Source organism: Netta rufina, assembly GCF_964035555.1.
Source record: "Netta rufina genome assembly, chromosome: 17".
Taxonomy (NCBI): domain Eukaryota; kingdom Metazoa; phylum Chordata; class Aves; order Anseriformes; family Anatidae; genus Netta; species Netta rufina.
This window is the reverse complement of record NC_140141.1, coordinates 11,193,953-11,266,041: the sequence shown is the minus strand read 5'-3', so window position 1 is coordinate 11,266,041 and position 72,089 is coordinate 11,193,953.

The window sequence follows — 72,089 nt, the reverse complement described above, 5'->3', positions numbered from 1 at the left end:
GCTCACTGTTCTACCTCTATTTTCATACATCCAGTTCCTTTTGGGGCACTGGAACTGGTGACAGCATTGCATGGCTTCTAGGTTTGGGATGGGATGACAACAAATCTTCCCACTTCTCAGATGAGTTCCCAGTTTCTTGCTACTAGGAGATGTTTTTACTAGAGGTTCTTCCAAGGGATAGGTAACTCCTGAAGAGGATCTATCCATCCAAATCTCTCTTCTCTTTGAAAGCAGCACTAGTCCCAGACCTCCTTCCTTTCATCTGGATTCAGTGTCTCTACCATACCTGCTGAGAAAACTTCATCCCATTGGGCACATTTTCCTGAACAGTTCATTTGCCAAGTGCAGACCAAACTGGTGATTCTGTCCCATATGTATAAATAACAAAGTTTTTACCTGTACCTAAAAAACTCAAATAGTTATGATTCAGAGAAAAATCTCCTTAATGAATCTATGGAGCAGAGGGAGTTAGTTAGTTCTGTGGTAAATTATACCTAGAATATTTACTTTGAATGCAGAGGGGCTACAGGAATAAATTTATTTCCTCTGATAAAAATGAGCAGATGAGGGGTCTCAGAAGCTCTGTACTTTACCACACCTCACTCCAGGCCCTGCCCAGTGTCCAGTGAGCTCTGTGGGACAATCCCCCGTCCCTTTCCATGAGAAAGGACCACTGGGCTCTTCTGTCAGGCCTCATGTAGGGAAAATCTAGTGTCTTCTACCATTTCTTTTCCCATTGTATTAGGAAGCAGTTGCACCAAGAGCAGGCATGTTTCTCCTGCTTCTGCCTAGATTCACGCTTCTAGGGACACAATGCATCTCTCTCCCAGTTTCCCCACAGCTATTATCATTTATATCCGTATCCTCCTTCCTAGGTCTCATTTATCTTGCCCATGCAATGTGCATGGACAACATCTCCCTGCCTGTTTGCCATTGTGGATGGATGGATGGTGCACAGCTGACAACAATCATTATCTGTGCTTGTGGCGTTGGACTCCAGTTAAACCATCACCATCCCTGCTATCAGAGGAGACTGACTTGGTGCCCAGCAGCATCAACTCATGTAGCAGTTCCAAACAAATTATTTCCTAAGTATCATATGCAGAAGTATATGATTTGCTAAAATGGAAGTGAACCAGCAGCTTCCCCTGACCTGCCTTCAAACTGGCAGTTTAGGAAGCCCAGAGGCAGCCTGCTGCCCCTGCCTGGTGTCAGCACCCATCCTCCCCCCAGAGCGGGATCTCTCCTGGTGGACCTGGCAACCTGCAGACCAAACGCGTTAACACAAACTTAGTTTCCTGCATGTCAGCTGTTCACTTTTGGCCAATCCATCCTTCCCTTAATGGTGATTTATTTCACAACATCTCAGCAGAGGTAATTTCCATATGGCACAGACTGCCAGAGTGGGCATTTTTCATGATATTTGGAAGCCAAGTCACTTCAATTTGCATAATATTCAAATGATTTCTAAATGTTGAAAACAGTTCACAGGAGAAAAACAAAAAGGTTACTCATAAATTCCACATCTTTTCTCCTATCTCTGGGTGCGGGGAAGCTGGTCAGGACACATAGGATGCATCCTGGATTACTGCTGGGAGAGCAGTGCTTGAAATCTAGCTTTCTGGTTGGGGGTAGGGTAACCTGGTGGAGAGGGAGATGTGCAAGCTCACATACGTGTGCACAGCAAGGGGGTGTGCATCAGGATGTTGTCAGTCAGAAAGATGCTTTGATCTGGGAATTTGGCACTGTTCCCTCTAGCCTGAAGGTGATGACATGATGTCCCAAGGGTTTCATCTCCCTGTGCCTTGCTCTACGCCTACACAGCTTAATCCTTTTTTTGCTTATCTGTCCAACCCCTCCGCTGTGAACAGGGAGGCTTCTCATCTTACATCTTCTGCCCAGGCTAACATCACCCCCATGTGCACAGGGAGGGGACTCCAGTGGTCCTCACAGGAGCTACCAGAGAAACATAACGTATTCCATGTGGGATCCCCATCAGGGCTGACTGCTGTGTGCTGAGATCCCAGCCTTGCTCCCTGGCGTTGATCCTTTCAGCAGACTCTACTCCACGTTTCAGCTTATGTTTCCTCTTCCTTACGTTCATTCCAGGATGGCTCATTTCTGTGCATTATTTCATCTTAACTAACCCTTTTTTCCTTGTTTACTTTTGACAAACATTTGAAGATTTAGTAGCTCACATCCTTGGGAAGGATTATGCAGAAATCACTGTAGCCCTCTCTGCAGTGTTCGTATCTGAGATCTGCTAACAAGCTCAGGTCTTGCTCGTGCAAAGCTTTTAGCTTTGCTTTACCTTAAGTACCGCACACGCTCCTGGGTGCCTGTGATTACCCGTGAAGCCTCTATAACGCTGGGAGATACCGGGCAGAATTTATCCCTTGATTTAGCTGAAATGGTATAAATAGAAAGGCAAGGAAAAAGGCCTACTATATTTATACTGCAAATTCTTTTCATCCCATTGGCTTTGAAATAGATCCAGGGTTTGTTTGCTTTTTAATTTTTTTGCATTAAAAATATATAAGATCCAAGTGTGGGTTTTTTCTTTTTCTTTTTCCCTCCCTTTCCCTCTCCCTATCCTTCCCACGCCTGGTCTTTAGGCATTTTCACAGCTGGTGGAAGAGGGCAGGGGGGGCATGTTGGTTTCACAAGGCACCAGGAAAGGCTCTCAGCTGGGGGTTGAGAGCTGGGGCAAAACAGTGCTCTTCGCTCCCTCTCAGGACAATGCTGTGATTCATTATGGCTAGAATGGGAAGCACCTTTGAATATTATCTCAGCATCATCTCTGTTCTTCTGTAGCATAAATAACTGGCTTATCCCTAATGACTCCGTTCTTGTTAAGAGGAAGCTTGATTTGGGAGCTGTATGCAGCCACTTAACATGCAATCTGCATCTTGCTGACTGTGAGTCAGTGTCTCTTTGATCCCACAGTGCCATAGAGGATAGCGCCGAGCATGAGAACCTGCGTGCAGTTCCCTCCTGTAGGCTCTCATATCTGCTCTTGTCCTTAGCAGGACACTTTCTGGTGGGGGTCAAGGGGAGATGCTCTGGGCAGCACCCCCAGGCTCTGATCAGCAATCAGGTGCTAATGTCCCAGAAATTGCTGCAATACCTCCTTCATCATCTGCTTCCTTCACTGAGGAAAAAGGGGGTGCTGGGACTGGGGGAAGGCTCATCCATCCCAGCTGAGCCCACAGATCAGAACTTGTCCTCTAGAGGAAGATCACTTTGAAGACCCGCTTGGGGTTTGCATATCCCATGCACAAGGGCATGATGCAAAAGACACCTTTGACATCACACTGGCATGCAATCTGACAGTAGTTCACCAAAATGTATTCCACCTGCAGCCCCATCCTGGCCAGGACAATCTCCCTGCACCCTGTGGCTTGCTGGCTACAACCATCTCTTCTCTTATTTCTGTACTTGAAGATCTTTGGGGAAGGAGCTGTCTTCTGTTTCGTTTGTTCAGACCCCAGCATAGTGAGATCTTGGACCATGACTGGGATGCTTGCATGTTCTGTGAATACAAATGTAATAAATTAATGAAAATAACCAGTGGGAAGACAGAAGTCACTGCTAGAGGGACTGACTCAGTGCAACAATATTTCTTTTATTCATTCCAAGCTCTTCTGTGCAGAAAGCTGCTCTGTAGCTAGCATGGATGGCCAGAAGTGCTTCCGTCTATTCTCATCATTAACCTTTTCAGTGCTGGGTGAGCAAATCAAGTGAGATCACAACTGTCTGCCTGGTTGCTGTGTATTGATATGAGATCCTCAGCATTTCTGGAAAGAGACTGCAGGAGGTTTAAAGGCACTGATGGCCTCTCTGAGCTGGGCAGGAAAGGGCCACATGGCTCCTGATCCATCAGCCAACATGCAGGGAAAAATCTAGTGTCTTCTAGCAGGCTTTTTCTACTGTATTAGGAAGCAGCTGCCTTTTAATTAGAGGATAGCTAAGTGCTACCTTGTGATCCATGAGGTTATGCATATTTAATAATGCCAGCTCCCATCTGCTGTTTCCTAGTGCTGTGTTTTAGGAAGTGCAGACTGGAAAGTCCCCTTTGATGTTTCTTCATGCTGGCTGCTCTTTGAAATGGGGAAAGCACAGCAAATCTGCAGCCATGGATGCTTCAGCCATTCCAAAGATTGGGGGAAGCCATGTTGTGCAGGGAGAGCCCTCACCTGAGTCTGCGAGGCATTGATCTGGCTGCTTTGTTGGTGGGAAAGCAGACTCAGCTGGAGTGGTTGGCATTTCTGAGCTTTGCATGCTGTGGATGAGGAGCAGGACTAACCTTGATAGGGCACGGAAAGGCAGAACACTACTGCTGCCTCTCCTTAACCAAACATAGTCTAAGCTCTGCTAACACTCTCCTTTTTTTGGTGCAGGTGGGGAGACAGATAATAACTTGAGACCATTTTAGAGAAGTCTGGTCCAGTTCCTCAAAGCAGTGACCCTCCAAATATTGTCATCAGCTATACTGTCATACTTGGGTGACCCAGGAGCAGCAGAAGGTGGAAGAAAGAAGTGATTAAGCTCTTCCACTAGGTGTTGAATGCATCTGGAAGCACAGAGGACTTATGCCCATCACTGAGGGTTGTAAAGCCAAGCGTGTCTTCAGTCCTGCTCATGTTCCAGTCCTTGCTAACAGTGCTTGAGGTATTCTTCTCACAGTATTTACTACTTTCTCTTCTTTCTGTGTTCTCTGTGTTGCCAAATAGATATTTCCACATCTATCTTCTTCATTTCATGATCATCCCTGATACATCTTGCAATTTTAAATTACAGTGTTTTGGCACAGTCACCCTTTCCAACTCAGTTCATTTCAAATTGCTCTCAGTATCTTTATTTTTCCTCCTTGGATGTCAAGGAAGGTCTCTGCAATGTTCAGGTGAAATCACAGTGTGGGCAGCTGTCCACAGAGAAGTAAATCTTTCCACCCGAATATGAAACCATGTTTTGGAGATAGAGGGGACTGAAAGAAGCAGCAGCTCCCAGCAAGAGCAAACCTGACTGTATTGATTTTCATTGTCGGACATGAGGAAAATGCAAACAGAGATAATAAATATCTGGAAAGGAGGAAGCATTGGACTGACAGTGTTTCTGCAGTGTGGTGTCTGTTACACAGGCAAAGCCAGAAGCTCTGCATCCCCATGGTGCCCCACCAGAGTCATGTTCCAGCAGAGACAAGTGGCCTTGGAGCTGCTCTAACTGGGACACTGGGATCGTTCCAGGTGATACAAGGACAGCCGGGACAAAAATTCGCTCTGCAAACCTTCCTCTCAGTCACAGGGAGAACAGACACTGGTTTGAGATTAAATGACCTGGAATAGCCCTACAGAAGTGTTTGTGGCACTGGGGACTAGCCTGGCACCTCTGGCTACCCATCCCACTGTAGCAGTGCTGCGTGTGTCATCATCACCTCCTAACTCTGTTGCAAGAGCCCTTCAAACCATCAGAGCAGCTGCAAGCCAGTGAGTATTCACAGAGAGGTAAGCACGGACGTTCTCTTTGCTGCTCCCTGGGATATCCCCCAGGCAAGGGATTGCCCCTGAGTGGATCTTCTCCATCACCTCCAAGCTGTTGTTCCCTGTTGTTCAAATAGACTCTGCAGTTCAGGATTACACTCATATCATTCCTCTGCAGAGAGGTTTATCTGGGCATCCCTCACCCAGGATCCCAGGGGTAGCAGCAACTCTGAAGAACCAGATGCCTAATTGCTGTGGCTCTATCCATTTGGAAGCACAGGCACAAGCAGCTCTGTGGTTAGCCAAAGGAGGGTGCCTGCAGGCATTATTTGCAGGAACAGAAGCAGATTTTGGATGGGATGGAGAAAGCCAAGAGGCTGATCAGGGAATTCACTAAATAAAATATTTTTGCCAGCCTTGTTTGTTTATTTTTGTCAAAAGTGAAATGTCTTTCTGGAATGTCTCCATCAGACCTGAACTGGGAAGAATGCCAATGTCTAGGATGGGATCTCAGGTCAAAAACAATGTGCTGGTGAGCCAGTCAAAAAAGCAAGTATCTTGTACAGGGAATTTGCCATGTGGAGGGACTTGCCCTTTCTGGAGGATTAAAAATTAGGTCTCTCGAGACTTATGTCAATGCCCCAAGCACTGGACAACAAGATATTTTGGTCTGCCACTCACTCTTTGAAAGTTTGCTCCTGGAACAAGGAAACTGCTTTCACATGAATATTTCATTGAACCAATGTGCTCTTGTGAAGGATTTTGATGGAATGGTATTCTCTACAAAACAAACAAACACAAAACTGCATCAAAACTGATTCAGTAAAGAATTCCTGCCTGTCTCCACTTCTGCCATACCATCATTGCCCTCCTGAATCTTGCTAAGCTCTTGGAGCTAAGCCCAAGCTACAGGAGCCTGAACAGCCTGGCCACTGTCTAGATTCATGCCCTGACCTATTCTTCCATTCCAGTGTAGATGAAGGGCCATTTCAGTCCTAATTCTGCCAACATTTCACCTGCAAAAACAGACTGGATAGGAAGAAAAGCACAGTTCCTTTCCATCGCACACCCAGCTGGCCATGAATACTGGTGCTGGCATCAGGGGTGGGTGGGTGGGAGGAGATGTCCAGGGGGTGCCACCAGCCATCATGACCACACAATCCTTCAGCTGTCAGGCAGCTCCACTCCCCCTCAGCCCACTCTGGGCGGGAATACAGTTAATATTTCAATAACAAATCTCCTAAACTTGGGCTCCCTGTGGAGCTGGCATTGATCGCTGATCCTCAGAGCTTCTCTCTTTCTTCCTTCATATCTTCCCTAGGCTGGAGAGGCGTTTGCTTATTGATATTCAGAGGCAAACATTGCAGTCTTTCAAATGCTGCCAGGTTTTATGAAGAGCTGTTAATAAAATGGATTCACCCAGCAGCAAAAGAAAACTGAAGTGGGAAAAAAAAAGGCTGGGAGAAGGCAGAAGGGGCATTTCCTGGCAACCATAGGCTTTTCCCTACACTTTCCCCAGGAACGTGGCTTGGGATTTTTCAGCAGCCAGAATTTCAAGACCAGGTTGTTGGATTTTGCACATGAGCAAAGAGCTTATGCTGCAGATGTGCTGAGAGGGGTTTGACCTAAAGAATTTGGATTAAGCCTCCATCAAACATTCAAGATCTCTAGTCCCTAAGGCACCTTTTACTTGGCAGATGATCTCTGGGGAACAAATTTGCAACCATTCTTGAAACAGTTCTCCATCACATGGACTGATGTCTCCTAAAGAAAAACTGAAACACTGTTGAAGAATCAAAGCTGACAGATACTACAGCTGGGACAGAGGATCAGGCACCTTAACCATGCATTCAGCACAGAGCACTGCAGTCATTGACTCAATAGTACTACAGTATGCTTTGTTTTCTGCACATGCCTTTGCAAAATGCCTTTGCCACATCTACCAGTGCACTCTAACACCCTTGTACCACAAAGAAATTTCAGGGCAGCTTGTTCAACAGTTCAACACTCTTTTCTAGAACTGCTAAGTTTTGTCTTCAATACTGAGGAACCCAAAAATCTCAGTCCCCAGTAAATAAAGTAAATTTCTACTTTACCCCTTGAATTAAATACAAGTTTGGGCTTAAGTATGAAAAGATAAAATAAACAATGCATTGAGCAGCATCCTACCACCAGAAGTTTCTGGCATTTTTGCTCTCAGACAGTTTGACCTGTTCTGCAACGAGGCCTTCTTGCCCTCCATCTGGATCATTCCTTGGTCATGAATTGCCATTACTGAGCAGTTACAATTTGAATTTACACTTCAGAGTTATCAGCTTGGAAGAGCATGTCAAAGATAAAACAGACATTCCAGTAATGACTTAAATCAAGGCATTTCCTAGGTGTTGACAGCAAAGAGGAGGAAGGAGGCTCAGCAGCTGGAAAATTCAAATACAGTATCTTCCTGCACTGCAAGAAGTGCTGAAGCATCCCCCTCACTGTTTTCTGGTCACAGTGCTGCATGGGGGGTGCAAGTGGTATGCTGATCAGGGTGATGGGCTGAGATGCAGTTTCCAGAAAGGCCATGGAATGTTAATACCTCCCTGGGATATAACTTCTCCTTCTACAGACTGATTGAGAACTGCCCTCTCCCCTTGAGACCTCTCTTACTATTTTGATGTACACCTGTAGATCTGCCTTGGGTCCCATCTGTTCCTCTTAAATCCTAGGGCTAGATAGGTTATGTGGCTGGCACCTACTGTTGTCAGGAGAGAAAATGTAAGTATGATTGTCCTTCTGGTCCACACCACACACTGACCACTGAAGATGCCATCATCTAAGAGGATGCATTTTTACAGGAGGCTGAAAAACAATTTTGGACAAACAGGAGAGGTCAGGGATGTGTGGTGGGATTGTGTGTGTCAGTAAAGACCCATGCTGTGTATTACATTTGGATCCTTTCACCATCACACTCTCTGTAGCTCTTGCTCTCCTTGACATTGGCATCCTAGTGCAATTATTACAAGGGTCTTGCATGACAGTTGCTATGTTTGGGGAGTAAGTTACTTAATTTCTCGTTTTGGAAGATCTTTGGGGTGAACGGCTATTGTTTACTTCAGGTCTACAAAGGACATCAGCAGATATGCCTGCAGTGCTGGACTGGGAGATTTATAGACATATGGGACTACAACATAAAGAGTTTGGGATGCCACAAAGCACAGAGTGACTCATTCTCCTTCATAAATGACTTTCAGCATCCTCAAAGGTCTCCGTTACTTGCGTTCACTTCTGGAAGAGCTGAAGTTGTTTACATTAGTGTAAAACCCTCAAGAAGAGTCATGAAGATGAAGTATTTTAGTCCTTCCACAGGACAAACCCCTGTTGCCAGCCCCATTCTCTTGCCTCCTGTGTCTCAAAGCTACACAGAGGTGCCTTGACATCCCAGACGTTCTGTTTTGGAAGGGCCAAGAGGCATTAGCTACAACAGGAGAAGAAAAAAAACCTTTCTGAGTGGCAATCTGGTCTGGGATCACCAGCCCTTGCTCTGTGGCACTGTGTTAACACCTACCCACTCGGCACAGCTCCAGCTGCTGTTGGTGAAGGCTGAGGAAGGGAGCAGGCAGGAATAGAGATGGCTTGTTCTTCCAGCCCAGGACCAGCTCATTAGCAAAGGATGCTTTGCTTTTTAATGCCTGAAAGCTCAGGCCACAGGAAAGGTCACAGACGTCTGGCAGAAACTCCCTCTTGAGCCTACCCTTCAGCCAAAGCACATGAATAGCTCGAGGACATGAGAGGTCACATACATAATAATCAAATGAGCATTGCATATAGAAGCCCTCAGGGAGGAAGGCTGGGATGTGCTGGGGACTCTGCTGCTGTGAGAGGACAGGGTGTGCAGAGGACAGGGGAGGAGGGAGCAGGGAAGCAGATGGGGAGGAGGAGGGCAATGACTTGACAGGAATTATGTGATGCATCTTGTGCTGTGGAGCAATGCCTTTGGCCTGGCTCCTCTCAGAAACTTGGTTCATTTTGCACGTTCACTTTGAAAGGGCATTTTCATTAAAGCTGTGCTGTGGCTGAGATGCTAGGATCAGGCAGCTGAACATACTGTGGAGTCCCACTCTAGACTTCTGCAGCAGACAGCAACGTAGCACCACCCAACAAGATGTCAAGAAACAGCTAGATTGCTGCTTAATTATTTATATCTCTTGCTTTATTATTAAAACTTGGTCTTCCACCTTCTTTCTTAAGATCTCAGTGCATGTCTGTAATATGACAATTTTATTCAGCTTTATATATATATCTGCATGTCATACTAATTTCAAAGGCAGTGACTGGGCAAGCTGAAAGAAGGGGCTGGGTGCCATGGGCTGGCTGCTACATGCAAGGGGCACATGGGGCCCTTGGGGAGCAGAGAGTGCCTGTTCCCTGGTAGGTATGGGGCAGAGACACTTCCAGCTTGTGCCTGGTGGGAAGAAAATTGGAAGGGAAATCAGAATGTGAACACCCATCAGATTATGTGTTTCCAGCACAGCAGGGCACCCTGTGCACTGTGTTTAGGCACATGGCATCACACTGGGCTAGTGGAGCACCAAAAAGGAGATTGCTCTGCAGATTGTTTGTCCTTCTTTTCTTCCAGGATGTTATACAAAGCAAGTGCTGTTTCTCCACAACATCTGAACCTTCCTCATCCAGGCAGCTAAGGTGCCAGGCCACTGGAGGAGCCATCATTGGCATTAGGATTCAATTACTGGAGTTAGGAGGAGATTATGAAACATGCATCACACCTCTGATGAGGTTTTTATCTCCTGAGTACCACCTTTCCTAACACCAAACCTCTTATCCTTAGGAACTGGTCTGGGATCGCGTTATCTTAGAAGTCTGCACTGTAAGGGATGTCTGGAGCCCATAGGAGGACTGTCACCAGCAGGCTGCTGCTTCTGTGTCTAGCTGAGCCTAAAGACAATTCCCCAACCTGTCTGGAGTGCTTTAGTGCCTCTCTCTCTCAACATTGCTTCAGGCAGAGGCATGGGCAAGTGTTAGTGTTGTTGCAAGAGTTTTTTTTTTCCCTCTCTGGAATCTTTTTTTATTCAAACCACAGTGGCGTGCTTCCATCCTGGACCACACTGCAGCATGCATTATCCTCTCCTGCCTTTGTTTCCTCTGTCAGGATAGGTCTGACTGAGTTTTGCCTCTATCTAATCACATCCCTGCTGGCTTAGACGAGGTGAAAGCCTGTTTTGTCAGGCTTTCCCAGCAATCCACATCAACCACCTTTCCCTCTGAAGGTTCAAGGCAATTTTAGGCACCTACAGGGGATGCAGCTGCACTTAGCAGCGCTGGATAGCTAGACACCCTGTATGATCTGTCTTTCCTGTAATGCAGCTATAAATCCCCTACCCACATTAAGCATCCCTTGGATATGATTCTTTCCTGTATTTCCCAGATCCCGGCGGCTGCTGCATCCCTTGCACCTTCCTCCGTGCTGAAGTTGCATCCACTACCTAAATCCCCTTCTCCTCTCAGCAGCCTCCTCCTGATGCTCACACCTGCCCTCAGACCACCGCAGCAGTTCTAGCAGCAGCCACCAGGCTGCTGTATTTCCCTGGAAATACAAGAAAAGGTCTGCATACGTAAAAGCCTGCCTGGTTTCTAGGAGGCAGGGCGATGGCGAATGTTAGTGGAGGCAAATATTTCCCTCTGCCCAGTGTGCCGAGCAGTGCTTTGCTGCCTGAACCTGCACAGACTCAAGGCAGACTCCAGTCTGAAACTGCCCAGCAGACAGACCCTTGCTGCTGTTATCTTCCCCTTCCCAGCTACTCAAGAGCTTGTAGCTTGGTTTATCTGTTCTTTGGGCTTCCAGAAGAGAACGTACTGCCTGCTCATATTTAACCCCATGTCCTAGCCATTATCACTGAGAAGACAACATTTCCCAGTATTCTGCCTGTACACGCACCAAGTTCCCCTGCCTCATGCCATGTTGTTGTCCTATCAATAGCTTTTAACCTAATATTTGACCTTGGGAAGACCTGATGAGTGGCAGTGCTGTGTTTCAGTACAGTTGATCTAAATTCAATACATCTCAAGCAGCATGGTATTTATGAAAAATCTTTAGAGAATTTTGTTGAGCACTAACAATTCTTTTTGTAAGAAACAAACATTAGGCAACTTTGTGATTAAACTTTCATATGTTAAGCATTAAAAAAAATAAAATAACCAAAAAAGAAAACCAACAACAGCTCAAGTAAGCAGCATGTGTGAATGTTGCTCAGAGATAAGCCAAGAATCTGCTATGAATATGTATCAGAAAGTCTTCATGGTACAGCTCCATCGTGTGTGCATCATGTGGTACAGCTCCACATGGTGTAAGTGAGGTTCTCTGACAAACTGGCCAAGGGAAGGGAAAAAATGCCAGAAAAACTATTATGACCATGCACTCTAGCTTCCTGGCTGAGTATATCCATTTGAAAGGTATTTTGTGATATCCTTCTCTGAGAAGGGCATTGTCTGGGAAGCCTGATAGTAAACAGGCACAGTATGCGTAACATTTAGGGGCACAGAGATCGATGTAGCTGCTGTTTGTAACAATTTTATCTTTTCTTGTGAACACTGTGATTCAAGCAGTCTCACTATGGAAACGACAAGCTCTGGCCCAGATCCTGCAAAATGTTCTGCATGCGGATAACAGGACTGGGACTTCCTTACTGAGGGTATCTTCATGGAGACATGGGATCTCCAAGGGTTTATCAGAATACTAGTGTGCTATTATGATCTTTATGATAGTTGCATTGGAGCTGGAATGTACTGGGCATACTCTGCAGTTAGAGGATCCTTCTTGTGATAAACCTTTTAAGAGTAAACACACAGAAATTTGGTGGAGCGGATCGTATCCAAGAAAACAGCAGATTCTTTCCAAATCTGTGTCCTAGAATTCACCCACACTGACTGCCTCTGACCCTTGGGGTCCATGGCCCTGTGGAGGCAGAGGCTGTGACGTGCATGGATGCTTCTCCCAATGTACCACAGGCTCCGGTCCAAGGGCTGAAGCACTTCTTGCCTCCAATGCCTGCCAGAAAGAGGCCCTCATTTTCATCCCCAGCCCAGCTTCTGTCCTGCATTCCAGCATCTATGCATATGTAAAAGCTTGTGCGGTTTATAGCAGGTTTAATTTTTGCTCTGATGTTTACACCTAAACTAGGACAGTTGTTTTATCCCTGAATTGGCTGGTTCCTCTCTATGTAGGTTAATAAGGTTTTTATCATTATTTAAACAAGGTTTTGTTTGTTTGTTTGCATTTCTCCAAGAAAAATTAACAATGTAAAATGCTACCAGGAGTAAATAAAATAATAATTTTGTAAATTTTAGGTTTATTAGGAAAAGAAAACAACGCAGGAAAGTGGTATTCCCAAATAAGACATTGACTAAGGCAAAATTGAGACCTCAGAATGCCTCCAGTCACTCAGAACAGCGGAAGTAAGGTTTAACATTATTTCAAAATACTCTCTGATATTTGAAAGTCAGAAAATTTGTAGACTTCATCCATAGCCCCTTGTTTAAATGTACACTGTGAGTCACAGGACAATGCCCCATGCACTAGCCTGAACATTGCAAAAACCTTTAGCTAAGGCCAGGGGATAAGAAGCAATATGTAAAACTGATAAGTGATATTACTACTATTACTAATGCTTCATGATCAGATAGAAAGAAGGGAACAGATGTTAACAATGATGAATAAATACTCAGACTTTGGCAATTGCATAAGAAAGCTAAAGATAGTTATAATATAGCAGTAGCTACCAGGCTAACAGAAAAACAAGGAATATTAAAAAATGTATCAGGACCAAAAGTAGGTCTGGCAGTCAACCAGTTCCTTTAGTAGACAGCAGTGATGAAACCAGCAATGATGAAGTAATACAAGCAAAAGGATTAAATTGGTTCTGAGTTTGGAGAGGTGATAGAAGAGGCTGCCACACTGCATAGAGTCCAAGCTTCTGTGTCCCACAGCAGCTAAGGATGACGTTAAACAGCAGCAGTTGAAAGCGATGCATTTAAACCTGGATATCCAGGTCACTTACACCATGAGGCTGTAAGACCTGACTGAAAAGGCCTTTACACAACCAGTGCTGATTTTAATGAATTCTTGGCATAATAAAGTTGGCTTTGCTGACTTGAATCATAAGAGGTGACTCTCGGCCCAGGGTAAGGATCAGCACAAAACCAGAGGATTTAAATTACCCTGACCAAAGAGGCAGCTGAGTTTTGTGACAGCCACTGACACATGCATGAGCTTCTACATCTGTGGACCCAAGCATGGCATAGCCAACATGCCATTACAGTGTTCCTATCTCCAGCCTACCTTGAATATCCTCTGGTTTCATCTTCAGAAAAGCACAAACAGGCTTTCTCAGGTGGGTGAAGATTGCTATAAACCCTTGGGACATCCTTGCTGTCTGCCTAAGAGTTACTCACAAACAGGGAGAAGGTCAGAATTAAGCCAATGTGTTATTCTTGACAAATAATGTCACCCACTCCAATTACTAGCTATGAAAAAGCTGTAGAGAAAGCAGTATTTATTGACGGCAGTTTGAATATTCTTCTCCTTGTTCAGACTCAGTGTAACTACTTTCATATCTGAAATAAGAGATTATGAGAGTAATCATCATCTGCTTCTTAATGTTTCTACTAAAGTTTTATGAGTGTTTTGGTGAGAATTGTTAATGATGTTTGTAAGTAATGTTCCATGTCAAACCAGCTTCAGTGTGACCATGATGCTAACTAGTAGAGCCATATTAAAATTTGCAAAGATCACAAGGTGATTGTAACTTCTATAACTTTTTATTTATTAAAATAACATTTTCTTACATATTCTTTACTGGATCAGTACATTTTTACAGTAGTTGAATGTGCTGGTATTTCCCACAGAAGAAGTGTAGGACAGTAGCTTATATTTAGTGCATTTCTTCCTGTTGAAAATGAGATTATGTGCACAATTTTTGCCCTCAAAGAGTCTTTACCTACGGGTAAAGCTTTTCCTCTGGAGAAGGTGTTTTCATGAACATAAGGTGAAAAATCCATCAAGCCAGGATCTATGCTTACAGGGAGCATCACAAAAATGAAGACGGGAGCAAGCGATTGGTTCTTCCCTCTTATAAAATATAAGTATGTGGGAGGTGACAAGGTGATTGTCTGACTTTCCTCATGCTGTTGGCAGGCTAAGTTAAAAAGAGAGGATGAGCAATTTGTTCCTAAAGTACCAGCACCATGGAGGCAAGTGACAGAGAGAAAAGGTGTTTTTGCTGTGGTGTAAGCATGCGGATTTTTGCCAGTTGCTTGAATGAACACCCCAGTTTCAAAATAAACTCCCACTGAAGGTCAGGTCCTGCCTGGAATACCTCTCTTTTAGGAAATACAGCTTTTCCAGTCCATGTGCTTCCCTGTGATCTCTTTTGGAAGCTGCTCCCTGTGCCCTGCCAGGGTGCCAAAGGCAGCCCCTTGCCATGCCAGAGGATGGGTGGAGAATGTGCTGTTGCTCCCCTATGCTCTGTGCTTCTACCTGAGTGTGTTTCCCACACAGATCTTCCTAAGAAGCGTTTCTTTTAGACTAATATCATGCCTATGGTCCAGTCCTAACCAAGAGTCATCCATCAAGGACCTTGTCCCATACTCTTTTGGCACAGCGAAGCCACACAAAATACTACAGGGACAGGCTTGGATTCCCAGCACCACACAGGAGGACAGACCCTTGCTCTGAATGCATCCTGATGCATCTGTATCCAGATGTTAAACTTCATGACTTTGTGATCCAAGTTGGGTGCAGACCTCCTACTCTACTCCCATCTTCAGCACCCCAGTGAGATGTGCCTGGAGCTGCACAGGCTGGATGAGAGTGCCACAGGAGGAAAAGACACTGGCTGACAAGTTCCACTGGAAGTAATTTGAGCCCTACCTCCAGTCTCAGTAGAAGCACAGGAACTTCCAGTCAGGGGGTGTGCAGGTAGCTACAGTATCAGAGCTCCCAGTTATGGGTTTGCTGCATTTTACCCACAAAATTGTGATATTTGGCCCTTTTTCTTGAGGTATTTGGCTGTTTATCTGGTCTATAGAAGCATCACAGACCTGTAGATCTTGTCTGAGAATCTATGGAGAAAAGTGTTTTAGGGGGAATACACAGCACTACCCATGCACTGCTTCCCTGGAGCTAAGTGCTTCTCTGCCCCAGGTTGCTCTCATAGTGGCTTAGTTCTTCATGGAACCAACACCAGCTCTGTTCAAGTTTTCAATCAAGCTAGCATGGAAGAGGTCAGGTAGTGCCATAAGGGGCTGAGACAGCCTTGCTGATGAGCCAAAGGGAAATGCTGGTTCTCGTAGCTTGGCTGGGAGCAGAATGAAGTGCAACCACTTTTAAAAGGGACAGGTTGGCCCATTGTTTCAGTAAAATCAGGAAATGCAGAGACAAGCAAGTATGAACTGGAGAAAGTGACATCTGGAAGGTCAGGATAGAGCCAGAGGAGATGAAACTGCGAAAGGTAAGGACTTACATTAGAGGAGACAGGATAAGAACCAAAACACTGTTAGAGGCCTTCAGCAGTAATATATATATATATATTTTTTGCCATTACTACCTCCTCCCCCTAGCTGCCTGCAGCTACTCCTCCGTGCAACGCACATAGCCCACAGCAAAGGCATTGCAATTTGCCTCTTGTAAATGCAATTAGCTCATCAGTTCAAAAGGTGGAAAGTTTGATATCCTTGGCATCCCTCTTCTCCAAAACCACATACTATAAATGGCCCTAAAAAAACACTTTTCCTAAAGACCTGAGGGCATGAGTGTTATTCCCTCTGCCTCCTGATGCTCAGATGACATTGGTCAAGAGCTATTACAAAGGAGGGAAACTATTTCTAATCAAACAAAACAGAAGATTGCAGGGGTTACTGGCAAAGGAAAAATTGTGTTTGGCTCATCCAAACAGTTTCATTCAATCAAGAAAAAAAAAAATCTTGTCTTTTTTTTTTTTTTCCCCCAGGGTCTTTAAAATAAAAGGTTTGACTAACAGGAAAATGTTGGTCAATTTTAAACAACAAAGAACTTGTCATTTAGAAAGAAAGAAGTCTGAACACTGTCACATGGGGAATATAAAATTGAAGCATTTTCTCATTTCCAAACCAAAACATTTCCATCTAGAAAATGTGAAAATGAGGTGTTTTGACATGTTCAAAAAAATTCTCTTTTACTACCTTCTTGGCTGAAAGCATTTGGCACACTCAGTCAGCATCAATGCATAAAAGTTTCAGTCCATGAAACTTTTTGCTTATAGATAACTGAGTCCATCACAGAAGGTGGCTCAGCTTGGGCAGCTCTAAAACCTGCAACTTTCTGAAGCAGCACAAAAAACTTCTTGAAGCAGCAGAAGGGTGCTCATCTGTTGAAATACCTAGCTCTGCACCTCCTTGGTAGATCCCCTTCTGTCCTTTATGCTGAAGTGCAAGTGAGTCTTTAGATCATAACTTGAGAAGGAGAAGTCGGATGGAGGTGTGAGTGCCCCTGTTAGCATCAGAGATACCTTACAGAGTCCCAAAGCAGCAGCAGCCCTCTCTGCCCAGTTAAGAGGGCAGACAGTCCTGCCCTCTGCTTGGAACCAAGCCCATGTCTTGCAGCTGACATCAGTCCACTTATTAGTAGCACATTAAATCTCAATTGTTTCTTAATTCTTTTGAAATGGGATAACAAGGTAGTTAATTAGCACATAACAAAACATGCAATTCTGATGAGGAGGTACTGGTTAACATACCAAGAACCAAATGTCAAGATGCATTTTTAGCACTGAATGGAATTAATTTGCCAGTGTTCCCTTATTAAATGTCAGGTCCTTATGACTTGTATACGTTAAACAATTCAGGAATTGGAAAGCACTTGTGTAATCAAGTTAAGCGTGAGGCGGGTAGATTTCTTTCACCTAAACAAACCTGAAACTTTCCTTTTTCAATTAATATTTCATTTTATAACAGCCACCACATTAATTCTTAATTAAATGCTTATTTGAGACACTCTGCTGATTAGTGTGAACTAATGAGGAACAATATGAATTGTTTATCCAGCTTCTAGTTATTTTCCTTCATAAAATGGTGTTTGGATGACTTTCATGTCTTGCTGTACCCTAAAATGACTTCCTTGCAGAATAATGTTCATATAAACAGCACTAACTTCAACCACAAGAGCATTCACTGGGACTCCAGTACCTGGGTTGCAGACAGGAATACCTGCATAACAAATCTTTGGGGGTGAAGATAGAGGCAAGTCCCAACAGCTGATTCCACTTTCATGACAGCAAGCCTTGCTTCAAGAGAGCCTAAAAGGTTTAAAAACACAAATGCGACCTTGTGTAAACGGAAAACGAATCAATACTCCTCACATTTCCAATGACATTCATTTAGTGATGGTGAACAGACAATGACATTCATTTAGTGATGGTGAACAGAGCTTCACAAGTCATGAGTACAAATGATCATAAATATGTTGATAAGTGACTAGGAGAAACTGTTATGATCATCTTGGCTGATCTGCTCTGCTCCAAGCAAGCACAAAGTAATATTTCCTATAGTATATCCTCTGAGCTTTTTGTAAACCACTGACTAGGGAGTTCTTGACCTAAGAGTTACATATAGATCTTTCTAGTTAGCTCCTAGCAAAAAGTCTTCAGCAGAAACTTCTCTATATGACTTTTCATCCTATCATACAGCAATAATAGCAGAGATGATGATGCAAGCTAGCCCTTGCTGTGTGCTTGTGATCTCCCACATGGAGGCTGTGTCCTGCCTCTGAACAATCTTCTTATCCTGCTCTGAGCCTCTTCCACTTCTTCTCTGTCATCTTGGAGGCAAGGGGAACACAGCCACAAAATGTAAGAGGATGTAAAATGTAGGATGTGCTGTGGAGTTACAGAGTGGCATTGCACAGTTCACTGTTGTGTTTTCTGTCTCTTAATAACTCTGAAAGTCTCTCTGCTGGCTTTGGCATTGCTGAGGGTTTGAGCAGGCATTTTCATAGCATTTTTTCCACTACTGAGATGTATTTCATTCACACCTTGTGATTATGTGTGTTTAGTCAGGGCTGTTTTTATCTATGTTTATGACTCAGCGTTCATTGACCATGAACTTATTCTGCTGTTTTATCACCTAATCATTCAGAATTGTGAGAGCTTCCCTTAGTTTTTCACAGGCAGATTCAGATTTGACTGTCATAAAGGCTGGTTCTTGTTGATACACAGCAAATTTTGTGAGTTGGATAACCAGTCCTCATGAAAAAGGAAAAGATTCCCTTATAAAAAAGACAAAAGGCACAGGGCCAAAACCCCAAGATCCTTAGGAAACTCTAAAGGCACTTTCTCTTCATCATTAAAGTTCATAATTCATTTTTATATTCTGTCTCAACCATTCACTGATTGTCAAGAGGCCTTTCACTTTCTTCAGGACAGCTTAATTTCCTCAAGAGTTGTTAGTTAATGGACACTATTAAATGTTTTTTTGAAATACAAATGCAACGGCTGGATTTATCACTTCTGCACCTATTAACTCCTTCAAAGAACTCTCTAATTTTTGAGGCAAGACTTCACTTTATTTCTGTTTAAATACTCTTCTTGACAGGTTTTAACAGTCCACAGTCATGTCTGTATTTCTCCAGATGCTGCAGAGCTTCCTTTAAAAGCTGGTTCCTCATTTGTTCTCTTTCATTGCTGTAATATTGGGATTGATTTAAGCGATGCTTTGCACAACACAACGAGTAGATCAGCAATTTCATATTGAATTCCTTTAAAGCTCTTGGGTGAATGCCATCTGTTCCTGTTCATTTCCTACTGTTCATTTTATCATTTCTTTAAAGGCCTGTTCCTTAAGTTCTCATGGCTGGTCAGACCCACCCTCTGTAAAGAAAGACTTCCCTAAGCTCTCCATAATAGGCACCAAAGCAAAGAAATAACCTTTCCCCTCTTCTGGGATCCTTAACATCCTGGAGATGTAGTTTTAAACCTCCATCATCGAGCAATTTTCTCATAGGCCTCCTTATAATGCATTTGAAAATAAAGCTTTTATTTCAAACTTTATTTCTTCCACGGGTAGTTTCTCAGTAGCTAGTTTGAATTCCTATGTTATGGTTCCATATTTAAGTCACAAGAGTTATCTTCTATCTTCATATTTTTTAAAAAATGACTTACACTTTTTAAACAATTTCTGTTTGACTCAAACAGCTTCCTTTACCCTGTTGCTTAACTGGTCTTCCCTAGTAAAGGGTTGTTTATATCTTTTTCAGTGGCTGCCATGACCTTCCTACATACTTCTGATACTGTATCTCTAAATAGGTTTATGGCACCCAAAGATATTTTACCCTTTCTGCCGTTTCTTTGACTTTATTTTAGAAAGATTTCTCATTTTTATATTATCTCTTCTCCATGTCCTTTAAAAGTAAGTCTTTATTAAAGGGGATTTTCACCTATGGCTTTCTCCCTTCTACAAAGCTGTACAAATACAAGTATATAATTATCATCATTACAATGTCAGTTTTTGGGAAGTGAACATCTGGAACAATACCTTTTCAATACTGAGGATTAAATAAATAATTTCTTCTTTTCTGATGGGATCTCTGAGCATTTGCCTCAAGAAATTCCTGTTTAGACTGTCTAAAAATTAGTTTATATGCCTTATCTCATTGTAACATCTACTATCTTCACATGAACATAAAAAAGTCTCCCATTAAGTTCTGTTTTTTTCCTCCTGAATTGCCTTTACTCTCTCTACTTTTAAGTGAACTTCAGTCTATGCAAGGATTTAAGGACTTGCATTCAGTTGTATAAGGTTATGACTAGCCTATCTGGCAATTCATTGCAATGTGAAGAATTTGTGTCCTCTCTGCTACTTACTACTCCATGGAGTTTCTGTGTCTTATGCAAGCTTCACCTGCAGTGATTCAGTGTTTTCTTCTTGGACATTAAAAAAGACATTACACATTTTCAGATCAAAATTCACTACCAGTGGAATTGTTCTTGAGAAGTGTAACAAAACCCTAAGTAACAATACTAAATAAAAAGGAATTATAAAAATAAAATATGAGGTGATCAAGACCCAAAATTATCTCCCAAACTCAGTGTTTGTATTTTTTCTCACTTCTCATTCCCAGCTATGAAACTGGAGATTGTTTCCTCAAAAAGTTCCATCAGCAAAATCTATCACATTTTTCCTGATGGGACCTGACCTCTGCAGTGAAGGCATTACTAGTGAATATGCTGTATGTTAATTTAGCAGCACTGCATGGTCTACCACTGAGATTACTTTTAGACTCTAGTTAAACCCTTGACCACACAGAATTTCATGTTCAAGCCCCTTTGTACTCCAACAAGGCTACAATTTCTCAACCAGCTCTCTCTTGTTCTGTGTGGGCAAGGCTGGCTCTGGTCCTGCACAGGCAGTGTTCCTACAGGGGGATAGGCAGATTCCATGTTTGGAGCTTGTCAGGCTTGTTGAATTATTATTTTTCCATCTTTCCTCAGATTTCTCAGCTCTCCTGCCTGTGGATTGTATGTCTTGCCACCCACTCCATTTCTATAATCAGGGCAGAAGCAGTAGTCAGTGGAAAAAGAAATACATCAAGTTGGGTAAATCTTCTTTTCTGAGAGCTTAAGAAAATAGCTGTATTTGTCCTAATTACTGTTTTTTACATAATTAGCTCTGGTCTGGGTGTTGCAGGCAAGATTTCACAAAGGTATGAAAAATTTCTCCTTTCAGACTTGCTGGTAGAGGCAGAGGGTGCAGACAGCAGGTTCCAGAGACCAACAGGTAGAGTCAGATGGGAGTACGCTCAATGAACTGAACAGCAAGATCAAAAAGCGGTCCAAGCAGGCGCTTCTGAACTATGACATATCTTGGCTATAATAGGAGAGAAAGATTAAAAAAATAATAATAAAATAAATAAATAAATATATAATAATAATAATAATAATAATAATAATAATAATAATAATAAAAGACAGTATTAGAAAATTACAGTAAATTTGGATTTCATACCATGAGGGTTATCAGCCCACCCCACCAGCACAAGAACCTTCCTGCAAGGTCACTTGTCTTTATAGAGGACACAGACCTTGCCAGAAAGGTTCAAGGCCCAGCAGCAACAACCAGCTCCACCTTGAATGGAAATCTTTGTTGTCTCTGACCTGGAAGAAGCTCCGGTAGATCCACCCTGGGAAACAAACTCAGCAACTGAGACAGAATTTTCCTTCAAGACAGATATTCAACTAACATTTTCACAGAACAATAAATTTGTTCTCCCAGATCTCCAAATTCAGTGATTTTATTATCATTATTATTTGCAGTATTTCTTCAAATGCCAGGATGTTAAATTTGGAGGTTCTAGGAACTTTTTTTTTTTTTTTTTTTTTTTTTTTTTTTTGAAGAAAGACTCAGAAGCTTTAGAAAATTAGCTGGTAAATTTAAAATCTTCTATTATTTTAACTGGAGGTTTTCATGGAAAGAAACAGCGTTTCCCAAGCATTTCTTTCTAGATACCATAACAATACGGTACAGGTGCATGTTAAAAAAAAGAACACGTCCTTTGCAGCTGATCCTAATTGCCTCCAAAGGTCTATGAGTCCCTCTCTAACTCAGTAATGGATTTAGGTTTAGAACATTATTTATGATAATGCCAACAGTGAAAGCAGAAATAACTTTATTCTGCTTCCATGGATATCAGGCAGTGTGTTTTTGAAAATCTCCAAAACACCCCGCTCATTCCTTTCTTCTGGGTGTAAGGTGTAGCAGGCACAATTACGGGTTGACTGAACATGTGTCATGTAGAACTTTCTACCATCCAGAATTATAATTAATATATTTTTGAGACCAGTGCATCAGCAGTTCTACAGAAGCTCCTCATTTTTCATCACCATCCAGGGTCACACAGGGTAACGTCAAAAGTGAAGTGTGAGATGGCCCTGCTACATTGGAGCAGACCTTTTTTTGTAAGGTAGGAAAAAACAAACAAACAAACAAAATTGCCCTCCACTCATGTCAATCAATACCAATAAATAAATAAATAAGAAGAACAGTTTTGCTGAGAGGAAATATGGTAGTTCTCAGCTGATGTTTCACTCTCCTAAAGATATTTTTCCTGGGTATGAGTAAACAATTCCTATATCCCCTTTAAGTTCTGCTTATCTTAAAAAAATATTAAATTAGAAACAGGAATTGGGACAGGTGGATCAATTCTTGCTGTCCTTGAAGGAATGCAGGGATTTTGCATGTCTTGTAAGAAGCAGACCTCAAATCTATCCCTCCCTGCATGGACATGATTGTGCAGATGGGGGCACTCTGGCTAAATTCATTCTAGTACTCTTGTGAGATTTAAGGTGGATGATATTTCTCCAATAAGCATATTTTAACTGACTGTGATGCCTGCCTACAACAGAAAGAGAGATGCACAGCTTAGTCAGATTATTATATTAGTGGAACAGTGGAAAACTAACAACCCAGCCAGCCCAATGAATATTGATTTGTTTCTAATCAAGCCTAGGATGTGTCACATGGTAATTTCTGTTCAATTCATGTGATCCCATACACAGCAGCTGACAATAGCCCACTAGATCTTGTGATCTGTGCCCTGAGAGCATCAGGGCAGTTTGGAAGTGAGGCTGCTGACAGGAAAGGGGTTTGCATTGAATGAGTGACCCTCAGCAAGGGCTTGGCCATTACCAAGCTGAGGCAAAGTTTTGTATAAAAATTCTGGGGCACAGGACTTTACCCAGGCTAATTTGTACCTATCTGTTACCCTGACCCTGTGTATCCTCATCCTCACCTTCAAGAGTGCTGTCCAAGGGGTATCTGATATGGACATCTCCAAAATCTCATTTGGACTACTGAGTTCAGGAGGAAGAGCTGCTCCATGTTTGACATTGCACAGCTCATCCTGGTGCTTCCATTCATTTCTGACACAGTGAAACACAGGCTCAGGCTCCAAGCAACAGGAGCTGTCTGTTGCACAAGAAGAACAGCTTTGTCTTACCCACAGTAGTAGGTTTTCAATCAAATTTGGATCTGAAGGAACACATTTTATCCTTCTCCTCCTCCACTGCGTCATTCATCTACATCTTCACTCTTTTCCAGTTGATGTCCAAAGGCTGGTGGTGCACCATTCCCTTCTGAAATGCCACTGGGACGTTTCCTATCTCTGCTTGCAGGAGGCTGGAAGGGCAAATCAGGGTTCCTCTGCGCACACCACTGCTGTCCACACTGGGACTGTGGCAAGCTGGACCTTGACCCCTTCATCAGGAAATGGTTAATTCAGCTTTTCACATCTGCATCTGAGAGGAATTAGTGCCAGTGACAAATGCAGGGCAAGACCTCTCAGTTCATGAGCTAGACCTTGAAAAAATCAGGTTCATGACAGGTGCTAATTTTCTGTTATTAATTTCAATACTAAATTTATCATAACTATGGGTTCTAGTGTTATTACAGCTATAATCCTACTAACAAGATGAGCTGCCCAGCTGGTACTTAATGTGTCTGAAACTGTGAATTATATTGCTGGAAAAACAAGCCATGTGGAACAGGAGCAGGGGCTGGCTACCAAAGTTTAAAGCTCACACAGGGATCTCTGAGGAGAAACTTGGAGACTGCTGGGCCAGTAAAGAGATGCGGGATTTAGATTCATATGTCACAAGCGTAATGGAAGGAAGCATGTATCAGTGATATAAAGACAAAAGGGATTTTAAAGTTACCTAACTTCTTCTAGATTAATGGGGAGAAAAAGTCATTAAGAAGCTCTCAAAAAGAAGCTCAGCCCCGGGTAAATGGGAAAAATAATCACCCCTCTAATGTCATGTCTGCTTGGTCTACCACCCCATGTTTAGTCACAGAGCCATGTCCAGGTATTGTGTATGCTTGCATGTTCCATGGGACTTGCACGTGCATGGGACTAATTCACTTTCTTCCTTAGAATGTCGAGCTCCTGCTTGCATGCTCTATTTTGTGTGCCCTCCTGACCTCAGTTCTCCTTTTCTTCCTCCAGCATACAGTAATACTGATATCTCAGACTCCATAAGATTGAGATCTGAGCCCAAGATCGTATTCAGATCAAAACCCTGGAATTAATATTCCCAGAACCAGTGGGAAGTTGAGCATCTCCCTCCTTCTTTGTCCCTTGCTGCACATGATTATTTTTCCAACCAAAAGCCAAACACCAAAAATGTAGATGATTTCTCCAAGGTAAAAAAGAAAAACAACATCAGAATGAAGGGAAATGTAATGGTTCTGATCTCTTCATCAACTGCTGTAACATCTGTAGCCTTTGATGTGTATTTTTTTCCCCATGATGTGTGTCCATCTTTGGGGACTCCTCTGGGAACCCCGTTGTTGCCTACAAGATGCTGAGTTAGTCACAGGCTGGACTACTGAAATTTTGCATTTGCCAAGAGAAAATAGATTGATGCAGTGGGAAGGATGAGTTCTGCGTGATGTTAAATGATTCAGCTGAGAGGGAGAAAGACAAAGATGAGACAGGGCAGCTGGCTTAGCTAAGGGCTGCAGACAATGAGGGTCACATTTGTTTGGTCTGTTCTGATAGGTATTATTTCTGAATAATAGCAATGTATCTTTCCAGAACTTGAAGGCTCAGCCTTCACCTGAACCTTTAAAATGGCCTTTTAAAGTACAGGGAAGAAGTAAAGATGACTGGAATGAAAATTTCAGTTCAGTTGTAAAGCAATTGCAGGAGATTTGTTTCATACTGGCCCCACTTTGCACAGTCTGCACAGCTGCTCTTACCTCAGGAGAGCAGAGGAAGAAAGTACCCCATCACCTTGTTTCCCACCAGTTTTGCCATGGCTAAACCTATTGGTAATGGACTGGGAAGGATCCACTCCTGTGTGCTGCTCTGAGCTCTCCAGCACACAGAAACACATGCAAAAGCAGTCTGCAGTGCCTGAATGGTCAAGTCTCTATGCCCCCAGGGCAGAAACCAGCCCAGACACCTAGCAGAGCTCTACAGAGGATGCAGAACTTGCAACTGGCATTGCCAAATGTGCTGGTGCTTAGCACATGGTGACAGACTGGAGGCAGAGCTGCTTCTTTCCGTCACTGATAGGGCATCAGCTGGCCTGTCTGCAGTACGAGTGTTCCTCCTCCTTTATTGTCCAGCTGTTTGGGAGAGATCTATCAGACTGGGATTACTTATCTTCGTCGAACAACCACCACCACATTCTGGTATTTATTGAACAGTTCACAGGTGGCTATAATTCAAGTTCAGGCTAGCTTTAAGATCTCTTTGAGACAGACAGCTATCCCACCAGTCTGCAGAACACCAGTACTGGCTGTGTGACAGAGACATTACTGGAGCTCTGCCAACACTGTCAGTCACCAGATTGCCAAGGAAGAAAATGCAGGCAAAAGAGGTGATAGATATTTAATCCAGGCTAGGCTGTTCCCTGGTGACAAACTAGACCAGTCCAGTATAGACATATGCGGATTACCCCAACTGTATGATCCATCTTCCAAGCATTGCCTTGGGGTTGTTCAGGTTAAAACAGTTAATGAGTCGCCAGGGCCTAGGCTTAGACTGACACATCTGAGGAATGAACAAGAAGGAATTTCTGGCAGAGATATTTAAAGGCAGAGATGAATTCCCCCTGTCCAGGGAGTCCCAGGCTAGATAAGGAGAAATCCATGAATAGCCTGCAGAAGATGTCCTGGATGTGTAAGCCTCAAGGAATCATGGTGATCATGGAGGGTGAATTTGGCTCGGTCACCATATCCACTTCACAGTTCCAGAATTTCATCCAGTGTGTGATAAGGTAGAGTGCACAAATTTTACAAAGAATTGGAATCTTGTTTCAAAGGCTCCAGGCAATCAAGAAACTACTTCTCACTTCAAAACCTGATCTCCCTTACAGTTCCTTGCTAGCACCTTATTTCTGGTTTGATTCTGTCTGCTTCCAGCATTTAGTAACTGAAACTTAAGACTGTATTTGTTAGGTAAACCAAAAGCCCCCAGCTATCAGAAATCTTATTCATCTATAGGGACTTAGAGTCTATGATCAGTTTTCCTTTCAGGCTTTCTAAATAGATTCAAGTCTTTCTGCATGCTTTCCTGAGTGCACCTTTCTAAATAGTTCTTCCCTGCACTAGGGATGTTAGTAGGGGGATGCTCTATTTATCCTGTAGGTGATCAGCAAGAAGATTTCATTGTTTTCAGAAAGAGCTCATCTGTGGACTGTATAAAAACAGTAGCAAACACAATATTATACAGGCTATGTGCATCTGTGCAATCTGGGCAAAGCTATTTAAAATAAATCGGTAAATAAGACAAAAAAAAAAAAAAACAACAACAAAAAAAACACAACTATTTTCCTTCTGTACTACTCCATAACATGAGTTGAGGAACTGGTTCTAAATATTCATGGAGAAGTACAGATTAACTACTCTTTCTCAAGTTAGCCTCTTTCTTTTTCCTTGCTTTTACCAAACCTTTACTTGCTGCGCTTTGTCTTGGACTGATATTCTCATAACACAAATACGTGGGCAGTTAACTAACATGCTTTCATGTGGAAAGCTTGATTCAAGCACCTGTGGGGTGAAAGAAGGACCAAAGGTGGAGCTGTTTCCTGAAAGTAAACTACAGAGTTGGTTCACTGCAATGTGCCAGATTATGGTTTTGTTCACACCAAAGTACACATGATGTGCACAAGTGATGCAGACTTAGAGGCACGGTGTTCAGCACAGGGATTCACATGGGTATTTAACCTGTCTACTGTTGTTTCTTGGCCCTGGTTCTCTGAATCCAGGTAGGATGTAAACTCAAGCCCTTCCAGGACAGAGAAGGATGTTAATGCCCAATAGGATGTCGTCACCTACATCAGCTATGACAATCTTCCAGCTCATCCCTGAAGCCTGGAGAACAACTCCATTGATAATTCTGTTTTTTTTTTTCTTCCCTTGCAGCAATGAGGAACTTCCCATTGCCTTTTCTGCCCTTCAGGTGCCTTCATTACCTCAGGACAGGACTGTGTCAGGGTACATGACTGCATCAGCCACTGCACAGATTGAACAGAACAATCCTTGTCTAAACTCTGTCCAACCCTACCCAATTTCCAACTGCCTCCTGACCACCATCAGTCTTCCAGAAATTTTGCTGTGAGCCTGACAAGTGCACTGACCCATGAGATGACATTCAGAAGGTTCCTATCACTTCCTCCTGCTGCATGACAATTAATTTTGCCTTCAGTGTCCTGAGTTTATTCCCGACCTGCACCTCTCAGGCCCTGCTCTTTGAGTTTGCCCTGTCAACTGGGCTCCCTGAAACTGTAGCATTTGGTGGCTCTTAGACTTCAAAAAAAAAAGTGTTTTGTTTTGTTTTGTTTTGTTTTGTTTTTTGTTTGTTTTGTTTTGTTTTGTTTTGTTTTTCAAGTTCTGAGCCCTTCATCTGCAGTGGGGTGTTAAGACCGCTAGTTTCTCTTCTTGCATATGTAGAGGTAGCAGTTAGACATATTCCCTCCAGCTATTAGCATATTTATACAATGAATGCTTCTGGAGGTACCTGTTAAAGAAAGATGAAATATTTATAAGCTGAAAGGTGCTTAAAATCTCACTTGAAAGCCTGTTCTTCATGAGAATTGTCACTTGCACTGTAGTGAAGGGCTTCTTTGCTGATGAAGAAGGTGCTAATCTATCTGGGACCGTCCAGCAAGCAAACGTGTTTCTAAAGCGTCTTTGCAGAGAATGCTGCACTTCATTACCAGGGCTGCTAGATCATCTTGATTAACTACTGAGGTCCAAATTTTTGAGAAAATACAAGGGATATATACATATATATATATATATATATATATATATTTGCACATATATATATATGTATATATGCACATACTCTGGGATGCCTGAGACTACAGCTATAACATGCTGTTTTTTGCCCTAGGTAAAGTCATCTAATGGGGGAGACAATTCTCAGGGAAGATGGTTTGTCTCACATATAACTCTCTCAAGCTGTGAAAATGCTCCCAGATGAATCAGAAAACACTCGAATTAGAATAGAATAGCCTTGTCAAGTAGTAACTGAGGTGTATCATTGTGCTTATTTTTTAACACCTCTCTCCAAATCTAGAAGTTTGTTCTCTGGCTGTGCATTGTATTGAAATCAATTTTGTGTTTTCCTTAATAATCTCTGATATGAAAAGTGATATCAATTTTTGTGATATATAGCAATCATCACATCTTCCAGGCAATGGCAAGATTACTTCAGTAGTTCTGAACACTGTTCTGAAGGCTGTTTCATCAAAGGAAATGTATCCAAAGAATAGGTGGGAGAGGCAAAAAGAGTGAGAAGGGCGAATCTGGAGCAAAGAGCAGTATAGTGCAGATAAAGCTCTGTCCAAATGGAAAAACACCTCTTAAACTTCCAAGTTCAGAAGCTTTCTGCCCTGAGTAAAGGTTATGTACTATGGAGAAACTCATCCTGTGGACCCTGGAGCCCCAGACTTGGTGTCCTCTTTGTACACTGCATGTGCGTTTGCAGTTACAAGTTTGAATTAATATCATGGTGAGCACTGATTTTACATTGACCTGCTTTTTGGGGATTTAGTCTTTCTGGGAACTTTGCATGGGAACCAGATCCTGGTGCTCTGCAGCAGAGAGAAGTTCCAGGTGGACCCCCTGCACTGCTTTGAGAAACTGAGCACACAGCACATAGTGAGCAATGTTATTCAAACAGCTAGGTTGCAGGCACTAAGCTGAGAGATTCCTACTGCTTTGCTGAAACAATATACTAAGAAAATGTCCATGCAGTCAAGAAAGAGCAATTAAATATTGAATGGTTTGCTAGTATGCAGAACTGTGTGAAGGGCTCTCAAACTCTCTAGGAGACAGGATCCTGTCTATCACTGGCAAATTTTTCTGAGCAAGTATAAGAAATGGTGTTTGAGGACGCAGAACTCATGCCTTTTGGGTAGGCATCAGTTAGCTTTAAGCTGAATGGGTAGTCCTAGAAACATTGGAGGCAGGACTGAATATGCTTAAAGTCTGATGATTATATTTCTTACAGAGGCATTTTTTTAAGGAAGTGCCAAACTAGCCACTAGCACTTAGTGTGCAGTGGCTAAGTAATATTTTCAACTTGGTCTCTACCTCATTGAAGCAGTCTTTCCAGCCTAGGTTCTAAAAACTTTCCTGTATTGAGGAAAGTTTTCAGGACCGAAACCTAGGTCCTTCAGAATTCAGGTGTCCAGCTTTAAATGAAGTGTCAATTTGAGTGACGTGACTTAGAAAGAGATGGTGCTTAGGCGGTACTGCTGAGTACTGTTAGCTTGCTAAGTGGAAGTCCAACCAGGCTGTACAGACCTGTGGTTTAGCCTCTTTTCTTGGATTTATTTCTGTTTGTGTGTGTGTGTTCATACTGAGGACCACTGAATGCAAAATATGTGCATTAAGTGCATTATAAACCTGAAAGCCACGGTAGGTTCATATTGACACCCACAATAGTCAGTGGAAGGATTCACACTGTGTAAGACCTTATATGAGTACTTTTTTAATATGATGTAATCAATTAAACTATGTGCTAAACTATGAATCTCTACAACCCCCTGTGATGAAAGAAAATTCTTGCTGAATGTCTTTCAGGATCAGACCTCTAGGAACACTCACTCTTCCTGACATTAAGAGATGACTGGGGCTTTTTCAGAAAAACATCTACCACTAACAAAAATGGTATCTTAGTGCCCCAGTTTATCAGTACAAATGATAGTAATTACCCAACTGACTGTCAGTGTCTCTGCAAGGGGAACAATAATTTGTCCCCATTAGCGTGCAATCAGAACCTGTGAAAGAAGTCAATGCAATGAAATGAAGTCTGAGCTGCCAAAAAGCATGGGATCTGATGGGTCACATCAAGGGAAAAGATAACACGCGAAGGGCTGGTGAAGTGCTTGGTTACAGGGGCCCTGCCCTTCTAGACTGGGGAAGAAGAACATGATAAAAGATCACTTCTTTCTCGGGACTCCAGACTGTACTGATTGTTTCTGGGAAAGTCAGAAAGTACTGGTTTGCCATGTCCTTCCAGAGGTTCTTTGCCCAAATCAAGTGGGATTGGGAAGAAGCTATTAATTTTCAGTTCAAGTCCCAATGAGCAATTTATTAGACACTGCTCAAAACTGCAGCTCACAACTCCATAAAATCTCTCTCTAAATCATAATGCCAAAAAAAAGATGGTTTATAGAAGCAGCAGATATGGGTGGGTTCTCAGTGCCTCGAGGATCTCTGCCAGCACTAAGGAATGCACTGAAATAAGAGTTTAAAAATTAACATTCGAAGTAATTTTAAGCTGTCATTTTCTCAGATTAAAACATTTGCTCTAGATCAATAATTTCTTCCACATTTTTTTATCCCAATAAAACCACATTTCTTGTAATAATAAAATTAAGCTTTTTTTGTTCAAAGATTTTCAGCCAGCTCCATCTACTGCTGCTCAGAGTTTTGATCCTATATTCTGTAAAGCTTCATGAATCCCTGTTGTTTCCCTTCATCTCAGTGGAGAATATGAGGGTACTTAGCAACAGTAGACCAGCAGTGCATGCATCCTCACCCAAGCCAGGTCTGTGACAGTGTTCTATAAAAGATGAAGGACCAGATTTTTCTTCTTTTGCTTTGTGGACAGGAACAGAGGACTGGACAGACTGCTGGAGCTGTTCCTGCATGGAGGAGATCAATAGCAATAGTGAGGTTGTTGCTCACATCTTGTACCCCTCTTGCCATTTGCTCCAGAAGATGAGGACTACCTTACCTTGCTATCCTAGCTCACACAGATGCATGGAAAGGCAGTCCTTGCTCCACTGAATATGAATTCTTTCTCCACCAACACCTCCATTGTCTCAGTCTTTCTGTCCAACCTAAGTCCTTCCACCAACACAGAGTGAGGAACTACTTTGAGACAGTATCTACTCCAATGCCATGAGCAGGGCATACGCCACTGTTGTGCTGTTCTCCTTCTCTGTACTTCTGTTGTTTGCATCTTCCTGTTTAAGAATTGGCAGCCCAAGTGTAAGGCTCTGATGGCCTTAACTATGAACACTTGGCCATTTTCAGGCCTGAAATGAGTACATGGGCAGCCAGCTGCGCAGATGGTTCTTTTCCTTCCACTTTATTAAAGCAGAAGACTCAAAAGGTCAAAGTGCTGGATCCAGGTCTTGGAGACCCATAGTGTTTGATCTGCTCCTTAAGATCATGGAAAAGGGATTTGCTCATAGGGTAGCCTGCTCCTGTGCAAAATCGTCCTAGTAGCTGGGTAATTTTCTAATTTCCAGATTAAATCTCCTCTGCTGTAAAGCAAGACAATTACCACAAGAGGATATGGAGAGCAGTTACTCACTCCATGCTTCAGAACAACACAGTGCATATTTAACACATCCGTATTTGAGCAGCTTTATTCTTCTACAGACCAACAGAATATCTTCAGTCTTTCATATAACATATTTTTTTCTTTTTCCCTTTTTCTGTTTAAGCTCATTTTTGTCTCCATCTCTCTTAAAGTGCAGTGCTCCAGGTGGGCATCATCTCCCCGATGAAGCCTGAGGATCCACTTGGCTCCTACAGCTAAGAGAGGTCAGTGACAAAGCCTACCCATCCCCTTTGTGGGACACCTGCTAATGCTGAGACCAGTCTCTGTAACGGTATCACCACTCATTTAACCACACTTCAGTTTTCGCTTTTGTTTTATCCTTCTGCGAAGTGTTGATTTCTCACTTGCCTTTATGGCATTTCATCTGGCTGGTTTTGCAAGCCCTTTCCAATTGAATCACTCCTTGCCCTCAGGTTTATCCACAAAGCTGATAGTATATTTATTCAGTTGCCTCAAAGTGGTTGTGTGGTGCCACTTCAGATGTGCTGGATATTTAAGAGAACCTGGAGCATCTGATAAACACAATGTGGGGCTCACAGGAGAGCAGCACCCTGCCACACTGGCAGCTGGAGGCCAGATGGGATACTCTGGGTTGTCTAAAATTGAACAGATGTCCAGATTTAGGCATTTAGCTGTGTCTGATCCATTTCATCATCTAAGCTGTTAATAAAAGGATTGAAAAAATTTGCCGTGTTTTTAATACCTGTAAAAATGTGGCACTACAAAATGTTGTAAATTGTACAGTTGGAATAATCCTTTGTGAAGTCAGAGATCTGGAAGAGAAGTAAAAGTTTGAATAGTGTCGGGAAATGCTGCATTTGTCCTTCAATTATGAGAACAGATATTTACCAGACAATAAACTTGTGTCCTCATTTTTACAATAGCAATGATTAATTTTATTATTCATTAAAAAATAAAATGGTATCTTATATATGCAAATATAGGTATATATTTGAATGAGACAGAGAATGTGATTCTTTTTTGGTGTGGATTTTTGTATATTTGCTATCTGTAAAGCAGTCTTGGCATCAGTTCCACAAAATTCTTGTATATTCTCTGTGTGGGTTGTGGTCTGACTTTCTGTTTTAACTTGCCTGAATTGTCAGAATTTTTTGGAATGTACGGAGACCAGGACAGATGCCTGAGAGACTTAAATCACTTATTCTGTCTCAGAACAGATTCCTGATATTAAATTCAAAGTATATATATTTTTTAAATGGTCCCCTCTGTGATTTGCTTTCAGTCCTATTTCCCTGCTTGTAGGAGACTCATGTCAGACTGTGTCAAAAGCCTTATGAAAGTCAAGGTATATCATATCTATCACTTTTTTTGTGTCCATAGGCCAATGACCCCATTAAAGAAAGAGATTAGATTAGTTTGACATGATTTGTTCTTGACAAGTCTATGTTGACTGTTTCTTACTGTCTTGTATCCTCTAAGTGCTTATAAATTGATTGTTTAATAATTTCTTCCAGTATTTTTTAGGACATCAAAGTCAAGCTGACTGGTCTGTAGTTTTCCATCTCTTCCTCTTGCCAAATCTGACAGAAGAGACTTGTAGGTTATGGGAAATTCCCCTGTGTGTTCGGTAAAATAGTGTCCATTTCTGTTTCATGATGTATGAATAGTAGAAGTGTTGTAACCCATTCTTGTAGCAGAAGAAAAGGTGGTTTTGGCTTAGAGCAGACATAGGGCACTGCTAGTGACAAGGGCAAGTAACCAGGAGACTTATGTACTGCTCAGTGACAAAACCAGTAACATAACATAACATAACATAACATAACATAACATAACATAACATAACATAACATAACATAACATAACATAACATAACATAACAGCATTGTATTACATTACATTACATAAATAAAAATTCCTGGCTTGTCTAGATACTCAGTTGTCATAGTGTCACTATGATGCACAACTGGTGTATAGATGTGTGGGAAGAGTTGCATCTGGGATTCACAGCTGCTATGGGATAACCATGGCAGAAGGGAGCACTAAGTAAGGGCTCAGTTTTGAAAAATCTTTTTCTCACCTGGGTCTTGAGTAATGATGAGCTGGGCTGTCTGCAGCATTTGTCTCCAACCTGGAAACTAGCTTCTGTTCTCACATGTCTATAGGATACTTAAGTAGCTGGGTGACCTTGCTCTCTGCTACATTCCAAAAGAAGAAAGATGCAGAGCCCATTTTGTGCATGCTAGCTAGCTGCAAGAATCCTCATTTAGGAACAGGAACAATTGGGATCCAAGATTCTCCTCCTCTACCAGAGACATGGTCCAGGAGCATTGTGCTAGACTGTATGCCCCTGGGAAGCTGAGGAACTGCCTATAAAAAGTAACTGTAAAGCCTCCCAGCCTAGTGGCATTTTCTGTTCATGTTGCAGGTTGAAGCTGTGCATCGGCAATGCTGAACTCTCCAGCATTTTGCAAACAGGAGAGCGATGAGAAGCAAGCAGCATCTGCTATCAGCATTGATAGTTCAACTAACTTCATGCTAAAAGAACCGTTGCTTCCTAGCTTTAATTCACTGTCATTGTCCCCAGGTTATTTTGGAAAAGAAATGCCAGTGCTGCAGAACATCCCTGCATGTTGATTTCAAGCTACAGGAAGAAATGGGTGACACACTGCGACAGCATCCTTCACTTGGGGGAGCAGCGAGCAGCAGGCATTTCAGGATTTTGTTCTGTGTGGCTGTTTTCCTCCTCCACACATAGAGTAAGGGATGCTTTATGGCCATATTTTCTCTCAGCTCTTCTTAATAGAGAAAAATAGCAGGTAGAGAGCATCTGGAGTTGCTGGCAGAGGTGGCAACTGATGAACAGATAATGAAGGCTTTATTCTCCATTTGTTTAGCTTTTTAGGAAGGAAAAAATGAGCAAAAGCTCATAGAGAATCAGTGACGTGCTTTTGGATGTATGATAAAATAGATGCTATCAAATTCCTTCTCAGAAGTTAATTTGCTGCAGCAGCCAATTGAAACAACAAAGCTTGGAGCACCCTTTTTTGTGTTATTTAGTCTCCAGGAAACACCTTGTGAGCCATATACAAATCTAACCCTTTTAATTGGAGTGCACAATAAGCCTATGAGCTACAAAGACATTTGACTGGTTCATGCTGTTATCAAGTTTAGTCATCATTATGCAAAACTAATTAGCAAGTCAGAATCCTTTTTTTGTCATCACTAAGCCATTGCTGCTTTTAGAAATAAGATCCCAAGACCTTCCCTTTCCCTGCCCTTTCCAACTGCTATTCTGGAATTAAACCTTCTCTTTCTATCACGACAAAGGATGTGGGGAATATAAAAAAGTCTTCAGCTCCTTCCTAAAATGTCAAAAACTGAAGAATACTTGGATTTCTTTCTCAATTATTGTGTTCTTGGAATTCATTATTGCAGAAGAAGAAAACAATGTTTTGAATAGTTTACATGACTTCTGAAAAAAACATATTTACCCCTGCAATCTTTGGCAAGCAGGGTTTCCAGTTTGCCAAAATTGTTAGCTTAATATTTCTGTTTTGAAAGTGGACTTTGTGAAACAAAGCAATGAAAGAAGCAATGTTGTTTGTTTGTTTGTTTTTCAATTCCTATGAGTCAGAAGTATTGTGAAAATGTTTTAAAAAGAAAAAAAAATCCCTTTCAAAATAAGATACACCCTCAGTGCCAGCTCAGCAAGTGTATCTTTCTAGTATGCAGAGACAGCTGATAGCCTAAGGTTTTCAGATTACCTGCTCCATGGCAGAGCTGTGCTCCAGTATCTTGAGTTGTGTATTGTGAAACTCCATTAAAGTCTGTTTGAATGACTAAGTGCAAAGTGTTTCATGGGTCCCTAACTCTGGTATAAAATGCCTTGCATGTGCACTGAAAACCCAGAAATCTGGAAACCTCAGCTTCTTTATACCTGAGTTGTGAATCTTCCCAGCCTCTTCAAACCCTGTAGTATGATATCGCCACAGGACAATCCTACTGCTTTTCTGCATGGAGATGGGAACTTGCTATGTCTGGCTCTGGAGACTGTATTGGCTGGTGCGTCTTTCCACAGTGGGGTCTGTTGGTTCTATCTAATTTCCTCACCTCTTTTTTTCTGGACTGCTTCAGGATTTGCAAGGATTTCTCCAGTTTTCTTCCTCTTAGAGGATATGGTTGAACAGGGCTATGAGCAAACTGATTGTGATAGTTTAAAACTGATGGACAGCTCAGCACCACCATGCTACTCTCTCACTCTCCCTTCTCAACAAAACTGGGGGAGAAGTAAGATGGAAAGAAACTTCACAGTTTGAGAAAAGAATGGGGAGATCACTCAACAATTACCATCATAGGCAAAATGGACATAGACTAAGGGAGATTAATGTTATTCATTGCTTATTGATAACAGACTAGAGCAGTGAGAAATAAAAGCAAACTGAAAAAGCTCTTCCTGACCATCCATCTTCTTCTACCTCTTCCCCAGAAGCAGCACAGGGACATTGGGAATGGGGATAGGGTCAGTTCATGGCAATTTATCTCTTCTTCACCCTCACTCTTTTCCCCTGCTCCATGTGGCATCCTTCCCATGGGATGTCCTCTTTCCCAAACTGATCCCTCATGGGCTGCCCACAGGCAGCAGCTCTTCAAGAACTGCTCCCACACGGCTCCGTACCAGGGGGTCCATCCATCCCCCAGGAACAAACTGCTCCAGCACGGGTCCCCCATGGGTGGGCGGCAGCTCCCCCCAGACCCCCTGCTCCTGCGTGGGCTCCTCTTCATGGGCTGCAACTCTGGCCTGTGGCTCTCCACGGGCCGCAGCCTCCTCCAGGCCACATCCACCTGCTCCACATGGGGCTCCTCCATGGGCAGCAGAGGAACTGCTGCTGTGTGCCTGGAGCACCTCCTGCCCTCCTGTTGCACTCACCTCGGTGTCCCACTGTCTGTAGGATTCTTTCTTTCTCAGTTCTCACTCCTCTCCCAGCTGCTACTGTGCAGCATATTTTCCCCTTTTCCATTGTGCCCTCCCAGGGAACAACCAATGTCACTCTCTGGCTCAGTCTTGGCCAGTGACGGGTCCCTTTTGGAGCCGGCTGGAGCTGGCTCTGATCTGACATGGGGCAGCTGCTGGGCTCTGCTCACAGAGGCCACTCCTGCAGTCCCCACACTGCCAAAACCTTGTGATTTGTGCCCAATACAGTGATCTTTGGAATGATACCCTGGCACATTGCAGAAAGTTTGTGTCTTTAAGGATCAATTCCAACCCAAACCATTCTATGCTTCTATGATAACAGGATAATTGAAGTTCAAAGTGTTCTCTGGAAATCACCAAGTCTACTTGTCCACTCAAAGTGAGATCAATTCTGAGGTCAAACCGGGTTACTCAGGACTTTATCCATCCTGGTCTTTAAAACCTCTAAGACCACACAGCTGCTCGGGGCAATCTACTCTTATGCTTGATTGTTCTCATTATAAGGTTTCTCCCTGTCTGTCTTGAAATGAACTGGCTTGATACCAGAGACTTCCCACATACCTTAGGGTGTACAAGCTTAGATCACACCTCATGTAGGAAATGACCAACGGCTCTTTGAAGGACAGAGCTGAAATTCTGGAGGATCCTGAAAAATCAGAGGCATTATCTGGAAAACACTACACACAATTCAATAAAGACAAATAAAGAGCTTGCATTTAGATGCACAACTGCACCATGCCAGAATAGGGAATGTCTGGCTACACAGTACTGCGGAAAAGGACTTGAGTGTCACGAGCTGAACATGCTAATGTAAAAAGATGTGAATACTGTTCTGGCTGTGTTGACAGCAGAGCCTCCAGAGGCATATGGCATCTGTTCTAGAGTGTTGCAGTTCAAGAAGGATGAATGAGGAAGCTGAGCAGTGAAAATGAGAATTATTAGAGGTAACCTGCAAAGGAAGGCTGAAGTAATTGAAGTTATTTAGTCTAGAGAAGGCTTAGGAGAAACATAATAGTCTGCAGTTACATAAAAGTTTTCTGCAAAGAGGAAGAGAATAATTTGTTCTACATGTTCATTCTGGTTAGGAGATCAGGTAATTAAATCACAGTTAGGGAAATTCAGGTTAGTTATTAAGAAAAATCTTTTAACGTAAGGAGAGTTAAGCACTGCTATATATTTTTCCTGGGTTTCTTGTGAAGATTCTGATGCTGGAGGCTTCTAGGACAGGTTCATCTCTACAGACAGCTTTCCTGAATGCCACAGAGCTTTTCTTGGGCCAGGTAGCTGGAAGAGGTGATTTCTTCAGATGTGCTATAGCCCTATTTTCTCTGATTCTCTGATGCACGTGAGTCTTTTTCAAAAAGTGTTTACACACTCACTGAAACTCTGTAGATCCTAGTACCATTAAAAATTGGATATTAAGTCCCTCCTGGAAAGAAAAAAAAAAAAAAAAAAAAAAGTTGTATGGTCCTAAACTACACAGGTGTTATGGAGAGTGCTCTGCCTTGTTTTCATCAGCTTCCTCTCTGAGCAGCTAGACCTCTGATACCATTTTAGTAATTAAAATTTAAGGAAATGGGGTGCTTACCCCATTAAGGTTAAGAAGTCCTGCACTGTCCACTATCCTGCACCATAGGCTGCACTGTTCCTTCACACTCACTGTTCTAGACACTTCAGTCTCATCCTGCCATACCCTTGGGTGAAGCCTCCTGCACAATCACAGTTTGGATGACTCCAGCCTTGCCTGGTGCGTGTTCCTGACTACATCCCTAATGTGGGGGGTGAAATGTGTCAACTTTCATCAGAGTCACAACCAGCACAGCCCAACTGTCAAACAAGTCTGCATATTCTGCAGAAGAGAAAAAGGATAGGAAATGTTTGTTCCCCTGTAAAATATATTTAATCTTCTTTTTTTCTGATGAATCTCTTCATACTCATTGCCTAGTTTATCTTGGCACTGTTTGGGCAACTGACCACCATTTTCCTATCATGAAATAATTGTTATAGCATCACCATGAGAGCCAAAGACAGAGATGAATACATCTATAATTGTGGAAGAGAAGTAACCAAGGCAACTCATACAGCTCTGCAAAGTAATGAGGACTTTCAGTTCCCATTGCCTTTGCGTGGCAGTGGTAATAACCACGCTTTCTGGACTTGCTTTGGTGTCACACAAGATTTGATTCAACTAATTCCTTTTTCTCAGTGAGTGCCTCTCAAAAAACAGATGTAGGCCTGCACCAAACCCTCCGTGCTCAGGCTGGATCCAGACCCAGGCCTCTTACATCTTTAATCAGCTGAAAATAGACCTGACAAATGGAGCAGCAAATGTGTTTCATGTATCTTCCTTTGACTGTAAAATAAATGACCTGAGCCAGGGCTCATCACTCTTCTCTACAATTCTGCCCGAACAACAGAACTTTATTGCTGCTCTGGCTCATGACACAGCACGTGTGGCACGTGTGGCGGCCAGGTTTTCACTAGAAATGGTGGGGTTTGGGTGTGTTTGGAGGGAGATTGGTGTGCTTTTTTGTAGCTGGAGTCCCACATATGAAAAAAAGTCAAGGGCTGGCGTGGGGTCTCATCAAAGGTCCACTTCAGTAAGGCTTGGCTATGCTGCAATGATGCTTGAAGACAAGGTTCCACCCACAGCTCCATGACCAAGCCCGAGGGAGGTGCACAGTTATGTGTCTGCTTTCTGGGTTATAAAAAGGAATCTTATGATTCAGTGTGAAAAGGCTCTGAATACAGATTTATCTCTAAATCTGCCCTTATTGCTGCAGTATCCACCAACCCACAAATTCCATAAGAACTGTAGCTTGGCCACTTATTTTAAACACTGAGTTTCACAGGTTGCCTATTTCCCAGCATGCATTGATGTCAAACTTTTGATGTGAGATATCTAACGTGGAGAAGAATGGCATGTGTGAGATTTGCTTATGGTGCATTTTTCAGACTGCCATTAAACTGATCTATTGCTGGAACAAACAATAAAAAACTGATTAAAACTCAGCCCTTCATAAATTAAACATTGTTGTCTCTAGCTGGCAAGCCTGCCACTTGGCAGAAAGCAGGAACAATTGAACTTGGTGCAATGTGTATCTACAGAGTGACAGGCAGGGGCGATTTATTCCCCTTCCATACCACATTACCAAATAAAAGGTACATTGGCTAAATCAGAAAACTCCTGAACCCTGCTTGGCTAATGGCATTTGCAAAATACTTGTCCCAGGTGAGCTACTTTTCAAGATAAGCTATCAAACTGCCTATTTTATTTTATATTTTTTTATGATATGGATATTTTAGTTAGGGTGATTTTTATGAACTGCAAATGTTCTGTTGGGTGAATACTATGCTAAACCCTTGTGCCTGGTGCCCTCAGAGACATCCAGATCAGGAGTCTCTGCACTAAGCAGTGCAAGCACAGGACTAAAACAGAGCTCATTTTTAACATGGTTTTATTATAAGAAAAGGAAGAGCAGGGGTAGGGAAGGACTGAAAGGAGGTACGTAGATTTGTTTCTTTTCTGATGGGAATAGTGTACTGCATCCCCACCAGGAACATCACAGCTTCTGCTCTGCATTTGCATGTAGATTGAGCCTTGGGTAACATGCAAGGACTGATTTAAATACAGCCCTTTCTCTCATTTTGCTGTTCTCCCACTCCCACTCTTGCTCCTACTCCGGGAAGCACCAAGAAGAGAATGAGGTATTTTTCAAAGCTGCCTTCTGTGCTTTTTCAGGCACCCAATGGCAGCCCAGCTCAGTGGTGTTGCAATCCTGACACCACAGGAGTCAACTTTGATGTTTCTTCCAAGGGCAGTGCATAAGGTATTCCTCTGCAGTGAAGATCCCCTGGGCTTCAGCGTTACTTTCTAATTGCCAGGGGCTTGATTCCCAGCTCAGCCTCTGTACCTGAATTTTCTTACAATGCCTTTTCTTATTCACTCATCCTTCTTCCTGTAGGTTGTGCCATCAGGATTGTCTGTTATCCTGCATCTCCCTTAAACTGCTGCTTGTTTCATCCTCTGGATCCTTGTTCATTCAGTCGGAATCACTCTCCCTCCCTCTCTCCCTCTCCCTCCCTTTCTCTCTCTCCCTCCCTCTTTCAGGGGCTTTTTGGGCTTGTAATAGGCATAAAAATACAAAGGTATTGGAGTTAGCTGACAGGTGCTGCTGATGTGGTCAACTGTGAGGAAATGAATAACTACACTTGGGTCTAACCCTTGGACTCAAATATAGAAAGAGGGGAATATGATTTAAAATGTTCTTTTCCTGAACTAGACGGAGTATGAATTGTCCATAACTACCTTTCATGCAGTTGAGGGAGGACAGGATACACGCTTCTGAACGCTGGCTCAGTCTCTCTATTCATCCCTCTCTTTCTTTACCTTCCTTGTCTGATGGCTGATGGATTGTATTGCTGCCCTCTATCAGCACCTGGACATCTTCAACATTTCATAAATGAACGTGGGTTCAGCACTAGGCTTCTCTCCATTTTCAGGGTACAGAAAACTCTGCTTGCTCTGTGAGTGTGATGAGAAGAACAGAGATCTTGAGCAGTTCTGCAGACTGCAGATCTGATGGTGGCTTGCAAGAAGGAGCTTCTGAGTAGTTTCCAAAATTATCTGCTTCTGGATTGATGAGATCCTTTCTGACCAATATGACCAATAAAGACAGTTTTGTCTAAAGGCTTGTGAAGAATATCTTCTAGAAAAAGAAAAATAAATAAATAAATAAATAATCACCAACAACCAAAAGCGCACACACACAGAAAAAAAAAAAAAAAAGAAAGTGCCTTGAAAGTATTTGGAAACAAATCCATCATTGAGGTACAAGTGTAATTTTCAGTGGGAGTAGCCCTGGCATCAGTGGAAAAATGGATATGGGAGTGCTCTGTTTGTTGTCGTAAGAGTTCATAGGCTTTAAACTGATAGATGTTCATTATCAGTATCTCAACCTGTTTATTCAAGCTAAAGCTTGCTAAAGCAACAATTGCTACATTTATTTTATTTTATTTTATTTTATTTTATTTTATTTTATTTTATTTTATTTTATTTTATTTTATTTTATTTTTTTCCAGCCTGTAGTGTGACATCATTAGCCACACAGACTCTATTTAGTAGAGCCCACTGCTACCCTCTCCCCAGGGTGTTTTTCCAAGAGATTCAATGGCTGGAAACTGGAGCCACAGACATTCAGCTGGATGCACTTTTAGAGAAAACTATCATAGATATCAGAGCCATCCTATCAAACCAACTGCAACCTCTCAAGTAGGTGATAAATACTGCAGTCTCACTCCTAAAATTTGAAACCTGTTAGTGTAGAATTCTGTTTTGTGTTATTTTACAGTCACAGGATCTTGTGGATCTTTTTTCCTGCTAAAGACATGTTTCATATTTCAGTGCTACCTATCTACACCCAACTCATGGCTAAGTCACCTACTTCTTCTCATGTCCCAGTCATAAAGTACAAAGTCTTTGTTGTCTAGTCCATGTGACTTTCTATGTGCAGGCAAGTACATTAAGGTGGGACAGTGGAGGAATCTTCTGTGAAACTCAGCCTCCTCCTACACCACCCTAAACAGCACTCATCATAGAACTAGCACTGGCGCCTCTGCTGGACTTTTCCCCTCCTAAACTGTCTGCTGCTTCTCCAAATACAATGCATATCTGTAGAAGTGTGTTGGACCTAAAAGAAGTAGATTCTCTATTGCAACCAGACATAATATGGGAAAACACACAATTCCAGACCCAGCTGAGTGGAGCCACTCTAATGGGAATGATGGAAGAAGCCAGAAAGTAAGGTACTACAAGAAGCAGTATCTTCTCTCCAGTCCCTATCCAAGGTGAAAAATTATGCCTAGTTTAAAACATTTACTGCTGTCCTGCCTGATAGCAAAGTGAACCTTAAAGGCTAAAGAAAAACTTGGTACCTCTTTATCTGTTCCTGGACTCCTCTGTGGCACTGAAGCTGGATTGCAGATGTGTCCATCAGTTTACAATTAAAGCCAAGGATTCCCAGGGTGGGCTTGACAAAGGACTTAGTGAAATGATTCTGCGTGGTGGAACTAACAGCAGAGCTGAGGTGCCTAAACATAAAGAGTGAGCGAGGCAGGCTGTGGATTGCAATGGTTAGCCAAGACCTTGTTTTTATGATCTGTGAAAAGAACTGAATCTGACCATATGGGCATGTTGAATCTGTCTCCTCACATAATGGCACAGGCAGGCTGTCGTGGAAGTCTCCCAGACTGAGAGTACCTTGCAGCCTGTGCAGAGCTCCTCTGGACACATAGCCATACTCTGTCTACCCAGGAAAGGGAACCCTGCCTCTTCCTTCTCCCATGCTCATCTCAGCATGGGATCTATGCGCTTACGTGTGGCCTGGCTCCACATCTAGGGCTGCTTGTCATTCCCTTTCCTCCTCTTGTCTGCTGTTGCACCTTCTGAGCAGAAACACACCACTTGCCCTCCCCATGACATTGTTTATGCAGAGCACTGGCAGAGATTCAGTATGGGGGTCATACGAGCAGCCACTGTCTAGCCATGGTATAAACTTACATTTGTGCTAATAAAGAGACCTTAAAATTCATGCCCTTGTGTCTTTTCCCTGCTTCTGTGCAATTTCTTTTTCAACCTTGATGCTATCTGGCTCAGTTAAATAGCTCCAGTCTAAAGGACACCTCCTCAATATTGATTCTGACTGCTTAAACTTTGTTATTTCATTCAATCTCTTGCTCAATACTGTACCACACATGGACACCCTGGGCTGCATATCTAGTCTTCAGCTATTATTGGTTTGATATTAAATGGTCTGTTTCAACATAAAACACACACAATATTCATCTTCATTTTCAGAAGCGAAAAAAAGTATATAAGGAGATGACATTTTCGATCAATTAGCTGGCTCCTCTTTCTTCTCCAAATTAACTTTCCACAAAGGACCTCTGCAGCACACAGCAAAGCAATGATGTCTTTAGGGATAGAGGGGAGCTCAGAATAGAAACCATGTCACTGAACTGTAGGCAGCCCCAGACTTGGACATCAGCAAGTGGCTGGTATCCAGAGCAGGACAAAACATAACTCATTTACAGACACAAAAAGGCACATTCCTGCACGAGAGGGCTGTTTAGCCTCTCATCTTTGAGGCTCCAGGTAGGCACAATTTGGCCATAGCTTTCATGCTGAGAAACAGGAAGGCTTTGTAGAGCTTTTCCCCTGTCACAGGCTCTTTTTTCACTGAGTCATCAGTGTGGTTTTTTTGTAGCAGCGGGTGAAAAAGCAATACTGATGGGGACAGCAGCACTGCAGAGATGCATCTGCAGCCACTTCTGTCCTCCCTCTGGGCCAAACAGTGGTGAAGATCTGGTAAAAACAACAGCTCTTGCCCAGATCTCAAGGTACAGGGGAAGGCTGTGCTGTGGTGTCCCGCCCACTCTCCCTGTGGTTGTTACCCAAACTGTGTTGCAGTGGCACTACCTCACACGCCAAGGGCAGTGAAAGTCCTCCAAGGTGCACCACCAAGTGAAGGTCCTCATGCTCTCCTCTCCGAAGTCCTGACACTGAGCCCCAGTCCATGGGTATGCACCATCACGCAGAGCAGCCTCTGTCAGCCAAGCAGTGTAGAGCAGTCTTCGTGGAAAGATGGCTTCTGGAGCCAATTAGGTATTTGTATTGAAACATCTCATTTTGATTGGAAGCACCTGGGTTTTATTAAGTGGTTTTTTGTTTTGTTTTGTTTTGTTTTGTTTTTGTTTTGTTTTGTTTTGTTTTGTTTTGTTTTGTTTTGTTTTTTTCCCCTGTTGCCTGTGCTCCAGATCTCTAGGGCAGAACAGGGCTTGTGCAAAACTTGAAACAATTAACCCAGTGTTCGGGTGCCGCCACTCTCCTGTGATTGCTGTCTTGCAGCTCTGCTCTTCATTAATTGTCCTCCCCTGTTCTGAGACAAGTGGACATGTTTAACATCTAGTTCATTAGTCTGCGCATTCCCAGGTAGCTGGGGTAAAGTGCAAGCCCAATGTTCATGTTATCATAGGTTCACTGTGTGGATAGCTTTCTTCAAAGCTAGAAGACAGTCAGCTGATGCAAATTCTAAATGTCAATAAATCTGCTCTGAATCACAACCCGCATCCCCCACACACATACCCTTTGATCAGTCAGGAAGGAAAGGAACTGCTTGGCATAAACCCCTCATCCTGAAAAGTCTTTGTATGTTGCTTTGTGTCCCGGACACCTGTTTCTACCACTCTGCAACTGCAAGTTCCTGCAGGTGATGGCAAATGTTCCAACCCTGGCCATGCTCAAACCCAACAGATGCTGCATTTAGGTCCTCTGCCCACCCCATAGACCAAGGCTTTGGGGACCTTCTGCTTCTAGAGAGACCCACCTAAGTCACATACCTGGTAACTAGAAACAGACAACACCAAGAGGCTCTTTCATCCCATCCCCAGACTAATGTCACCAAAAAAAAAAAAGAGAGCAATGAACAGTACATAACAAGCTATTATAATGAACTTTTAAACTAAGAAAATACTGCTGCTAAACTATGACATTTTAGATGGCACAAATATTTTCAGCCAGACTCAAGAATTTTCTAGGAAATTTCTTGTTGATTCAAACGTATTGAAATAATATTTGAGAAATCCTGCAGAGACTGAGCTCTGAAGATATCTTGAATGCAGCTTCATAACAGTGTCAGAAATTGACTGTTAAAAGCAAGGAGAGCTGAACATTTATCTTAATGCTTGAAAGCCATGCTATCAGATGGAGGAATTCAAGAAACTGAGTTGGATGGGGGAATGCTTCAGTCTTGTCCCAAACACTGAACCTCATCAGGAACATTGAGGCACACCAGAAATTAAAGAAAGCAGCTAGATGTGAATCTTAGAAAAGCTGTCATGTATGTTGGCATTCGAGCACTGCTGTTACAAGGGGAGATACAGTCATGAAGCTTGAACCTGAAACAAAGACAAAAAGGAATTATGAATCTGGTATTTCAGGCTGTGTTCTTGTCAACAAAATCTTTACCATGGAGAGTGCCAAACAAAACATCATGTTAAATCTTAAATATACAGAGTGGCAATTTCAAAGCTAACATTTTAATCATGTCTTATTGCTGTAATCTGTGCATAGTCTTTTGTACCATAAGCTCAAAATGTCAGGCATCAGGACAGACCATGTGCAAATCTAAATTGTATGTATCTAGGCATTAATCAAAGCTAACTAAAGCAATATGAAATCTGCAAAAGTTCTGTGTCTCAGGATGAAGGCATTTTCCTCAATCAGTTCCTACAGAGAATGGCTACTCACTGCCTCTTTAAACATAAGAAACCGTGTCTATCAATGAAACTGAGGGAAGTATGTTAAAAATTCAGTGAAGGAGCTATTTTACCACATGCACACATACCATTTACCTGTGAACTTTGCTGCCACAGAGCATCCATGCTGAAGTCTACACTGGTTCAGAAGAGATTCAGCAAACTCTTGGAAGGAAATCCAGACTTTCAATACTACGGTGCCAGGACTTCCCTATGCCACCAAGCCCATGGCACTTGGAGAGATTTTTCCCTGGAGAACTATTACATGATTTTCTTGTTTTCCTGTAATCTTTGGCTGTTGGCTATGGTTCCTGATAGGAGACACAGGTAAACGAGCCTGTGGCTGACTGAGTACCACCCCTTTCATGAACTGAGCTTCCCAGACACTAGTACGTGACAGCCCAAAGAGAGAAAGAAGCTGCGCTGCTCAGTGCACTGTAAGTAAGGAGCAATTTCAATGTAATGCCTGGAACTCTGCCTGCTGCTGAAATGCATGGATATAAATTAGAGTTAACTCCCCCGGCTATCCTGGATTTACACTAAAATGAGGTGTTAAGGTGAGAGACTGCTCCTGCTTGCTTAACTCAGGTTCCCGTATTTCAACTAGATATGAACAAAAAGTGTAAAATGTTCTTAATAGCTACTAGACATACTGACTGCTTACCCTGCATATTTATTTTGCCTGCATGAATTCATTACACCAAAATTAAATATCTCTTCTAAATTATTAATATTCCTAAATGTTTATGAAAATACAGAACAAATAAACATGACAAACACTGTGATTCAGATGAAAGAGAAGATAACGATAATCCTCACATATTTGCATACGGAAAATGAAGAATTTTAAGTTAATAAGATTTATCCTTCTCTCTGACCATTTTAGTGGAATATTTTTTAAAAATCTATTAAACTTGAGATTTCCGCATAAAACAATACAAAATACTACAAGAAAAAGACATTAGAGTCAATCTATTCTTCATGCTGGTCACAAAATCAATCGCATTCATTGTTCAGAAAAATTAAAAACCTTTCTACATTTTATTAAAGTGCACATCTCAACAATATAGGGAGATAAATAATTGATACATTCCAAATACATGACCTACAAAATATTTATTGGAAAAAAATAACTCTTCTATCACCCATTTCCTTCAATAGCAGTGCTATGCTTTTATGATGTTTACAACTTTAATGTCATTTTTACAAGAAAACATACCAACTGCTTATTATTTCATTGTGCTTAACATTATTTTATAACAAACCATCAAATCTGCTGAAGATAAAACCCATTATCTGAGGAAAACAGTTTTACGCTAACAGGTAGAGCAATTTGGTTCTCTTAGTGAGATAGTATTTCAGTATCTTCACACCGAGTAATGTATTTTTGCTGTGTTGAAGAGCCTATTGGTCCTTAAATCACCACTGGATATCTGTATAGGTTCTGTAGGAGAACTGTGTGACTCTGTGAGTTCCTTACTGTGAAATGCAAAGGTTGGGCTGGAAGATCAGAGAAGTTCTGCAGGGACAGCCCCAGCAGACACCACAGCCTGTGGGCAAAAGAGGCAGAAGGATGCTCCTGCTCCCCAGATGTTCTCTGGTTTTCTGTGTGTGACTCCTCTCACATGCAGCTTCCCACCCTCCCCAAACACACACATCAGGCCTTGAGCAGGGTGGGACAGATGAACAGCCCTGCACTGTGGACATGAAAATCTTATTATGTACTGCTAGGAGCCCAAGCAACATATCTCACACATATCCGAGGCTCTGTCTCACAACTCTCTGCAGTCCTGAATCATTCATGCCCCACAACAGCTAGCCTAATGTTTATTTTCCTTTAGTTTCCTCCACTAACTAGCCTCTAATTCCTCTGTTGGGCAGACATGCCAGCTCTCCTGGAATCTGCAGCAACACTGCCCAGACTTTATCCCCATGCACAGTACCTATCAAGGTTATTACATGGTCTTCATGCAGGATTCTTCCTCCTCCTGCTGCTTTCTCTGTGGTTGAGGGGAAACTGATGTGACAGACTTAACAGCTTTTCAAGTTGATATGCTCTTCTTAGCACATCTATACCACCACGCTTCATTATGTTACACACATTTATCCTTCCACCATCCCTTGGCCTGAAGCATTGCTGTTGCTGACGGTTGATGGTGGGAAAGCAGACCACAGAGAAATCATGGTATCCAGAAGAACATGGGCCTGAATAATTTGGCCAGGTAATTACTTATCTGAGGTCCTCCAAGTTATAACATTTCCTTGGTAATGGTCTTCACATAATTTTGTCAATATTAGTTTCTTAAGAGATCAAAAGGATTGGAAGGAATTTCCAGTCCCTGAGCCAAGCCCCTGGCTTTCGGAAGGTTGCCATTTCTCTTCTGGTTAGGAACTTCTTGTTTGCTAAACTACTCATACTCATGACCAATTTGTTCACAATTGCATTTATGTTTGTTCTGTTTAAAATTTCCAGCATTAAGGAACATGTTTGAGAAAGCAAAGCTAAACTTATAATTTGCTATGTCTCTGAAGGCTTTAATAACAGCAAATTTTAGACTCCTACATGTGCTTATTAAAGAGCTAAATCATGGACTGTAAGAAGCCATGGCATGTTTATTGAATGTAACAGACAATTTTTAAGTGATTAATGGCTTAGCTAAGTTTACTATGTTGAAGTGAGTTTTGAGGAACAGGGAATAATGTTCTGGCATAAGAAAATGCAGGAGCGATGCAAATATCAGTCAGAGTTGGACCTCTTGAAAAAGGTACTGAGGGCAAAGAGGCAAAGTTTCTCCCGTGTTTCAAACAAAATGAGAACAGGGAAAGATCTGTAGCTGTGATAATGGAGAAGTAGAAATGAGATTAAGAGCAGGTTCAGGTAATATGCAAAATGCAAAATATGCAAAAAAAAAAAAACACAAGTATTTGGTGTTCAAATCATGTAGAAATTGCTCACCGTGGGCTGGCAGAGGCTAACAAAGTCATGGGTGTGAGAAGAAGTCACAATTAGACTGAGAGTAGATATAGAGAGTAACTGAGATAATCAAGTCCAGAGAAGGGTATTCAGTAATCCAGCATATTGGAAAGACTTAGCATGCTAAACAGCACTTCTTGTAGCAAATGTAATCAGTAGATTTAGTAGGTTTCAGGTTACTGGGTATGACTGCAGTATAACAAGTGTAGTACCTATATCTGAAACAGAAAGAAAGTGCCTCTGGCTTGTTATTGTGACCTGGGTGTTAATAAAAACTGTACAATAAAGGTTGAATGAAAAATATCAAAAACGGGGAAGTGAATGGCGAATGAAATTACATGTATCATGATATACCACAGGTAAATTGTACCAGAATAACTCGATGCAGTTTTCTGATAAGAAAACTGTTTCTTTAGGTGAAGGAATTAAGGATGCCTCTCCAGACATATTACTGGGTGTGGAAGCAAACTTTCTTCTGCGGTAGCAAGATGTGACACATTCACCTTTCTAAGTCAAAATGGACAGCTTTTACTTCACGTGTTCAAGGCTTCAAATAAAAGTAGACTGAGGCTGAGTTTAGAACTTTGTAGATCATACACCTTCAGGTTCAGAAGGGTCACATTAATTCATTGCCTTCATTAAAGTAAGATTATTTTTTTTCAATCCCAGATAAATAAGCAAATAATTAAAATGGTTTTTCTATTCAGAGAATTGTTTGATACACAAAAGGCTCTTAACTTCCTAAATGGCACAAATCCCTACCAATGAGAATCTCCCTTTTTTTTCTGCAGTGACTTTGAAAATATTTGCCAAGAACCTGGTAAAACAGCCTATATACACAGGCTTTAGCCAAATTAATTTATTATTTGTAGCCCTTATTATTTGGCTAGTATAAAACAAGCTACTGTATGCAGCAACAGGGAATCGGGATGCCTTGGGTAACAAAATGCAAGGATGACACCAGCACACTGAGCACTTAGTGCAGAGGTACTCAGACATACAGGCCCCGGACTGCAGGGTCACATCAGCATATCTTCAGCATGTTCCCCACAACCTGTGGCTCCTGGAGCCCTTATATCCTTTACCACTGTATCTGTATGTTCACAGTGCACCAGAAATGCGCAAACAGAGACAGGGGACATGCTTTAGAAAAACCAGTCACTGCTTCTCTGCACTGTGCAGAGAAACACATACAGTTCTCAGTGAAGCTGGATGCAGGAAAACACAACTATTTGGAAGAGAGTTGTGCGTGGAAGCACAGTGGCCAGCCTAACACTTATAGCTGTGTAACAGAAAATCTGCTTATGGATAATAGATTTGATGTTTATAAAGTCGGTTTTAGAAACGCAGCCAAAACAATAGATAGGGTTAAAATGAAATATTTAAGATATTTTTTTTTTAACTGCTTTGTAACTTAATTTAGGCAAAATAAAATTTTGGAATCTTGAAATTTCATGAACAATAGTAATTTAACTTTTATACCAGTTTTTAGTATAGTTTTCCCTGTGCGTTGTACCTCAACTTGGGGTTGATTTAAAGCAGACCTTTAGAAAGGAGACACACATTTTAGTTTTAAAGGCTCCCATTGATCCACCACATGCTTCAGTGAGTTACTGTTGAAAATGTATACCTTATCTCTAACCATTGTATCTCTTTCTGTATTAAAGGGTAATCCATGTTCAGATAGACAGAAAATTTCTGTGTATGTCAAAGGAAATGATATTGCTATGAAATAATATGATTTGGGAAAACAACTTTCGCTTCAAATGATTTTTGTTACATTTTAAGTTCAAAAACGTCTTTTGGTTAAATCATCGACAGTGTCATTAATCTTGATTATTGTTAGTTATTGAGTGCTATTTCTTATGAAAGTTCTCCCTGCCTTAGAAGCTGTAGTTAGCTCCTTCCTAGAACCAAAATAATTACATGTGGGCTTAGAGTTCAGAGCAATGGTCTGTCATTGTCTGATCACTACATAGCTCTTAAATATCATTAACAAGTTATTTGATAATTATTTCTTAATACACTTTGAAACATTTGTTAAAATCATTTATTTAATGTTCATAAAACTGTCATACAATCCATATCCTTTAATGACTTTAAGTTTCATTTTCATGAATAAAATATACACACATTTAAGAGTTCTCAAGACTATATTTTAAAACAATTAGAAATTCAACAAGTTCATTAAAAATATGATCTAAGTAACTGCTCAGTTAAAATGAGTTTGCTGCTACCAGCACTCCTGGATTTCTTCTTGATGTTTTCATGCATTGCATGGTAGTTTTCAGTGGATGACAAATATAAGCACCCCATGAAGAGTGATGAGTAGTGTGTGTGTGCTAGTAACCTGCATTTCAACTGCAAATCAAAACAGGCTCTACAACAGGAGAACTGGGCTGTGCCCACATATGTAAATGTAGCATACATCTGTAGCATATCTGAAAGAGCATGAGAAGATGGGTTTCTATTTGTACTGGCACATTCAACAAAACAACAACAGCAACAGGTTGATTAAAAATAGTCCTATAAAAGGTAGATGTCTGTGCATAACACAACATAATCAAGAGAGAACGTCAGGATAAAGTAGCCTACATTTAGCCTGAGTAGCAATGGGAGGAGTAGGTTTTCACAACCTGCCTATCATTCTTCATATCAAATTACTGAAGCTCTTCTCCTGCAAGGCATAAATGTTTCTGTAGAACAGAACACGTAACAGGCCTAATGAAAATAATGATGACTTTCATTAATGAGCTATTGAAAACACATTCATTTATGTATGTGAGTCATTAGTTCAAATACTGCTCATTGCCATGATCTACAGAGAAAAAGTGACGGGAATGTACAGGTTTCTAAGGAATGATATGGCTTTCACAGCAGTTTCCCTATCGTTCTCCCACCTGATGACCATCAAAGTAAATGGGCTGAGAATCAAAGCCCCTTATGAGGTAACCGGTGACTGAAAACTTAAGCTAAATGTATTCTAACAAACAGTGCACAGTTTTCTAGGCATAGCTAGCCAAAAGAACTTCACCACTGAGAAATTCTTCCAAAACATGCAGTGAAAGGACCCCAGGGTTCATGCATAGAGTGCCACAGGGACGAGACATAGCTGCTCTGCGCGGCCTCACCTTGAGCACTGTGTGCAGTTCTGGGCACCACAGTACAAAATGGGTGTGAAACTGTTGGAGAGTGTCCAGAGGAGGGCTACAAAGATGGTGAAAGGTCTAGAGGGGAAGATGTATGAGGAGTGGTTGAGGGCACTGGGTCTGTTCAGCCTGGAAAAGAGGAGGCTGAGGGGGGACCTCATCAAGGCCTACAGCTTCCTCACGAGGGGGAGTGGAGGGGCAGGCACTGATCTGTTCTCTTTAGTGATCAGCGACAGGATCCAAGGAAAAGGAGTCAAGCTGCGACAGGGGAGGTTCAGGCTGGATATCAGGAAAAGCTTCTTCACCAAGAAGGTGGTTGTGTACTGGAACAGGATCCCCAGGGACATAGTCATGGCACCAAGTCTGTTGAAGTTTAAGAAGTGTTTGGACTGCACTCTTAGTCATATGGTCTGAATTCTGATTTTTGGATAGACCTGCATGGAGCCAGGGGTTGGAAGCAATGATACTTGTGGGTCACTTCCAACTCAGGATATTCTATGATTCTGTGATTCTACGATATCCCTGAACTCAGCATCATTTCTTCTTTTACTTTTCCTGGTTAGTAGATCTCTCCTTGTTTATGTGACCACATTGTGGATTAGTTTCCTTTTGACCATGACTCACAGAGAACAAACAAAGCTGTTCAGTATCTGCCTTGTGCAGATGCCACAGATGTCAGCCCCACCATTTGCAGAGCCCTACGTTAAAAAACTCCATACACAATTGCTGCATGTTGCCATAAGCAACTGTATGGGAGGCTGAGGGAATTGGAGAGCCTGAAGCCACATCAGATAAAAATCTTTGTTCCTGGAAGGTGTGTTTGTCTGTGGACTCCTCTGGATGAAGCCTGGTGATGTTTCACTTTACTGCCAGCTTGAACAGCTCTCCATGTTCAATGCATCCCACGCTCTGTTTTATTACACTTCAAACCCACTTTGTTTGCAAAGGAGGAAAAGCTGTCAGAGGCCATTAATCCAAACAGAATTTAATCTCTCAAACAGCATTTACTCAGGCAGAGCTGCTAAATCTATATATTAAAAAACTGTTGACAATTAATTAAAATGCTTCTCTGTTAAAGTGTGAATGGGGCTGCTCTGCAGGGCGTTGTTGTGTGTATCAACATCCTCTCCCTGGGACACACACCTGTGCTTGGATTAGAAGCAATGCAACTGCCTTCACTCCAGGCATTTCTGTGCTGGCAGCTCTGCTGTGTCCTGGCAGCAGGATGACGGAAAGCTCAGTCATGGGAAGGCAAAACCAGGAATGATACAGATGATGAAGAGCATCACAATCCTTTGCAATGTTGCAAGGTGGCTGCTTGGAAAAGATGAGACAGGAGCCCAGAGGCTTAAGACAGCAAGGCTAAAAGGTGTTGGAGGTACTGAGCAGTGGGAAGTGAGAGCACATAATCCTAGGGTAGCAGAAGGCTCTGTGTGGTTCTTAACAAGGCAAAGAAATGAGTTGTAAGATGGATTTGGGGAGGTCGCTGAAAAAGGAAGAAGTAGTCTGCATGACACATGCAGAACTGCCTTAAGAGTACATATGAACATGAAACAGAAAGATGACATTTCCAGCTGGCCAAAGTTCATCTCCATGGTTGTTCAGTTATCATCATAAGGATCAATTTTCACACAGTGGCCTGAGGCATGTAACATTTCTTATAAGTCCAGGTCAGAACAATTGTAGCTTTATTATGAGATGGAAGCAGCCATGGAATGATTATTGCCTGCATTGCTGCTGCTAACAAGATGTTTCTGTCTAAAAAGAGCAAAGCTGCAGAAAACAGAAACACTCCAGGGGCTGCGAACTGGAGTTAACAATGGTCAAAGCAGTGTCTGGAGAACAAGAGGGCCCACTGCCTGACTCCCCAGCTACCTCCTTTCCCCATTCAGCTGCCTCCATGGGCACATAATGCTGGAATCATCTACATCCCACTGTGCATCATACTGCTAACGCAGTCTCACACAGGACAACCCATTAATGTTCCAATTACTCCGCCATGGACTTGTTTTCTCAGCTGACACCAACAGCTTCACCACCTTGCCTGAAGTCATTGCTTTATAACACTGAAGTTCTGCTCCTCAAAGTAACCAGTAAAGGTCACAGGTAAGGAACTCACCTGATCTCATTGAGGAAGGGCTCTCCCACTCCTACTAAGAGCAGGCTGGTGATTAGGTTATATTCATACATTTAGTTACCATTAAAAACTGCAATAGAAAATGCTTTAGATAGATGGAAGACATCATTGTATGTGGACCTCTCCAATTTCTCCTTACAAAACAACTTCCTTTGCACGTGTTATGGTAAACTATTCAGGTTTCCAGGGCCTCCCCAGTACTTGCTGCCTTGAGAAATCTATGACAAGCAATGGGGTTACATTTCTTCCCTTCTTTGTTGATTGCTGTGCCCTCATAGGAGCTGAAAATGAATGCTTCTTCCTTTTTGGAAGTTTGTCCTTCAGCTGGCAAGTAGAGATTCATTTTGTTCCTGGGGGTTGTCAGAAACTGAAGTGAAAACAGCTAATTCTAATATTAGCAAAAATTTCAATTCATTAACACCTTTCCCTGCCAAAACATCTGTGCTGACCAGCACCACGGTTTGCAAGAACAGACAGAGGAAATGTAAACTGGAGTTTTATTGCAACAAAGCAATGAGCAATGTGGATGAGAAAGTTTCTTGTTGGGTCTACACAAATACCAGTGGCACTGAAGTTTTATCTTGGGAACAGAATAATTAGTCCTAAAATCTCCTCAAACTTTATCTTCATAGTCTAAAATATTTTCCTCATCACGTTAAGCTTCTTCCAACTGTGTTTATAAACCTCACACAGCATAAGACATATGATTTAAATTTCATACTAATATTAAAAAGCTTTTTCAGCTTGGAAATCTTTTCCATTTCTGTTCATGCACACAGGGCCGTATCCAACATGTCAGGCAAGATAGTTTCATTTGGAGGGATTTGTTTTTAAATTGTTGACCACTTTGATTATTATTGAATAACACACACCAAAAGCTATCTGTGGCTGGCTACTTTTCTATCCTGCTGTCATTCAATCTAAACCCTACACAGAAAAAAAAAAAAAAAAAAAAAAAAAAAAAGAGAGAGAGAGAAATAAGTGATGTTTCTGCAATGTTTCTGCAAGACCTCATTAAAAATCCATCTTAAGCTCTCCTGAGGCTGGGCATCTCTCACGAGTCTTCCTTCAGAAGTGCTGAATCCACACCTATGTTACTTTCCCTTCATCTTCTTTCACTGGGATAATCACTCTGTTGTTTCAGGGAGACAATTAAGCTCATTAACAATTTTTTCTTCTTAAAAAGATCAAGAAGTACTCTCTGCTATGAGCAATTCAAGCAGATACTGGCAGCCCATTGCCCAAATAGACTTTATCCAGCCATATCGCTCGATGTGCTTTGCAAGCAGCGAGGTAGCAGGAGCATGTGGTGACAATGATGCTCACCTGCTTATTCTCCTGCCATGTGAGGCATTTTTGCAGGCATGGGGCTGGCTGCAGGTGAGCCCAGAGCCTCTGGCTGGGGCACTCAGAGGCCATATCCTTGCTTGCTGGGGCTGTGCGCTGGGTGAGGAGCTCCATAACCAAGTTAGAGAGATGTGGGAGGAGGTGAGCAGACCACAGTCTCAGGAAAGATGATTTATGGGCACTTCATAGAGGCACTGCAGAGATGAGAGCCTGTGGTTTTCAGGAAGTACACACAGCCAAGTCACTGAAGCTTGCCAGCACTGTGCAACATGAGCCTTGCACAATGGAAGTCATTTCCAGTTTTTTCTTTGGGCCAACTTTCCGGTTTGCTCCTTCTGGTCTCTCCCACCAGATATACCATTACCTAATAGCTGACATTATACAATTCAATACTGACAAACAGAAATTTCCCATCAGAGCTGCAGACCTCTGGCAGCACCACACGGGCTTGTGAGATCCTCTTTCCCATCCATTTGTGACTTCTGATGCTAAGCCATATAACTCTTCTTGGTCTGTTCCTGTCCGAGATCTTCTCAAGCAACACAGATGACCAGCTAATGTCATCAGCTGTTGGCAGGGAAACTCTCACCTGGGACAGTATGGCTTCAATCTGCAGAACGCTCATATAACCCATTAAAATGGTTCTCCTAGGAAGCAAAATCCTATATTCCCCTCCCTGCTTACACATGACATATTGAAAGATCACAGGTAAGATACACAAAGAGACTCAGGAATACAGATCAGAAGCATCCCACTTCCTAGGGGCTTCTCATCATCTAGAACTTTCTTCATTCTTTCTGTGGTACTATGACTCTCATTATGCTATTTCACACTGAGACCCAGCTTTGTCCTGGAGGGACTGAACTATAGCCCCATCTCTGTCTTGTTTGGGTCCTGGGAACTATGTAGGAATCCCATCAGATCTAAACCTGCATGCCTCCTTGCATAACCTTAGATTCTTTTGCAGAATATATCTGACCCCTTCCCTTCCTTCACTCATCAGAAAATAAATACAGTACTCAAAGTGTTTTCACAACTTAACTGCCAACGAGAACCACCTCAGTTTTGCCACATTGCCTAATTTGCACATCTTAAATAGCTTGGAATTTGGATACAGATACTAAGCAGTCAGTTGAGCCACAAGGAATGGTTGCTGTTATATATACCAACAGACTTCAGTTCCCTATGTAATGTATCCATTCCAGCAGCACTGATAAAGCCTGCTGAATAATTTTCCCTGGATAGCTGGATATACAATTCTGCTGTCTTCTGTTAAGGCTGTTGCTGCAAAATCCTTCCAAAAGACTTCCCAAGGTTTCAGCATCAGCCAAAGTGTCTGTTCAAGGCCCACTACCTCCTAGAAGTACTGGCACAAGGCAACCTCATTCCCCAGCCATGCAACGGCTATGTGAAAGCAATGAACCTCCAAAGCTTTAACTGCTGATCCAGGATGTCTGGAAAACTATCATTAATTAGGAACAGTGCTGATTATACCTTGCTCTTTCAAGGCACAAGAGGATCTGAGTAAAAAAAAAAATAAACTAGTCATTCAAATAATTAATTATTTTCAGCACAGTTTATGCTATCCAAATGCAGTGGAAAGGTCAGACCAATGCCATGTCCAAAATTATGCAGTTATGGTTTTAAGTTCTACAGTAACTTTATTATTCAAAGCAGGATTCAAGCCCTTATGCTTCTCTGTGACCAGTTACATAGCTGTGACCTTAGTGAAAATGGTTTTGAGGTTACTGATAGTTTTTAGTCTTAGATCACCAGTAAGAAAGACTGAGACTATTCAATTATTTTTTTCTGCACATTCATGCTGCACATCTCATAGAAAAGTGATTTTCCGGGAAACATCCTTGTAGTGAACTCCATCATACAGAAGTCTATGGTGTGAAAAGTCTAACAGGTATGAACAGGACAGGACAGTTTTTTCCAGAAATCTTCCAAACCTGCTAACATAAATACCTCTCTCTAGGCCAGTACATACATGTTGAATGATAAGAGAGGGTCTTACATTTTACATCCACTGAAAAATCTGTTTCTCAGAAATGGAGCTTTATGTAAATCTGTGTTTTGGCTTTTTCACTTCCGGGGTTTTTATTTTTGTATTTTCAGTCTCCAAATGAATGCATTTATTTATTTATGTTGTTTGTTTGTTTTTCTTCAAGATCCAAACTGAAATAAAAATACACTTAGAAAATGAGTTTGTTGGTTTTTTTGTTTGTTTGTTTGTTTTGTTTTTATTTCCAAAATTCCAGTCTAGAACAATTTATTTCCTACAGATTTGTGACCCACATCCCATGGTCTCTTCTTTCTAGCATTCTCCTGATTTTCTGTTATTCTGCTGTATTCTCAGCTCTCTATCTTCCTCTTCTGTCAGTTTGTTATGGTTTGGTGTTTTAAGTAGCCTACTCCTTCTGGAAATTGGTAAAGGATGAATTTTAACTGTGTTTATGGATAACTGTTCTGGGTCCCTCTCAGCTTCTGATGTCTTTGAAAGCTCTGTTTCTGTCAAAAGTGTTCAGTTGCTGCATGTATCCTGCAATAACCAGGAAAAGGAGGTAAGAAACTGAGAAGTGAACAGACATCCCTCATACATAAAACTCATTTCCTCTGGAAACAAGGCTAAATGGTGAGGGTTTTGTCACTAAAAGAAGTCCATATCTACCAAAGCAAATGTTTGCTGACTTCCCTCCTGAATGAGTTTGCTGATCGTGTGATAAAGCGGTGGGAGCACACTGCTCACCAGCGTCAAATAACTAAGTGCAGTCTTCACATGGGGGAAGGTTTCTGCAGCTTCTGAATGCCCTTCCTATTCTACCTACAACCCTTGACAAACAAAGTGTGGAAACAGCTACTGTCAGCCTCCAGCATGGCATGGAAATCTGCTCTGCCCACAGTCATGCCTCAGCAGTCTCAGTTTTTTGTACTTTGCTAGGGAAGTGGCACTCACTCTTTTTAAATAGTGTTGGAGATCTGGATTGGCATTCTCAGGTTTATTATTTTTTCTTTTAAGTGGGCTCTTACACTATGAAGACAGTGGTGTTTGGGCATGCTCTAGGAATGCACTAAGCAGCATGATTAATAGTCAAGTGTTATTTATTTTCTCACCTATGTGGAGGGAGATGTGTGTACTTTGGAGTATATTATTTTTCATAGAGTCTTGCTTTAGTCAATAATATGCATGCTTGGTGGGACTTTTAGTCTTCCAGAGCCTTGAAATGGAAATTCCCTGTATTCTCCTTAAAGTCAGAAGACCAAAAATACCAAAAAGTCTTCAAGTCTCTAATGCCATTTTTTATTCAAACACAAACTCTAAAGTAACTTTTGAAATAGAGAGCATTCAGCTCTGCTGTGTGAGACAGAATTTTAATAAAGAGGCTTGAAAACAAATCTGTTCTTGTGTCATGCTGATAACCTGGGAAATCTGATCCCACCCCTGACTGGGAGGTAGAGACCCCATCAAGCTCTTTATTGACAGGCTTGTGACAGAGAAGAAACTACACAAATTTTGGAGCTACCTGTGGGAACTGGTGTCCTCCTTCAGCTTTTTGCATGAGTGTAGATGCTGGGAAAGGAGGAAGGAAATATCAGAGGGAAATACAAGTAAAAAAGAAAGCATAAAATTGAAGAAGAGTTTAAAATAGGCTGGAGCGGTGGGACATGCAAGCACTTGGCAAGGGCCTGTGGACAGGAAAGCTAATGTCACTGTGTGACTGCAATGGTGCCCAGAGGATAAGAAACATATTTCTGTGATCAGCTTTCCAAATAATATTAAATTCCTTAATATATTTCCCCACAAGGGGTGAAACAGAGGCATGGGAGCCACAGAGCTCTCTGAGGAGAGTCCAGAGCTATTATATCCTTAGGCAATTAGCACACAGGGTTCTGCTGGGACTGGCACCACTGCATTTAGGAAATGCAGGAGGAATATAAGCTGATTTAAGGCAATCCTCAGAGCCCAACTGGCATCAAAATTTTATTTTATTTTATTTTATTTTATTTTTTGGCTGAATCTTTTCAGGCATGACGGCTTGCAAGCAGGGGAAGGTGTTTCATTCTTGCTGAGGATGTCTTCTGACAGGTCCCAGAATTAACTCCTTCTTCCCAGGACAGGAGCCCTGCCTGTGGGTCATAGCAAGCTCAGCATATGTTGCTCTGGGAGCTCATGTCATGCAAAGGGTTTGCCAGCAGGTCTCCTAGTCCTTCATCTCTGATAATAGCATTTTGAAGGTGTGGGGCAGTTTAGAAGGGCCTGCACCAAAATACTCATGCTACTGAAGTAAAGGGTCTTCATGGGCCAAGATTTCTGATGCGCTCAAGCTGATTGCCCCTTCATGCATGCAACCCAGTCTTGCCAAAATAACATTTTTTTCTTGGTCCTATGTCTCTGGACCCTGTTTTTGCACAACACAGTGGAACCCACATTTCTGTCATGTTTCCCTGCTGTGTCCTGGGAAGCTGGAGCAGGGAAGGTTTTCATCTGCTCTGCTAGGAGAGTGCAATATCAGCCAGACTGGATTGGCCAGTCCCAGCGAGGTGGCATAGGGTGTTTCTGAGAAAAGTGAAAGCAAAGAAAACATAGCATTGTTGCACTTACTGTGACTTTGATTTTGAGCTCGGGGAAATCAGGACTGTCTGGCTTGGTCCTACACTGCTGCCTCTGCCCCTTGCTGAAACTTTCGGTTACAAGATTTGAGAAGAGTAACAGGTAGCCAATATCAAACAGTGCAATTCTTCCCACAGATTCCTTCTGATATAAGCGAATATGGGCACTGAGCCAAAGCAAGCTCAATCCTGAGAGCTCATGCAGGAAAAGCTCCAGGCTCCTTGTGATTATAAAGAAAGAAAAATCAAAGAGATTACAAATGGGGTAAAACCAAATAATCTTTTAAAATTTAGATGAAAAGCCAAGATCTCTGGGCAAGATTTCATCAGCCCTTAGTTCTGTCTCATCACACATTTTGAGAAGAGGGTCCAGACCAGCTGTTCCAGGACAGCTTCTCCCATCACATGAGGGGCATGTGAAGGAATGAGGAGTACAGAAGATTTGTAACAATTACAGTCCCTAGTTCTCAACTTGCTGTTCTCAAAAAGCCAGGAGGAAACTTCTGCTGTGGAGCCAACTTAAGCATTTTGTCATACAAGTATGAGCACTGTTTTCCAGGACAACCACTACCTCTCACTCTTACAGTAGTTACACAGGGTCAAAATATATCCTTCCCTTCCCTTCCCTTCCCTTCCCTTCCCTTCCCTTCCCTTCCCTTCCCTTCCCTTCCCTTCCCTTCCCTTCCCTTCCCTTCCCTTCCCTTCCCTTCCCTTCCCTTCCCTTCCCTTCCCTTCCCTTCCTTTCCCTTCCCTTCCCTTCCCTTCCCTTCCCTTCCCTTCCCTTCCCTTCCCTTCCCTTCCCTTCCCTTCCCTTCCCTTCCCTTCCCTTCCCTTCCCTTCCCTTCCCTTCCCTTCCCTTCCCTTCCCTTCCCTTCCCTTCCCTTCCCTTCCCTTCCCTTCCCTTCCCTTTCCCTTTCCCTTTCCCTTTCCCTCTCCCTCTCCCTCTCCCTCTCCCTCTCCCTCTCCCTTTCCCTCTCCCTTTCCCTTTCCCTTTCCCTTTCCCTTTCCCTTTCCCTTTCCCTTTCCCTTTCCCTTTCCCTTTCCCTTTCCCTTTCCCTTTCCCTTTCCCTTTCCCTTTCCCTTTCCCTTTCCCTTTCCCTTTCCCTTTCCCTTTCCATTTTCCACAGGACACATGATGAAATCATTCAAAATCACTATATCAAAAAATGATGATATATAAAACAGCAGCCCATTCCAGAAACAATAAAAATAGGTAAAATTCAATATACAACACTTCCAAGTAATTTCAGAAGCAATTCCAAATTTATTGTCTTGTTTACTTATTCTATTGATGTCAATAAACATCACCATTTTCATTTGCTGACAAATTCCTCCCTGGAGTAATGTTGTGTTACTCCTCTCCAGAGACTTTCAGGATCTCTAGATGCCTGGTGGCACTCTACCAAATCCAGTATGCAGCAGTGTAGGAGCTGCCACACATTTATCTCTTCACCAGATCAAGAGATGTGCTAGATCTAGATCAATATGCAGTGTACAGCACAGCATATTGTCAAGATTTAGCATGCTGACTCTCTGACAGATGGGCAGAGGCCTATGCTAAAGCATTTGGTAGGATTCAGTCCAGTTATCTGTAGTCGTACAATAAACTTCTCAGCTCCCTTCTTTCTAATTGGAAGAGACCTCAGAGAAGGGCTGGATTAGAAAGGTGAGTTACCATGGCTGTTGGGATGCTGAGATGTCTGTGTGAACATTACCATGGCAGGCAGATCTCTGGGCTTGTCCAGAGCATTGTTAAGAGTTAGAGCAGACTTCAATAAGCAGGCTAAGGGATGTTCACTGAGGAACAGTCTGGGCAACATTAAGGCTTACAAGGAGGCACGAGCATGTCCATTCTCATCTAGAAAGGAGAAATTTTCACTAAATTCCTTTGCAGGACACTATCCAGTATTATCTGGGGCAACTTCCAACAAAAGTCAGAGAATCACAGTATCACGGAATTATGGGATGTCTTGGGTTGGAAGGAAGCTTAAAGACCATCCAGTTCCAGCCCCCCTGCTAAGGGCAGGGACGCCAACCACTACATCAGGTTGCCCAGGGACACATCCAGCCTGGCCTTGAAGACTTCCAGGGGTGGGGTATCCACAACTTGTTGGGGCAAACTGTTCCAGTGCCCCACCTCTGGGTGGTTGAGTCCCTCTGAAAAGTTTTCACCAAGACTTGACATAGGGAATGCTGGAAAAACCTCAGCAGAACCTTGAGGTTGCTCTGGTAGTAACTGGTCCTGAAATAAGTGTAATCCCATGTGCCTTGGCTTTTGGAAGTTTCCATGGAAGTCAAAGGGGCAGGACCTCTTGCTGCAAGAGCTCATTTAGTTTCACTTTGGTTCTGCAAGAGCTCATTCATAGCAGAGTTTTGTTTGTTTGGTTGGTTTGTTTTGTTTTGTTTTTGTGCACATGAGAGAGAGAAGTCCAGAAAGATAAATGTTGTACATTACAAAGAGTGCTGGAATAAGAGGCAGCAGGACTGCTCCTGCATTGTCTGTAAACATCCATATTGGTAGGATGAATGCAATATACTGCCTATTTCTCTCCCACAGCACTAAGCCTTCAGACAGTAATTGTGGGTACCCCAGAGCCTGCACATATTGCAGTTACAGCCCAGAAACACTTAAATTTGCATCCTCCTAGATAAAAAGATGGCAACTCAGCAGCTGATTCAGCTATAAAGTCTTTCCCAATAAGTTATGAAAACAGGACTGGGGACCTACATTTTTCTCATTCCTTCCCTTTCCTTTTTTTTTTTCTTTTTTTTTTTTCTTTTTAATAAAACCATGTTTATGATGGTGGATAAAACATTTCTGTCATCCTTACTAAAAGCCCTTACTACCAATCAAAAAATGAGTGGTGAATGGATAAGCTGTATATCAAAGCATAGCATGGAAACTGGGCATTTTAGCAAAGTAGCATTTACGAGAGCTGATGATGAGAGGAGATTACATTTTATATCAGAACATATTTAAATGTAGCTGGAATTAACCCTACATCTTCACTTTAAAATCTTCCAAAGACATCAAGGCTATCTGATAGCTATCAGAGCAAGGATTTGATACTTTCCATCAGCAGAAGAGAAGCGATAGGAAAAAAATAACTGAAGGAAGCAAATTTTAGCTGAGTCTTTCCTATGGAAACAAGCTGCAAGAATTTTGTCTGGATTAGGATTAGGATCTTATTTTTTCCTGTTATTTCTTGGTCTCAGGAAGTGAAATGCCAGTATTTCAGGAATCACACAAGCTGTTTATTGCTATAATGAAAAGATATATTTAAATATTTTTGAGTATGTCATAAGAATATCGTTCTACATCTTGCCTTTTAGACACAGCCATGAGCTGAAAACTGCTTGTGTAGAACTGTTGGTTGCACTCCACCCTCCACAGAATTACACAGGCTCCGATGGAAAGGGAACTTTTGTTTTGTTTTGTTTTGTTTTGTTTTGTTTTGTTTTGTTTTATCATGAGGTTGCAAAATATTTGTGTGAAGCCAGACAAAGTTTGACACCCAGAAACAACTGGATAATTTATGCACCTTGCAGCCAAGACAGGAGAAAAGGCTGGGGGCTATGTTTGAAATCCACAACCAACAATTTGCAAAGTGTCCTTTTCATAAAGGACTAATTCTTCATCCCATGCTCCATCAAAGTCTTGTGTATCTAACTCCGAGGAACAAAAGTGACAGTGAGCACAGATCAGCACGACCCTTTGTACAGTTGTGTTGTTGGACGGGTTTGCAGGTGGAAGGCTGCAGGGACACATCCAAAAAAGAGATAACCCCCCCCCCCCCAGTCTGGGGTGTCAGAGTTCTGCCATGAGTCATCTGCAGAGGACATTTGGTCTGAAATAATTTGTAGCTCATTGATTTTCCTGATCACTTACAAATCATCTCTCCTTCCTTCAGGTCAATAACCCTTTTAAGCCCTGATTGTTGCTTAGGGAGCACTTGCAGGCAAAGTTCATTTCCCATCACCAGCCCTGGCATTTCATGAATATTTCTGCTTTCACTGGAAAAGTGCTGAGATCCGGGCAAGATCCTGGCAGGCCTTGTTTAGCTCAGACGAACCAGAAGATTAACCTCATCCTCCTTTAATGACTCTGGGATTGTGTGCCTGATAATTAAGCCCAGTGCTTCCTTCTGCTTCTGCAATCCTATCACTGCCACTGGCACTTGCATGCAAGAGGCAGCATCTCTGTTAGTCCTTTTGATGTGTTTTAGCTGCAGCAGGAGAGCTGGTGTGTGAGTCAGAGGGGCCATCTCCACTCTCCTTCATTACACCACAGCCCTTATCAATAATTCATTCCCCTCTCCTGCGCCTACTCTGTCCAAGGCACAGACGAGTCTATTTGTAACTCAATAGTGCCCCAGTCAATAAGCACCTGTGGTTATGTATGATTCTCCTTGCAAGGATGTACAAGCCTGTAACTACAGAAGTGAAACCTCAGAAGGAGACAAAACACATACTCAGCTGAAAAATTACCTCCTCTTGAAGCAGCACAATCCATTGCCTGTGCTACAAGTGGGTGCAAGAGAAAGCTTCACCTACTGCTCTGACTTCGGACTGTCCAGCCAGAAAAATTCATCCTCGAATGAAGAAACAGAAAGGATCATCCTGTCTGAGCACTCGTGCATCACAGCCCTTCAACCACATATTTCAGTCCTCCGCTATTTCCTTGAATATCATCAATGCAGAGCAGGGTGTGCAAAGCCCCAGTGCTACCCCTGCACCGTCAGAGAGCTGATTACATGCAGAGAAAGTGAAACCCACTGCTAGACAGATTCTAGAGACACTGATTGCGGCAGAGCTTCTCACATAAATAAGGGTTGAAAGATCAAGCACCTGCTGAAGATTAAGTTTTGCATCTTGAGTACGAGCAATTTAAATAATTCTAAGAAGACAGTAAAGGGGTAGATAAAGATAATTAAGTGCTACTGTTGTGATCCATTAGACATGCAGAGAATAAGAAACCAGAGTTATTTTTTAATAAAAATAGAACTCCTTCTGGATTCGATCTCACTACCTTCAAAACCTTAAGACAAATACTGTCGGCACTAAATTAAGCTACAAAGTCTTTCATTAAGCACTGCCTGTGGGAATGTAAAAATGTTCTTGGAGAGGTGAAGGAAAAAGCCTTGTTCTATGAATGCAATAGAAACAGTAGTGAAAATACAGAGAAATATGCTCAGGATATATAATGCATAAAACAACAGACACTCTCAGCGGGTCCAAAAACCAATCACAGGCAAAGCATCACACAACAAACTCAGTGCTACAACATTCTTATGTAAAGACAGTGATTGGCTTCATTAAGGAGAATATATGTGCAGGTAAGAAAGGAACAAAACCATGTAAACAATGAAATTCACTGCAGTAGCAGCAGATATGAAGATTTTTTTAAAAGAAATCAAGCCTAACGAAGATGACTGTCTAGGCATTAGAAAGCATTGCTGTCAGGGTTCAGTTAGCCACCACAGCCTTCAGGAAACTTCCCCCAGTATCTGAAATTTGCAAGAGGAAATTGCCAGTCACAAGACATCTACAAAGTAGGGGGGGAAATCTAGTGGTTAGACAATGAGATTGTGTGCCTGGCTGTAAGTCAGTGATTCATATCTGTTCTCCATGGTGAGAATAATATCCAGAGAAATGCCACACAACTGGTGGCCACTTGCTGCAAGGTACTTTCACATTCATCCTACTTTGATGCCTCGTTAAGAAACAATATTGTGGCTCAAATTATCTAGATTTGCCTAAGGAAATTCTCCAGGCTAAGCAGAAATGCAAGAATATCTATATATATATTTCACTTTTCTAAAAGAGGAGGAGAAGAAAAAAGTGATTTTTGCTGCATGCATTTTTGAAAATAGATAAAGTGGCACTTCTGAAAAGTGTCCTGTTTAATGAACCCAAGTGTGCAGAAGAGGAATGATACTGTTTCATTAAAAAAATAAATAAAATAAAATAAAATAAAATAAAATAAAATAAAATAAAATAAAATAAAATAAAATAAAATAAAATAAAATAAAATAAAATAAAATAAAATATATCTTTTAGTGTCTTTTAGTTTTCCTGCTGACAGTGGGTCTTGCTTTGTTGTAAGCTGCCTTCAAGAAAGTTCCAGCCCATAAGGCCTGAGAGCTTGTTACTGAAACTTGACAACAAAACCAGATAACTTGTTTGGGTCGGAAAAGAAAGCTGCTCAACAAGCACATCTGACCCAAGGAGCTGACCAAAAAGGTCTCAGCGGAACCCAGGACTGGACCCAGTTGTGGCAGTAGCTTAAAGTGCTTTCCAGTAATGGTCAACATCTTCTGCCTCCTTTCCTACTCCCAGGAAGACCAGAATAAATAAGCAAAACTGCTTGCAAATAGCACAATTCCACATCAGCTGAACCCACGCTTAGTGCTGAAGGTTACGAGGTGGCTATTTTACGATACATCATATGCATTTTTATGTATTTGATCTCCTCATTTTAAAGATTATCGAGAAAGACTTATTAACAATTATAGTAGAGATAGAAGTAGGACGGCTGTTAATACTCAGATAACATCTGTTTGAATAGTTTTAGGGTGTAGTAGGATGTGTCTTCTTGATTCAAACCTTTGGTACACAAGCCCAACACAGAAGCCATCTAAACCACAACCATAGCCCAGGTGGGGCTAGTTCAGTTTTTGGTGCAGGTAACACAGGACACAGCTCTTTATACTAGGTGTGTAAAGGGATGAGGACACTGTGGTGGCCAGCACGGTGCCCCACTAGTGTGCTAGGTTAAGGCGGGTGAACACTGCAGAGACCTTCACCTGCAGCGCTTCCCTGCTCTTTGCTGTTGCCACCTGGAATTTATAAAGAACAGAGCTGTCCAGAGACAACTTTAACCTTTCTCTATTGCAGATGTTATCAATAGAGAGGAATGTGGAAAGCAGAAGGGAAGACTGAGTGTAGAAAATATTTCAGGCCAGGACTTCAAATGTGGAAACACTGAGAAAGTATCAGATCAGATACCGGCTGTCATTTCAGATGGGCTTCCTGGGTGTATTTACTAAAAATTAGATGATCCTGCTGGAAATGTTCCCATTGATGGATGCTTCCCTGCTACCGATTCTGCTTTCAGTCTGTCCCCAGGGCTGCCTGTGTCCCTCTGACCCCCAGCACACACACAAACAGTGCAGCACTTGCAATTCATTTGCCTGTCTTGCACACCACCATGCAGAGGACATCAAAAATTGGCAGCTTTTATTTTTGTGTTCAGCATTCCCCATAATACTCTGACTTCTCTGGATCTACCTGCCCTCACTTGCCTGATAAACATCAAAAAAACATTTCATCCAAGAAATATGAAATGATAACTCTGTTTCCATTTTGCAGGGTTCAAAACAGACCTCATTGCTCTGCTCATCACATCTGCCACCTTACTTTTACATCAATCTTATCATGATTATTGCACAAAATTGTGAAAAATCTATTTTCTGCTTCAAAGTAAGAAGCGTAGACGTTTTGTTACAAGGCAGCAAGCTGGAATAAAAAAGACTGATAAATTTCTAAAAATATACAAATTTGAATAGTGCTTAAAATTCCCTAAAAAATATATTTTCAGAAAGTGATTCTTAACAAAAAGCTCTTCTTTGCAATGCTTCAGTATTCTCTCCTAGCAAATTAAGAAAATATGAGGTTTGGTCTCCACCCTTTTTTGCAGACTTGGGCAGGATTTTCTGACAAGACTTGAAGTTCATCTGACTTCCCCAGTCAGTACCTTAGTACGGAGGAGAAAAGGCTGTGATACACCACCTAAGAAAGCCAGAGCACTGCTTTCTGAGATGCTGAAGAAGTTAATGTTTAGAAGCTGATGTTCATACCCAGAATCAAAGAACTGATTTAGCATTGTTACCCAGTGCCCGGAACGAAGGAAATGCTTAATCATGTCCTCTAGTAGAGAAGCAAAGAGGGTTGAGCTTGGGCTCTCCTTTCTGACCAGCAGCTGCTGTTGACACCAGGCAAGCTGGCATTGAAACTTATTTGCTTGTCCTCTGCTGAAAGCATATGTCTTTGCTAGTAACTGAGATTTAAGCAATCAAAAGGAAAATGAGAATGGAGGCAGGATATGCAGCTCTGTGGTTCAGAAAGATGTGCAAAGTTGAGCTACATGGATGTTCTTTTTGCTCTGTTGGATGAACAGGAAAGGAATGACTTTCAGAACTGGATGGCAAAGCTGGCTGCCTTGATCAGCTCATGCCTCCTCCAGCAGGCAGCAGCATCCCTTCTGTGCGTGCTTCTGTTTTCACAACACATCTGTGGGTCTTTTTCTCCAACTCCACAGAAGCAGGTTGGTGATCTTATGAAAAATGCAGCAAAAATTTTGCCTCTAGTGCTACAGTGGGATGCCTTGCTGTATGGCGTGATTTTTGCTTTTCATAAAAATCACAGAATAATTCATGTTGGAAGGGACTTCTGGAGGTTGCTTGGTCCAACCTGCCACTCAGAGAATGGCCATCTTCAAAGTTACCTTGTGTTGCTCAATGTCTTGTCCAGTTAGTATTGTCACCAAGCATGGAGACCCCCACAGCTTCTCTGGGCCCCTGCTCCAGTCTCTAGCCAACTTATTCTTCCTTTTCTCTTCATTTTCCATTAGATGCAGAGTCTCTCACTGTACAGCTTTTTAAGCAACTCTTTTTGGGAGAAGACAGAAGATTTAGGATGGACTAGCCATAATGTTCCTCAGCTTACCAGCATTCTACAGGACAGCAGGTGCTTAAACCAGTCTGTGTATCAGCTGCAGGAAGTCTCAGTGTTATTGTAATATCCATCAGTCCAGCCATGAGCACTATACATAGCACTATAACCAGTACTCTTTAGCTTTCTGAGCTACAGGGTTTTGGAGAGCTCCCTTCATCCAAAATTAATAGTGTCTTCCTCTCTGGGTGTTCTTGGTGAGAGCAAGTGTTATGCCCACAAGACATTGACAGGTATCTTCTGAGGTGCAGAGCAGATACTTCAACATAAGTTCTTGAAGCGCAGAAAATTAAAAAAAAAAAAAAAAAAAAAAAAAAAAAAGCACAAACTAAACTAACCAACCAAAAAACAAATACAAACCACCCACACCTTAACCAGGATGTTCTGTTGCTGCTGATCTCTGCTAGGTAGTTTTCTGATTTATGGAGACTTCTGAGATTACAGAAACTTCCCCATGTAGCTACTTCTTTAGGCATCTACAACCCTTTGCAATTCTTCAGCAGATGGAGGATGAGGCCCTGAATTGGTTGCCCCCAAGATAGCTAATTTCACAAGGTGCATCTGAAAATTTGCAAGTCTTGTTGTTTGTAATAAAAAGCCTTGGGACATTTGAGCTCTTGGTCATCCCCTCCCTTGGCTTTTTCTGAGAAAATTGCCAGAAATGGACCTAACTATATTATTTCATGCATCATTCTGATGCATGTTCAGTATTGGACATAATAGCTGGAAGTTCCCTTGCTCAAGGGCAGATTTATTTCCCAGCTAACATCTGGCTACAGACTAATCTTTCCTGCAATTTGCCAGTTGCTGGCATGAGTGAAAAAGAGAATTATTGAGCTCTTTACCTGCTTGTATCCAATTAGGCAAAGGAAAGTTGCTGCAAGTAAAAGAGATGCACAAATGAAAGATGTAAATGCCTTCCTCTGTGTTGGCTCCTTTTGGCCAGGGCTTAGTGAAAATGTTGACCCTCATATGAGCAGTGGATAGTCACTAAGATGACCTAAGATCACCCAGTCCAGAATCTTATTTCTATAAGCAAGAACTCAAAGAAGTACAAGAAGCAAAACAAGCATAGATCAGTCATTTGTGATACCCTCCCTGTTTCTGACAACCAGCAGCTGGGGGATTTCTGAACCAGAGGTTGCATTAGATATCAAAGCCTCCTCCATAGCATAATGTAATGCTATGGAACTGCTGGAAAAAAAGAAAAAAAAAAAAAAAAAAAAAAAAAAAGGAAACAAAACTGAAACAAAACAAAATAGAAACACCAAAACTCTTATTAGATATTATGCACAGCACAAGGACAAGATCATGGGACAAGCATACATTGACCTAGTGTAACTGAGCAGAGGTGAAAACAGTATGACAACTCAATAAAGTATGCTGTCTCTGTGACACCGTATTATGATCTTACAGAGTATAAAACCGATCCCCTTTTAAACAGAAACAGACAGGAGCATCCCTGTCATTCACAGCCAGGCAGACCCATTTACACCACCTCCCCTCTGGCTCAGACACATGGATTTGTTGTCCCTGCCCGCTCATGGACAGGCAGGCCCTGGGTCACATCGCACAGCCACAAAGCACCTTGGAAGACAAGGAACAAGTCTTCAGGCTTGTAAGTCCTGCACGCATTGCCTTCTTGCCCCTCTTAATGTCCATCTTCCCATAGGTTTATTAGGAATTTTTACTGTCCAAGAAAGAGCTTAGGAAAGAAAGAGGCTGAAGCTCAGGGAGCAAACAGCTGGTGCTCAGTAATGCAGGTATATTGCTACAGTGTGCATGTTTTATAACTTCCTTCTGAGCCCTGCTCCCATAATCAGATTATGAAACCTTAGAATCAAGTTAATGCAAACAAACAGATCATGCGGAGAGCAATAAAAATAAAATATCATAATAAAAAACCTAAATAGAGAACATATTCAGTAAACAGAATGCTGTAAACAAACTAATGTGTCTCTCTGCGACAATATTCGTCGAGATATGGAAGAGCCCCAAGAGATGGCATGAAAACACAGCTGTTCTCTCGTTGCATGAGTTGAAGAGAGGGAGGAGGGACACAACTGCAGCACAGTGGGGTCACACAAGGGACAGCTCTGCCCATACTAGTGGATCAGGAAGGTGTCTTCTCTTGGTGCCGCCTCCAAGTGATGCTCTGACTCCCCTTCCAGCTGAGACCCACAGTGACATGATGAGCTGGACAAAATGGAGGCCACCAGCCAGGATGCTCTTGGTGCCAGCTGTGTGTCCACACTGTGGACACAGCATGGTGAGGGGCACAGCCAGCCAAGTTATTGCAGGCAGAGGCTTCAGCAGCCTTTATGGATTTGAAAGGGCTCTACTGATGGTTTGGTGTCTTCTTGGAATTCCTAGACAGGCAGTATGAAAGCTTTAAAGCCCACAGCTGGCATGAATTAAACCACTGGAGGCATATCTGGTGCTTGCATAGCTGGAGACAAGTGCATCCATCTTTGTCAGTCCCTGTAGTACTGTTCCCTCTGCTGAGCACCAGATCAGGCTGAGTGCCAGCTCCATTACCATATAGGGGTGACCATTTGTGCAGCACAGTCAAGAAGCTCAGCAGGAATGGGAGAGAAACAGACACTGCATCTCTCATAGCATCTCTGAAATTTTTCTTCTCCATGATATTGTCACTGTCATGACAGTGTCAAGCATTTGACACTCTCCTCCATGATATCCTTGTCTCTAAATTGGAAAGACAGGGATTTGATGGATGGGCCACTCAGTGGATAAGGAATTGGCTGGATGGTTGCACTCAAAGGGTTGTGGTCAATGGCTCAATGTCCTGGTGGAAATCAGCAACTAGTGGTGTTCCTCAGGGCTCAGGATTGGGACCAGCACTGTTTAATATTTTTGTTGGTGACATGGACAGTGAGATCGAGTGCACCCTCAGCAAGTATTGCAGCACCTCTTAGAAAAAAAATGTAGGTTTTAAAATGACTAAAAGCAGAATCATCTTTATTGTCATGACTGCATGAATACAAGCCTGCC